Here is a 54,751-nt window from a genome sequence, read left to right as displayed (position 1 = left end):
ATCAGAACAGCAGAGTTCAACAAACAACAACAACAAAAACCCAGAAACACAGAGATGATAGCGATTCTTCGTTCCCCAAAATCGACATCTCCTTTTGTTGTTTGGTTACTCCTCACCTGAGGATATTCTTTCCATTACTTTTTCAGAGAGAGTGGAATGAAGGGAGGGCGGGGAGAAAGAGAGAGAGAAACATGGATGTGAGAGAGCCACATGGCCCGGTGCCTCCCGCACCAGCAAACCACAACCCAAGTACATGCGCTTAACTGGCAATTGAACCCCAGACCCTTCAGTGCTGGGCCCGGCGCTCCAACCACCGAGCCACACCGGCCAGGGCTACCTCTTTATTCTTCGAAGAAAGCCGCATTTCCCTCCCCTGGCCCAGCTTCTCTGTCCAGCTCGCAGAGTTCAACCCTCCCCCCTCCCCCAGCATGATCCTGGAGGAAAACTCTAGAATTCGTTGGGCAGGCACAGGCTCCTTCCTTTTTGCTGAAGATAAAACAGATCCAACCATAAAAAACACACACACACACATACCAAATGCTGGTGTTTATCTCCAAAGTGTGGAATGTTGTGTCACTTCCAGACATTGTATATGGTTCCGGGAGAGGGGCCTGAGCACACCAGGCCAAGGCTTAAGAACACTGCTCCTCCAATGCCCGCCCCGTGTTCCTCCAGCAGCCTGCAAAGTTCATGCTTATTCCACCCCGAGAAGCTCTCTGGAAGCTTCCACAGGGTTCTTTCACGCCCAAGAATTCAAACTCTGAGGGGCCCCCACTCAGACCCCCAGATGCCCCTTGCAATAAACACGCCGGGAGGGAGCAATCGCAACCCCAGTAAAGACAGCAAAATTCCTTAGTGTTAATAATTTTCTTTGTTCCCTCCCACAGAGCACAGAGGCTAAGGGAGCCTGGGTGGCCTGCGGTCCTGAACGGTCAGCCTCAGCCGCACCCGCACCCGCACCCGCAGCCGGAAGGGAACCTGGCCGCATTCCGAGCATTCCTTCCTTTGTCCCCACTTGTTTGTTTGCTTGTTTTAAATGAGATGGCCAGGAACTCCTTTTTCTTTTTGTTCTCTGCTGCCGCCGGCATTTAGGGACTTTGCATGTTCATCCAGGAACCACCCTGGGACATGCTAGCACCCTTCCATGCTGCACCCCCTCCCCCAGAGACACCACACTGGGGTTATTGCGTCTGAGTGTGTGCAGCTGGCCCTCATGCCCTGGGCCACCGCAGGCTGGTCATCCAGGGCTCACTCGCCTCAGGCCACTCCCATCAACACTGACCACTCTGCAGCCAGGATATTCCTGCTTCCCCACACTTAGCCGTTGGGAGGAGGGAGGTGGAAAGAGATTTCAGCCCCTTGCAGACCAGGCTGGGTGGTGGACACACAGGCCTGGACTCAGGGGAGTTTCGGATACTGATTATGAAACCCGACAACCAATGGGTCCCGGCTGCCTGTCAGTAATTGAACCAACTAAGCAGATATAGGGTTGAATCGTACATGAGTGTTTATTCCGATAATGCCAGCAGTATGGGAGAGCAGCAGGTCATCTACAAATATCTGTTCTGCACACCCCACCCCACCCCACCCCATAAGCCAACTGCTTATATTGGATAGAAGGGCAAAGATTACATGGGAAAGTAGGAATTACAGGCATGGGGAAGTGGACAAGGTGTAATGGTTACAGGTTACAGGCAATGCGGGCTGGGGGGCGCCCCCGCAGGTGCCTCCGGGACCACGTTGTTTCAGCAACAAGGTTGTTAATCTTTCCATGATGACAGGCAGTTCTTGGAAAAGGAGAACGGACCGCATTCCTGTCCCCGGGCATACAACTCTCTGCCCAGCTAGAATGTGCTTTCTCTAATCAGAACAGAATAATCCTGGTTAACAGAGCATGATTAATATTTCTTATAATTGTAGCTAGTTCCCACTATTCTATTTCTGCCCCTAACAGACAGTGGCCAGCCTTGGAGGCCAACCAGATTCCTGGTGGTGAAACTGAGGCAGGGGTTAACATCACTCCACTCCCAAAATAAACTGATGAACAAAATAGATCCAGAGACACAGAAACATGGAACAGACTGACAAATCTCAGAGGAAAGGGGTAGGGGGAGGGGAGATTAACCAAAGAATTTATATGCATTTATGCATAACCCACGGACACAGACAATAGTGTGGTGAAGGCCTGGGGTGGAGGAGATCAATGAGGTGAAAATGGGGGACATCTGTAAGACTTTAAACAATAAAGATAATTTTTTTAAAAAATATTTTTTATTGACTTCAGAGAGGAAGGAAGAGGGAGAGAGAGATAGAAACATCCACCATGAGACAGAATCATGGATCGGCTGCCTCCTGCAAGTCCCCCACTGGGGATCGAGCCCACAACCTGGGCATGTGCCCTTGACCGGAATTGAACCTGGGACCTTTCAGTTCGCAGGCCAACCCTCTATCCCAGCGGTTCTCAACCTGTGGGTCGCGACCCCTTTGGCGGTCGAACGACCCTTTCACAGGGGTCGCCTAAGACCATCCTGTATATCAGATATTTACATTACGATTCATAATAGTAGCAACATTACAGTTATGAAGTAGCAACGAAAATAATTTTATGGTTGGGTCACAACATTGAGGAACTGTATTTAAAGGGCCAGAAGGTTGAGAACCACTGCTCTATCCACTGAGCCAAACTGGCCAGGGCAATAAAGAGAAATTAAAACAAAACAAAATCATTCTCCCAGGTCCTCAGCTGGATCCACACCGATGGAGTGTGTATTTATGTCCCCCGTGCCTGGTGCCCAGTGGGCTCGCACTTGGAGGCAGACTGACCTGGGTGGGGTCCTGGGGTGGGGGTGGGGGGATTTCAGGAGCTGTTCACCACCCTGAGCCTCCATGTGTCTCTAAAGGAGGGACCAGGGTTGCCCCGTGTGGAGCTGAGGCACTGGTCTGTGGAGAGCCTTCGACCCTTAGAGAGGAAACTCCCTTGGTGTGACCCAGGAAGGAAGCAGGACAGACCAGCGAGCACAGGCCAGGCCTCTGCATGGTCCCAGCACTCAGGGGGCTGCAGCTGCTCCAGTGAGACTGTTCTCGGGACACTGGGGCATTGGGATCGGGGTCAGTCCTCACAGGGGCTGTCCTAGGGCCTTTACTGTTACAGGCCCATCACTGCGGCCAGCACAGAGCAGGCACACAGTGGCTATCACTGGGTGTGAACAATCTGGGAGCAAAGCTGCTTTGAGCACGAATCCTTTTTATAAAAAACATGCTTTCATTGATTTTTCAGAGAGAGGAAGGGAGAGAGATAGAAACATCGATCAGCTGCCTCCTGCACACCTCGAACCGGGGATCAAGTCCACCATCTGGGCATGTGCCCTGACCTCCTGTGCATGAAATGACGTTCAACCAACTGAGCTACACAGGCCAGGCTCCTTTTTTAAAAATTGAAGTGAGCCGTAACTGGTTTGGCTCAGTGGATGGAGCGTCGGCCTGCGGACTGAAAGGTCCCAGGTTCGATTCCGGTCAAGGGCATGTACCTTGGTTGTGGGCACATCCCCAGTAGGAGGTGTGCAGGAGGCAGCTGATCAATGTTTCTCTCTCATCGATGTTTCTAACTCTCTATCCCTCTCCCTTCCTCTCTGTAAAAAATCAATAAAATATATTTTTTTAAAAATTGAAGTGAAATTCACATAACAGAGAATTAATCATTTTAAGTGACATTTACTATATTTTCAATCACCTCTATCTAGTTCCAGAACATTCCACCACTCTAAAAAGAAGCCCTATCCCTATTAGTAGCCACGCCCCCATCTCCTCCCCAGCCCCGGACATTAACCCACTTCCTGTCTGTGGATTTGCCTGTGCTGACATTCCACATAAATGGAATCACACTGCATGGCCTTTTGTCTGGCTTCTCTCACTGAGCATCGTGTGTTCAAAGTCCATCCACGTTGTAGCGAGTGCCAGTGCTTCACTCCTTTTTAAACATTTTTTCATTGAATTCATTGGAGTGACGCCAGTTAATACAATTATATAGGTTTCAGGTGTACGATTCTATAATCCAGCATCTGTGTGCTGTATTGGCTTCGCTCCTTTTTATGGCTGAAGAACACCTCAGTGTGTGGCTGAACCACGCAGTGTTGGTCTGTTCACCTGCTGTTTTGCTTTTTGCCTGTTGTGAATTGTGCTGCTGTGAAGTCATACACATATTTGTGTTTGAATAGCTGATTTTGTTTATTTGGGGTAGAGCCCTAGCGGTGGAATTGCTGGGACAGAGGTAACTAAGTTTGGCTTTTTAAAAAATATATGTTTTCATTGATTTTTTTAGAGAGAGAGGACGGGAGAGGGATAGAGAGATGAAAACACTGATGACAGAGAAACAGCGATTGGCCGCCTCCTGCACGCATTGAGCCTGGGTCTGTGCCCTGACGGGGAATCAAACTGGGCAGCTCTTGGTTCATGGGTCGATGCTCAACCACTGAGCCATACCAGCTGTGCCGGTCTTTTTATTATTATTATTTTTTAATCCTGAGGATATGATTTTTTTAAAATGTATTTTATTGATTTTAGAGAGGAAGGGAGAGGGAGAGAGAGATAGAAACATGAATGATGAGAGAGAATCATTGATTGGTTGCCTCCTGCACACCCTCTACTGGAGATCGAGCCTGCAACCCAGGCATGTGCCCTTGGCTGGAATCGAACCTGGGACCCTTCAGTCCATAGGCCAATGTTCTATCCATTGAGCCAAACCAGCTAGGGCCTGAGGATATGATTTTATTGATTTTAGACAGAGAGGAAGAGAGAGGGAGGGGGGGAGAGGAACATTGATGTGAGAGAGATATATCGATAGGTTGCCTCCCGCATGCACGCCAACTGGGATCAAACCCACAACCCGGGTATGTGCCCTGACCAGGAATCAAACTCGTGACCCTTTGGCGTACAGGACGATGCTCCAACCGACTTAGCCACACCTGCCAGGGCTCCAGGTTGGGCTTTTTGAAGAACCACTGCCCTTCCTGCAGGGCTGGCTTGTCTTCCTCCATTCCCACCGGTGAGCAGGCTCCTTCGAGGTGTGGATGCACACAGCGCCCGGGTCCGAGCTTCTGCTTTCGGCCCCTGAGGTTGCCCTGGCCGAGTCAGGGCTCGCTTGGTGAGGCTGTGTTACACCAAGTTTGCGTTGTTGTCATTTGAGAGCTACGTGCACGAGGGGGCGGGCGGGGGGGGGGGGGGGGGGCGGGGGGGAGCCTGGAATGAAGCCCCCTGCATCCTTCTCCTGGTGCTCAGGTGTAGGGTGGATCCAGATGAAGCTGCTGCTGCCCAGCAGACCTGAGGCACCACAAGGCAAGTCATGGAAGCGAGTCTTCTGCCGTTTTACTAGGGACGGGGAAACCTGGACCAAAACACCCTGACCTAGTTTTTCGAATATTAGACCCCTCGTGTGCAGAGAGACAGCTCATCAGAGAGCACTGCCTGGCCCTCAGCACTAATAAGGTCCCCTTTCTGTGAAAACCCTCGCATTGCCCGCTCATCTTCTGCAGAGCGGCTCCCCAGCTCTCCTAGGGGAAGGTTCGTGGACGACAGAATCAAGGCTGAGTCCAGCCTGGAGCTGGTCTCCACCTCCCATCTCTTCTGCTGAACCTCTGTGCTTCTCCCCACCACCATGACGTCACCTACTTCACCATCGCATCTGGTTTTCAAAGCGTTCACACACGTCACCTTGTTTGCTCCCTCCACAGACCTAGCCAGCGATGCAACGAGTTTCTCTTCCCCCTTGGAAGCTCCATGGCCCACAGGAAGCCCTTGTCTGTGGTGAGTGTGTCCTCCGCCACCACCGCCGGGGCACAGGCCCGCTGAGAGGCTTGCTAGCAGCCGGAAGCCTCATCTCCACCAGCATCTTGGTGCCAATGAATACATACGATTGTTATAGGTCAATCATCCTCAGTAAAGCTGGGAAAAGGACTGTGGAGAGGGTTTGCTCCTAGAAAGATGAACTGGTGGGATAAGTGAAATGGTGAGTTAGAACAGACTTATTGTTTTGTTTTTCAATGTATCTTTATTGATTTCAGAGAGGAAGGGAGAGGGAGAGCGAGATAGAAACGTCAATGAGGAGAGAGATTCATAGTTCGGCTGCCTACTGCACGCCCCTCACTGGGGATCGAGCCCGCAACCCGGGCATATGCCCTGCCTGGGAATTGAACTGTGACCTCCTGGTTCCTAGGTCGACGCTCAATCGATGAGCCACGCCAGCTGGGCTGGAACAGACTTTTTTAGTATACCCACCTGCATTGTATAAATTGTACCTGGTAAATATATATTTTAAAACGACGCAGAGCCCTTGGCCAGGCCAGTTGGCTGGAGCATCGTCCCTACACCAAAAGGTTGTGGGTTCGGATCCTGGTCAGGGCACTTACCTAGGTTGCAGGTTCGATCTTTGATAGGGGCTGCGAGGCAACCAATCAATGTTTCTCTATCACATCGATGTTTCTGTCTCTCTTCCTCCCTCCCCCTCTTTCCAAAATCAATTAAAACGTATCCTCAGGTGAGGATTTTAAAAAAAACCCACAACTATGCAGAAGAAATAAATTATAAAATTCAATGGTTTCTAGTATATTCATAGAATTGTCCAACCAGCAATACTATTAATTCCAGAGCATCCTCATCACCTCCCCCCAACAATCCTTCCCATTACTAGTTACCCCCATCTCCCTCCCCAGCCTCTGATCACTTCCTGTCCCTGTGGATGTGCCTGTTCTGGGCATCTCACAGAAATGGGATCGCACACTGTGTGGCCTTTTGAGTCTGGCTTCTCTCACTGAGCGTCATGTGTTCAAGGTCCATCCACGTTGTAACGAGTGTCAGCGCTTCGCTCCCTTTCAGAGCTGAGTGCTATTCCAGTGTGTGGAGGGGCCACATTGTGTTTGTCCATTCACCCACCGGCGGACACTTGGGTTGTGAATTGTGCTGCTGTGAATGGCGAGTTTTGAACATGGGTGTACAGGTTGTTGTGTGTTCATATGTTTTCAGTCCTCATCTTCATTTCCACCGAGGACGGGAATGGCTAGGTCACACAGTGATTCCCTGTTTGAACTTCTGAGGAATGGGCTGGCCAGCAGTTTCGACATCCCGACATGTCTCACCCAGGGCATGGAAAGGGTGAGGCGGCCGCCTCTCTGCTGCTCCCTGGGGAGGAATCATTCATCCTGCCAATGACTTATTGATGAGAGCAGCTCAGTGGGACCAGGAGAACTTTCCATGGGTTCCTGTTATCAATAGGGCTGGTGTGAGGGCGCAAGGGGTGAGGGTCCTGGCCCCACTTCAGACCCTGCCTGTGCCACTTTCTAGCCACCTGGAATCAAGAGAGAGGTGTGGTCAGGGCTGACTTGCCCCTCAGACACCAGCCAATTTTCAAATCTTTTTTTAAAAAATATCTTATTGATTTTCTACAGAGAGGAAGGGAGAGGGATAGAGAACTAGAAACATCGATGAGAGAGAAGCATTGATCAGCTGCCTCCTGCACCCCCCACCCCCACTGGGGATGTGCCCAAAACCAAGGCACATGCCCCTGATCAGAATCGAACCCGGGACTCCTCAGTCCCCAGGACCACGCTCTATCCAGTGAGCCAAACCGGCCAGGGGCCAATTTTCAATTCTTTTGTGAAAAATTGCAAGACCCCAGCCCAGCTGGCATGGTTCAGTGGTTGAGCGTCTTACTATGAACCAGGAGGTCATGGTTGGATTCCCAAACAGGGCACATGCCCGGGCTGTGGCCTTGATCCCCAGTGTGGGGCGTGCGGGAGGCAGCCGATTAGTGATTCTCTCTCATCAATGATTCTCTCTTTCTCCCTCTCCCTTCCTCTCTGAAATCAATAAAAATACCAGAGGCCCAGTGCACATTGAAAGAAAATTAATTACAAAGTGGCCGGAGGGGTGGGACTGGGCGAGAGGGCCAGACACGCCCTGGAGCCAGCCTCCCGTGGCCCTCCCCAGCCAGCTCTCCGACGTCCCCTGAGGGGTCCCAGAGTGTGAGAGGGCACTCTGCAAAGTTGCTTTCTCTTGGCAGCTCCTGCTTTGAGCATTTGCCCCCTGGTGGTCAGTGTGTGTCATACCTACCGGCTGGTAGGATGATTGGTCAGATGGTCGGTTGGTCGGACGGTTGGTCGGTCAAACAGTCGCTTAGCCTTTTATATATAGAGTGTTTTTTTTTGTTTTTGTTTTTTTAAGAAAGAAAAGAATTGCAAGACCCCAGACATTTAATGCCCAGAAAGGCTGGGCACTGATGACCCAGGGTGAACACACAGCTTCCAGCTGCCCTCTCGGGCACCTCCCAGCACCCATGGCCCCTTGGGGGACCTAGAAGTGGACAGGGATGGGGCACATCCTCAGGGAGCCCCTGTGGGTGGCCATGTCCTCATTCCACACCACATAGTTACACAAATGATTGACCTACGAGGCAGCCAGCCAGAGCGGACAAGACATAAATAGTGGCCTTCCGTCTCCAGCCCCTTCCATTACATTTGGCAGGAAATGAGGTTTTTGTAACTTGAAACTGGGGGTTTCATGCCAAACCTGCAGATTTGCTAGAAATATACTAATGTGGGCGGCAGCGGCGGGGAGGGGGGTGCCTCTTCCAGAAACATCCCTCCCAGGCTTCTACTCAGATCAGGGGCTGCTGCTTCAGGGGACTCAGGTTAAGTCAGGGCGCTTCTAAGAACCTTGGGCTCTTTGTGAATGAAGCCAACCTCATTTTCTCTGCCCTTCACATGGAAAAGCTGATGCTACTGTTGGCAGACTATCTCCTCAATGACTCATCTGCTGAGCCTCCTTGCCTGTAGAGTGTATTTCTAATTAAAATATTTACTATTTTACTTTAAACAATTTGGTTTATCCAAATACACCATTAAGGGAGTCAAAAGGCAAAGCACGGGCTGGGAGAAGATATTTGCAGTGCATAATGCAACGAAGAACTCAGGTCTAACACATGTAAAGAACTCTCACAATTCAATGACCTGAAATCAGCCAACCCAAGTTAAGAAAATGGGCCAAGGACTTGAAAAGGCGGGTCCTGGGGAAGGACCCCCAAAGGCCATGAGCATGTACTTGACAGCGCCAGTCCACAGCGAAGTGCAGGTTAAAACGCCAGGGAGGGACCACGGCCATAGGAGAACGGCTAAAACCGAGATCAGTAGTGCCAAGTGCTGGCCAGCACCTGCCAATGGGAACCTCTGATATCACAGCAGATGCAAATACAAAGGAGGCAGCCACCTTCAGAAAGTTCTAGAGAGGTCTTCTTTCAATTGAGATGTAATTGCATCCCATACAAATCCACCATTTTAGAGTGGACCATCCAGTGGTTTTTTAGTACGTTCACAGACTTGTGCGACCCTCACTACTGTCTAATTCCAGAACATTCTCATCATCTCACAAAGGACACTCCGTGCCCACAAGTTGTCACTCCTCGCTCAGCAGGTCCCAGGCAGGAAACCAACACAGGAAACCTGATTTGCAGGAGCAGGACTGGGAGAAATGAATGCATCCTGTTTGGACTATAAATACAAAAATATACATTTAAACCTAAAATAGTGCCATGAGGTTTGTGTGTGTGTGTGTGTGTGTGTGTGTGTGTGTGTTTGCCATGAGTTTTAATACACCCTCACTCGAGGATGCTTTATTGATATTGAGAGAGAGAGAGAGAAACATTCATTGATGTGAGAGAAATATCAATTGGTTGCCTCTTGCATGCACCCCAACTGAGGATCGAACCTGTAACCTAGGTATGCGCCCTGACTGAGAATCGAATCTGCAGCCTTCTGTTGTATGGGACGCCGCTCCAACTAACGGAGCCACCCAGCGAACACATCCTTTTTTAATTTTTCAAAAATGTTCAACTACTTTAATGTGCTGGGGAAGAAATCCATTAAAATATGTTTAACTACATTAAAATGTATTAGAGGGCGTGCGTTTTTCTCGGTAGTATGGCGTGATGGACTCCATCCACCTCCACTCCTTCTCTGCTGTTCTCAGCAGCCCAGGGGCCTTTTGTGGGGCTGGGGCTGTGCTTCCTCCAGCCTGGGCGCTAGGCGGCGCTGGGGAGCCTCGGCCAGGGAGAGGACCTGGAACTTGCAAGATGCAGTGGGCAGGCGTCTCTGGGCGGGTGGGAGCAGAGATCACATTGCTGGTATTTTGCTGCCCTCTGGTGGCAGCCTTCAGTTGCTCCTCTAGGCCTCAAATCAGGAAGTTGCTTTAAGTCCCTAGTTGGTGAGGATTGGTTTATTTACTTATCTATAGTAACCAGAACCAATATCTATTCAGCACCGACCGACCGTGCGCCAGGTGCCTGGTAACCCTCATAATGCCCCTGGGGGTCAATGAGGCTGGGAGAGGAATGGGCAGTGATGATGGACACCTGAGCCAGCAAGCCAAGGACCCCAGCCAGGGGACACATGAGCCCCATGTCCAACGTTTGGCCTTTGGCAGCCACTGACAACCCATCGTGTCACAGATAAGCCACTATATCCACCTACTCGGTCTGTCCTCAGGCCTGCAAAGGCCCTGTCTCCAGTGACGTTACATTCGGAAGTTCCGAGTGGACATGAGTTTGGGGGAACCCTGTTTAACACAAGACAGCAAATGCCTTTGCAAAGCAGGGCACCGGGGCCCGGCAAATGACCTCATATTTCAGATCCAGTTTTCACCCCAAGGTAGGTCCTACTGGAAAGACACCTGGAATTTGCTTCAGGGACCAGGCTTAACCCGCTCCCCACCTTACCGTGTATTTTTATCGATTTTAGAGAGGAAGAGAGAAGGGGAGAGAGATAGAAATATCAATGATGAGAGAGAATGATTGATTGGCTGCCTTCTGCACACCCTACACTGGGCATCATACGCCCCACACTGGGGATTGAGCTGGCAACCTAGGCATGTGCCCTGACCAGGAATCGAACCGTGACCTTCTGGTTCATAGGTCAACGCTCAACCACTGAGCTATGCCGGCCGGGCTAGGAGGATATAGTTTTAAAGAAACTGTTCTCACAAGGCCATCGCTGGTTTTTATCCAATTATAGTTTCTTCAGCACTCTTGTAAAAAAGGAAACGTGGTGCTCGCTTCGGCAGCACATATACTAAAATTGGAACAATACAGAGAAGATTAGCATGGCCCCTGCGCAAGGATGACACGCAAATTCGTGAAGCGTTCCATGTTTTTTTGTGTTGTTTTTTTTTAAAAAGGAAATGTGGTAAAAGAGACAGGTGTTGCCAAAACCGGTTTGGCTCAGTGGATAGAGCGTCGGCCTGCGGACTGAAAGGTCCCAGGTTCGATTCCGGTCAAGGGCATGTACCTGGGGTTGCGGGCACATCCCCAGTGGGAGATGTGCAGGAGGCAGCTGATCGATGTTTCTCTCTCATCGATGTTTCTAACTCTCTATCTCTCTCTCTTCCTCTCTGTAAAAAATCAATAAAATATATTTAAAAAAAAAAAAAAAAAAGAGACAGGTGTTCTCCCTCATGGGTCCACTCAGAGCCCACCTGGAGCGAGGTCAGGCGCGACCTCGGGGGCCTGGGGCCTGTCTGAGGCTTGGACGCTGCTCTCCTCTGGCCCAATGCAGCTCCATAAAACCCGGCCAGCCTGGCCAGAGAGTGGGGACTTCTCAAGAGAAGCGAGACATCCAGATTTTAAAATATGTCCTGCTTTTTCACTGTTGGCAACTTCTTTTCTTTTTTGGTTAATCCTCACTTGAGGATTTCCCCCTATTTATTTATTTAAAAAATATTTTATTGATTTTTTACAGAGAGGAAGGGAGAGGAATAGAGAGTTAGAAACATCGATGAGAGAGAAACATCAATCACCTGCCTCCTGCACACCCCCTACTGGGGATGTGCCCGCAACCAAGGTACATGCCCTTGACTGGAATCGACCCCGGGACTCTTCAGTCCACAGGCCGACACTCTATCCACTGAGCCAAACCAGTTAGGGCCCCTCTATTTTATTTTTAAGGAGAGTGGAAAGGAGGGAGGGAGAGGGAGAGAGAAACATTTATGTGAGAGAGACATATCGATTGGTTGCCTCCCGCACGCACCCCAACTGAGGCCAGAATTAAACCTGCAGCCCAGGTACCTGTCCTTGACCAGCGATCGAACCCATGACCCTTTGGTACGTGGGCCAACGCTCTGACCACCGATCCACACCAGCCAGGGCTGTTGGCAAAATCTTTAAAACAAACAAAAGTAAAACACTGATGGCCGAGGAAGAGAAGTTTGTGTTCTGAATGTCAAGGGCAAGTAACTATCATTCACCTCATTTCATGGGCCCATCAGTTCTGTGGGCCAAGGGGTCATCTCCCCTTTGCTGATAGGGAAACTGAGGCTCTGAAGGGGAACATAGCTGGTTAACTTAAGCCAACCCAGTGATTAAGCACTAGGGATGAGGTTTGAACCCCATTCACCCTACCAGAGCCCATGCCCCAACCCCACTTCAGGTCCTCCCAAAATGGCCAGAATTCCGAGGTGGCCCCAAGAATCTTGCCCCCGTGTACACACCCCGTGTAACCCCCTTGAGTGTGTGTAGGACCTTATTTGGTAAAAAGTGGAGAGGGCTTTTTCAGATGAAATTAATGTTCCCAAATCAGTTGACTCTGAGTTGACCCAAAAGGCGATTATGGCGGGTGGGCCTGACCTAATCAGGCAAGCCTTTTGTAACGGCCCGGGGAGCAGCCAACAGCCCTGAGTGAACTGCTCATGGAGCGAGCCATGTGGCGAGGACCTGGGGGCAGCAAGAAAACCGGGAGCCACAGGGCCATTGGACCAGGAGGGGTCAACCTTGGGGCTCTTTATTCCCTGCCTTCTCTCCACAAACATTTCTCACCCACCTGCACTGGCAAAGCGTAGGGACTCCACCAGGGACCTCCAGGTCTGTCCCCCTATGTAGCTCTGCCCTGTCCTCCACGGTCTGTCCTCCCCAAAGTCACCAGAGGGCGCCTGTGAGCACCAACTCTATTCTGCCCACGGCCTTCAGGGCTCCCACAGCCCTGGGGGAAAAGCCCAAGTCCTGCCCTATCCATCATCTCCTCCCCGTCACCTCCTCCCTCTATCCCCCTCACTCATCCCACTCCAACCACACAGTTCTCCCTGCTGTTCCCCGGACGTGCCGTGCGGGCCTGGCCCAGCATCATGGCCTTTGCATGTGCTTTTGCATGGCCTTTGCATGTGCTGTGCCCGCTTCCTAGTTATGTTCCTCTGGCTCATTCTTCCACCCAAATCTGGCCTTTGCTTCAAGGTCACGTCTTCCGAGAGGCCTCCCCTGACCGCCCTGATCCAGGAAGCCACCTCATCCCTCCCTGCTTACGGTTCTGTTCCTGCTTACGGTTTTCATTACCTTGTTTTATGTCACCAGCCATTACATCACACATCCAAGTGTCATTGTTTAATCCCTGTGAGCTCTGCGGCATGGACACCAGGCCCCTTGGTCCCGGCTGGGTCGCAGTGATTTGAACAGCACAGGCCACTTAGTAACTGATGAGAGACTGCGATATTTATTGAGCACCGATGGTTTGCTAGGCGATGGTCTGGGCACTGGGTACATGGCAGGGACGAGACAGACACTCCCTTCCCCCACCCATCAGGGGGCCAGCCTGGTGGGACAATAGATATGAATCAAATGATCACACAACGGTTAATCAGAGCCAACACTGATGTGGCATTTGTTGTATGTTTACCAGGTAGTAGTACTCTGTTAATCAGTTAGTCCTCACCACTGCCCTGTGAAGGTGATACTGTACCATTGATATCCTGTAGTACAAATGGGGAAACTGAGGCACAGGGCGGGTAAGGGTCTCCCCGGGCCCCGCGGTCTGATAGATTATTCCAGGAATAGTCCTCGTAGCCGGGCCTCCCATGCTCCTATGTAACCCTCTTGTCCTGACTCAAGCCTGGTCATGTGCCGCATGCGGCTGGAGGGACCGCAGCACGTGTGACACATGCATTTGAAGTGCTCATGTGTCAGGACCTGCCTGCCTGCTACTCCTGGATGCCCACAGGTCTCTCAGGGGGAGGAGCCGGCCAGTCTGGCAGTCGTCCCGCCAAGGGCAGCCAGATTTAGTAACTACACATACAGGATGGCCAGTTACATTTGAACTTCAGAGGAACAATGAGTGATTTTTTCAAGCATCCATATGTCCCAAATATTGCATGGGACATGCTTATACTAAAAAAGTCATTTGTGCCCTAGCTGGTTTTGCTCAGTGGATAGAGCGTTGACTTGTGGACTGAAGGGTCCCAGGTTTGATTCCGGCCAAGGGCACATGCCCGGGTTGTGGGCTCGAACCGCAGTGAGGAGCGTGCAGGAGGCAGCCGATCAATGATTCTCTCGCATCATTGATGTTTCTATCTTTCTCTCCTTCTCCCTTCCTCTCTGAAATCAATTAAAAAATGATATATATATATATATATATACTAGGGGCCCGGTGCACAAAAATTTGTGCACTCGGAGGGGGGGGTCCCCCAGCCCGGCCTGTGCCCTCTCACAGTCTGGGACCCCTCAGGAGATAATGACCTGCTGGCTTAGGCCTGCTCCCGGGTGGCAGAGGGCAGGCCCAATCCCTAAGTGCAGCCCCTGGTCAGGCTCAGAGCAGGGCCGATTGGGGAGTTGGGGCGCCGCCCCGTCATGCACAGAGCAGGGTGGATCGGGAGGTTGCAATGCCACCCTCAGTCACTTTCAGGGTAGACTGATTGGGGGGTTGGGGCACCGCCCCCTGTTACACTCAATGCAGGGTCAATGGGGAGGTTGCGGTGCCACCCCCTGTCACTCACAGAGCAGGGTCCATCAGGGGGTTGGGGCGCTGCTCCCTGTCACTCACAGAGTAGGGCCGATAGGGGAGCTGGGGCACCGCCCCCTGTCACACACAGAGCAGGGTGGATCAGGGGTTGGGGCGCTGCACCCTGCCACACTCAGGGTAGAGCCAAAGGGGAGGTTATGGCTCTACCCTGTCACACACAGAGCAAGGCCCGTGGAGGGGGGTTGGGGTGCCACCCTCTATTACCCACAGAGCAGGGCCGATCAGGGGGTTGGGGCACTGCACCCTGTCACACACAGAGCAGGGCCGATCATGGGGTTGGGGAGCTCCCCCCTATCAGGCACAGAGCAGGGCTGATCAGGGGGTTTGGGCACTGCCCCCTGTCACGCTGACCCCAGTGCCGGGAGCCTCGCTGCTCCGCTGATCCCGGTGCCGGGAGGCATATTACCCTTTTACTATATAGAATAGAGGCCTGGTGCACTGGTAGGGGCCGGCTGGTTTGCCCTGAAGGGTGTCCTGGATCAGGGTGAGGGTCCCCACTGGGGTGCCTGGCCAGGCTGGCTGAGGGGCTGAGGGCTGTTTTCCCGCTGGCAGTTGACTAAAAGCTTCCAACTGCTCCTTGTTTTCTTTTTTTTTTATTCTGGGCCAGCTTTAGCTCTGAGGCCTCTGCTGAAAACATGGATACAATGTTGCGGTCCGGGGCTGACTGAAAGCTGGTTTTGTTTAGCTTCTTATTTGCAACATAGTAATAGTTGCTAAGAGTTGCAGTTGAGAGGCCGGCAAGTGAGGCGGGGAACGTTGGAGTCTGCAGTTCCTGGAGGAAGCAAGCCTCATGTTCGCTTCAATGCATGGCTGCCGGCCGCCATCTTGGCTGACAGTTAATTTGCATAAGGATACGCTGATTAGCCAATGGGAAGGGTAGCGGTCGTACGCCAATTACCATGTTTCTCTTTTATTAGTGTAGATATATATATATATATATATATATATATATATATATATATATATTTATGTCATGTGTTGCCCAGCCAGCATAGCTTAGTGTCTGAATGTCAACCCATGAACCAGGAGGTCATGATTCAATTCACCGTCAGGGCACATGCTCAGGTTGCCGGCTCAATCTCCAGTGTGGGGAGTGTGATCCCCAGTGTGGGGTGTGAAGAAGGCCGCCAATCAATGATTATCTCTCATCATTGATGTTTTTATCTCTCTCTCCCTCTCCTTTCCTCTCCGAAATCAATAAAAATATGTATTTTAAAAAATCTGCTATTATAGCCCTTGCTGGTTTGGCTCAGTGGATAGAGCGTTGGCCTGCGGACTGAAGGGTCCCGGGTTCGATTACGGCCAAGGGCACATGCCCAGGTTGTGGACTCGAACCCCAGTGGGGAGCGTGCAGGAGGCAGCGGATCAATGATTCTCTCGCATCATTGATGTTTCTATCTTTCTCTCTCCCTCTCCCTTCCTCTCTGAAATCAATAAAAAAAAAATCTGCTATTATAAAAAAAGTCATTTGTTAATTGGCCTAAAATTTACATTTAACTGGTGTCCTGGGTTTTATCTCACAACCCTGCCCCCTCATCAGATGGCAGCCCTGACTCCACATGCATGAGAGGGGTTCCCTCGAGGCATGGCCTCCTGAATACCCCACGACCCTGCAGGAGTCAATTAAACAGGAATGATGCTCAGAAGGAAGGGAGGGGGTGCTGCAAAAAGTGCTGAGAAGCAGGCCTGGGAGGGAGGGAGGCAGGGTTCTGGCATTTTAGTCAGAAGCTCGGTTTGTATTTCATCCTTTCTAATGGCCTGGAGAAAACGCTCCTCCCTTCTCGGATCATAATACAGCGAGCCGGGGAAGCCAGGGAAAAGCATCTACAGCTCCCAGGAACGAGCGAGGGGCAGCCCAGGCCCGCAGATACAAGATCTGAGAAGTGCCGCCCACTGGGCCGCCCGGTTTCGTTTCACCCCGAGAGTCCCTCCACTTTGCAGACCGACCCGCCCTCCTGTGGGAATTCCACTAAGAATTTATTTAGACCTTTCACCAAATACCTCCTGGGCAGCCAGTCGGGCAGGTGGATAGAATTCTCTACCTGCTTTCCAAGGGGGCTGCCTCATTAAAAGAATTAAAATGAAAAAAAACATTTGAAAAACAAGACAATTCCAGGGGTCGAACTTCTGGCCTCCTCAGGACATGCCAGTCGGGACAAGTCAAGAGGACATTGCATTTTTAGGGCACTTCAAGTTTGTGGGGGTTTTCTTTAATCCTCACCTGAGGGTATTCTTCCATGGTTTTTAGAGAGAGTGGGAGGGGTGTGTGTGTGTGTGTGTGTGTGTGTGTGTGTGTAGAGAGAGAGAGAGACAGAGAGAAAGAGAGAGAGAGAGAGAAACATCGATGCCAGAGAAACACATCTACTGGTTGCCTCCTGCATGAGCCCCTACCAGGCCAGGGATCAAACCTGCAACCAACGTACGTGCCCTTGACTGGGAATCGAACCCGTGATCCTTTGGTGTGCAGGCTGACACTCTAACCACGAAGCAAACCGGCCAGGGCCACTTCTAATTTTTTAAACCCTCCCTGACGGTTCCCAACAGCCTTCTTATGCCTTCAAGAGAGCCAATACTCCCCCACCGTTTATAGTGTTAAGATACACATAACAAAATTTACTGTCTTAACCATCTTTAAGTGTATGGCTCAGTGGCATTAAGCACATTCACACTGTCGTGCAGCCAACCCCACCATCCGTCTCCAGAACTTTCTCATCTTCCCAAACTGACGCTTTGACCCCATTAAACACTGACCCCTCCTCCCCAGCCCATCACCGCCATCGACTTTCCGGCGGGGGAGGGGAGCGGGTCTCCTCTAGGCGCCGCCTGTGAGTGAATCTGACTCCCCTAGGCGCCGCCTGTGCGAGGAATCACACAGCTCTTGCCTTGATCAGCACGGACCGATTGCAGAGCAAGGCCTGACTCAGTGGGATGGGGCGGTGTGGGAAGTCTGGGCTTGGCGTTACTGAAGATGGTCACCCCACAAGCACTGATGTAGCACCTACTGCGTGCCAGGTGCTGGGGACGCTGTGACCCCGACAGCCCCGTGCGGTGGGGTGAAGGCCAGAGGTTCCGGTGGGAGCAGTGAGTGTCACCAAGAGAAATGAACCAGAGGGAGGAGGGTTTATTTCACGGTGGATGTGGACAAGCAGTTTGTGGGGAACAGAAGAACCCCTTTTAGCCCACAAATCAAGCCCTTGTTCTGCAGGTCATGTGCTGTCCCCGGGGCCTGCAGGGCAGTGCGGAGGCCCTCAGACTGGGCGCTCAGGTTTCCTTCCTCAGACTGGACGGTTTCCCAGGGGTGGAGTGGGGGCACGTCCCCCTTCTCAGACTGGGACTTAGAGGGGGGCCGAGTGTGTCTCTCCGCAGACCGGCAGCTCCTCAAGGTGCCAGGACCCATGCCCCCCCCCCCCCCCCAGCCTCTCTGCCCTCAGACTAGTGGGAGCAATGACAACTGGAGTGGGGGAGGGGAGCGGGTCTCCTTTCTCCTCGGACCAAGAGTGTTTGGCAAAGTCCTAGGAGCAGGAAGAATTGACAGAGGTCCCGTTTCATCCCCAGCTTTAGACCCAGAAAAAGCAGAACAATTTCTCTAGGAAAATAAAATCAGAAAAGAAAGCCCTCGGGTCATGGCGCACACCCACCCTCGGGATTGTGGGCATGTCATTTGTGGTCCCCGGGTTGTGGGTTTAAATGGGGACCTGTTTCCTAAAGCAGGGGCACTAGGGGCTGGTCTTGGCAGTTCCCAGAGGGTCAAGGTGCCCCCGTCTGCAGGCTCAGTCCTCATCCTCACTGGCATAGACACCGGCTTCCCAGCGTTCGGCCATCGCGTTCTTGTGGCGGGTCACCCGCGTGGCTTCCAGGACCTGCAAGAGGAGGTACAGAGTCCCCATGAGAGTCCTAACCTCCCCCCCGCCCCACTACCAACTCATAGGCTAGGCTTAGAACAGGGGCAAAGCAGGGCCACCCCCTCCTCTGTTTCAGACCTCCTACTCCTACTAATAGCACCAAGGGATGTGCTAACTCGTCGGAGCTCCATGGCAGGGGAAATATCTGGGTCTGGCTTTGTAGGCTCAGCTCCAAGATGGCCCCAAATATGTTCCACAAACCCACTGAGGTAGCGGGCCTTCTCCACACTCTCAGATGTACCCCTCCCTCAAAGAAAACGCCCTTGCCTTGGGCCCAATCTGTTCCGAAACCTTCATCATTTGACAAAGAAGCTGCAAGTGCACCCGTTTTGCACAATCTGTGCCCATGCAGGCATCACAAGCAGATCCGAGCAAAATCCACCGCGGGAAGACACTGCCAATCAAGGAGCTACGCAGTGACGTTTTCACATCCCAAAGAAAAGCTTTTGATGGCCCTGGTGCCATGGGGCAGGGGGCTCAGACAGGGTAGGAGAAGACAGTCCTGGCACCAGGAGCACACTCACCTCCGAGTTGACGTGGTCCAAGGGGTTGATGCCGGCATACTACAGGAAAGGAACATGCGTCAGCCCTGGCCTTCTGGCCCTGCCCCACCCCAGAGCCCGCCTGGAACTCGATGCAAACTCCACTCAGTCACCCCTTGAGGCAGGAGGGAAGGTTTCCATGCCCTCATGGTCCTCCTGAGTGCCCCTCGGTTACCACAGATGCAGCCATCCACCAAGCTGTTCCCTCATGGTAATTTCACAAAGGAGGAGATTGAGGATCAGAGAGGGGCAGGGACTTGTCCAACATCACACAGCAGCCAAGGGGCAGAGCTGAGAGTTGAACCCAGCTCACTGTGCCCAAACCCATGGGGCCAGGCTGTGAGTTCCAGGTGGGTGAGGCTGGAGTTGGTGTTACTCTCCATGGCATCCCCGGCCCCCACTCAGGGAGGAGATGGCCTCAGAGTTACAAACGTGTGGCATGGATTCAGGCCTGGGTGCAAGTCCCAGCTCAGGAACCCATGGGCCATGTGACCTTGGACAAGCCTCGCTCCACCTTCCTGTAGGAGGTGTCAGAACTCAGCCAGGCCTCCAAGGGGGATGGCCAGGGTTCTAGACTCACCCACTGCTCCTTCTTCTTTCTCTGCCCAGGAGTCGCCTCAGCAGGGGGCTCTGCCGTCCACACCAGGCCCGAGTGCAGGCGGATGGGGGTGAAGAAGTGTGACTCGGACACTGAGTAGCTGCCGGTGGTGCCTGCGGGGTCAGGGGGAAGGACGGAGCATCAGGGAGCGTGCCATAGTCCCTTGAGGGCAGAACGTCTATCAGACCAAGGCCTGGGGGACACAGACTGTCTGGACCGCGTAAGGAGACAGGTGAGTGAACAGACGTGCAGAGCAGAGAGCTTGTCTGGAACACTGATAGAATGACCAAAACAGCCCTAGCCGGTTTGGCTCAGTGGATGGAGTGTTGGCCTGCAAACTGAAGGGTCCCAGGTTCGATTCCGGTCAAGGGCACATGCCCGGGTTGTGGGCTCGATCCCCAGTGGTGGCCTTGCAGAAGGCAGCCGACCCATGATTTGCTCTCATCATGGATGTTTCTATCTCTCTCTCCCTCTTCCTTCCTCTTTGAAATCAATAAAAAAAATATGTTAAAAAAAAGAGAATGACCAAAACAGCGAGTCAGAAAGAACTGGGTAGATGGATGGGTGAGATCTCATGCCAGGTGAAAACATTAAATCTTTGATAACAAAGAGGAGCAATTGACCAAGAGGATGCAGCATCTGTAAGCCTTTCACGCGCCTAATAACAAAACCTTCGAATCCATAAAGCAAACGCCACAGTGCAAGGTGGACATCTCTCTCCAAAATCTACCGTTTACGGAAACATACAGGCAGAGAGACCAGCCAACTGGGGGAGTGGACAGAGTCCCCCAGACGTCCCTCCCCTCTCAGTCCCTCTCGATCCCCCCAAACTCCACCTCTCCACCCTTCTCTGCTCCAGTCTCCGGGACCAGGCCCAAGCAGCCATTCCCCGCCAGGCCCTTCCTCACCCGAAGCCCGGGAGGAGCTCCTGGAGTCGGGGTCACAGTCCAGCTGCGGGGAGAAGACCTCCGGGAAGAGGGCATTGCGTCGTTCCTCCGCCACTTCTTGCTCCCGCCTCAGGACGCTCTCCACCTCCCGCTCCAGCAGCTCAGAGGACTGGGACCTTTGCAGCCTCAGAGGGGGGGCCCCAGCCACTTCCCAGCCCCAGGTTCGGGGCGTCTCGGCCTTCTGGGGCACATCTGGGACCCTGAACCGCAGGGGACGCAGGCGGAAGTACTTCCATCGCACGACACCCCTGTTGGCCGGTGGGGGTGCCCCCGAGGGCTTCCAGGACTCCTGCTTTGTGCCTGAGGGTTTTCTAGAGGATTCCGAGAGATGCCTCTGAGACCCTGTGGCCTTTGCCACCGCCTTGGCCTGGTCTGCAGCGAGGCCGCCAGGCTTGCCCCGTGCGTGGAAGGCTGGGAGCCTGGGCTGGGGGGCCCCAGGGCTCAGGTACGGCTGGTAGGCGTCAGGGGGGATGCGGTTCACCCTCCTCAGCTCTGGAGAGGGGTCGGCCGCCCTGGTGTCTGGGGCCAGGCCAAGGATGGAGTCTGAGCTCAGTGCTCTCCTGAGTCCCGGCTGGGGGCCCCCGGAGAGGCAGTCGGGCTTGGACACCCAGCCCCCCTGCAGGCCCTCCCGCCGGTGGTCCTCCTCACGTTGCGTCTCCTGGGCCATGTCACGCTGCACATAGAGCGAAGGGCGCCCCCTCTCCCGCCGAGGGGCCGCCGCCGTCAGGCTCAGCTTGGTCAGCAGGGGCCGGGTGGGTATCTCCACCAATTCCTGGGGGCCCGCTGCCCCCGGCAGCCCCCTCTGCTCGCGCAGAGCTGCCTCGCGCTCCTGGGCCACTCGGATCTCCCGCTCGATGGGTGTCTCCTTGGGGGCCTCCGGCGACTCCGCTGGGGACCGGGCACCAGGGTCTTCCAGAGCCTGGACGCCAGGCCAGGTGGGCAAACCGCGGACCCTCTTCTGTTCCATGACCACCTCCTTCACCTGGGGCTTGGCCGAGACGGCATAGCCGTTGGTGAGGGGCGGTGTGCTCGGGGCCTGGGGGGCCTGGCTGATCCTGGGTGGGGTATACTCCGGGGCCACCCAGGCTGGCGGGGTCGGAGGGACCCTGGCATTTGCCTGCTCCAGGCTCAGGAACTGCTGCCTCGCTGCCAGGAAGTTGATCTGCTCCCTGTCGACCACGTTTTCCTCCAGGGGGATGAGCTGAGGCCGTCCGGGGGTCCTGGGGCCCCCGTTGTCAGGGGTGCCATGAAGCGTGGCCACCGTGCCGCTCTTCCTCACCGCTTGGCCCTGGATGACTGCCCAGCGCTCTTGCTCCAGGTCCGGTGGCCGCCTGAGCAGGGTGTCCCTGGTGTCCAGGTGGTAGGCCTTCATCACCTCATCCTCATCGTCCTCCAGCTGCAGGGACGGCTGGCTGAGGAAGGTACGCAGGCTGCAAGACGCCCCTGTCCTCAGCACGTCCGGCGGGGCCTGGCGGTCACCCACCCACACCACAGTCTGGTCCTGGCCCCAGTTGCTGTCCGAGGGTTCCACATTCACCAGCTGGTATGTGTAACTGGTGTCCCCATTGAGGGCCAGGCCGGCCATGCCTGGGGAGTGGGGGATGCTGAAGATGGGGTATCTGGTCACTCGGTCCATGTTCTGGGGTTCAGCCACCACAAGTTCTGGGGTGGAGACGCTCCCAGCTCCCTGAGGATGAGAAGGAAGCACACCACCAGGTAAGAGCACTTGGGGAGGGGCACAATGTCCAGTTCCTCCAAGGGCAAAGTCCTGCCCAAGCGGCCTCTGTGATTGGTTCAGAGATAGAGAAGTGACCCTGCCTGGCCAATCAGAGCATCCCCTCCCCCTGGCCTCTGTGATTGGTTCCGGGATGGACATAGGACTCAACCTGGTCAATGACATGAAATCCTGGCACTTGACTGTGGAAATGGTACCCTCTTCCTGATAGGCTTGTTAGATTGGAGGAATGAAACTGATCAATTCTGGGGGCCACACATGCCCCCTTGTGGACACAGCCTGCTCAAGAGCCACCCCAACCCCAACACAACATCCTAAAAATGTTGTTTGAACTCCTGGATCCAGCCACACTTGAATCTCACCCCTGCACTGATCCAACGACTTGCCTCATGTCTATCTGCCATTTGCAGGCACCCCTGCTCCTCATCTGCCAGACACTGCACATCCTGTCTTGGGGAGCCCCTGTTGCCCTAACCCTACTCCTCCCTGCCGGAAGCCGGTCCATCCTTGCTGCTTGACACAGTCGCTGCAGAGAAGAAACGTCTGCACAGCATATGTTTCAAGGGACCTGGCGTATATGGCATACTGTTCTTAATATGTTTGCTCCCCTTCTTGGCGCTATGTGTTCTAACCAAGGTCACCTCTCCGAGAAAGGCTGTTTCCCCAGGTAGGAATTTTTCCCTGAAGTTAGGGAGGGAATAAAACCCCTTAACTAAGTGCCAGGTGGGTAGTTAATCACTTTAACTAAGAACAATCACGCTTAAGCTACATAATCTTTACTCCCTGGAATGGAGATAAGAAACGCCCTAACCTTTGGAATAGAAATTGACGGGATTAAAATCAACTGGTATAAATACAGATGTAACAAGACAACAGGAGACAGAACCTAGAAACAGAACCTAGCGAGAAAACCTGGCTGAAGAACCTAGAGACAGAACCTAGAGACAGAACCTGGATAGAACATGGCAAGAGAACCTGACTAGAACCTGGCTACAGAACCTGACTGGAGATCCGGGCTAGAACCTGGCTGGAGAACCTAGCAAGAGAACATGGCAAAAGATCCTGGACAGAACCTGGCTACAGAACTTGGCTTGTCTGGACCCAAAGCCATCCCTGGGCAGCCTCTCTGGGCCCCACCAGGCCCCCTGCCAGTACAGGTGTCTACCTCTCTCCAGGGCACACACATTCTGAAGTTCCCTCTGTGGTAGTTGTTGTTTTTAAAATATATATTTTATTGATTTCAGAGAGGAAGGGAGAAGGAGAGGGAGAGATAGAAACATTAATGATGAGAGAGAATCATTGGTCAGCTGCTTCCTACACACCCCACACAGGGGACTGAGCCCACAACCCGGGCATGTGCCCTGACCAGGAATCAAACCGCGACCTCCTGGTTCATAGGTCGATGCTCAACCACTGAGCCACGCCAGCCGGGCTGATTGTTGTTTTTCTGAAATATTTTATTGATTTCAGAGAGGAAGGGAGAGGGAGAGAGAGACAGAAACATCCATGGTGAGAGAGAATCACCGATCGGCTGCCTCCTGCAAGTCCCCACTGGGGATCGAGCCCACAACCCGGGCATATGCCCTTGACCAAAATCGAACCCGGGACCCATCAGTCCACAGGTCGATGCTCTATCCACTGAGCCAAACCGGCTAGGGCTCTGTGATTGTTTTCATCTGACATTTCCAGATGGTTCCAGCAGGCCTGCCTCTCGCGGAAGGATGTCCAGTGGGAAAACTGAGGCCCAGAGGGGGCAGCAACTGGCAGAGACTTCAGCTTCCCAGATGCCACATCCTGGTTCTCTCCTGCACCTTGTCCCGTCCCAGACAACCCCACCCCGCCGCACCTCAGCCGCATAAAGCCAGGATAGGTGAGGAATGCCTGGACCTTATCCTGCTAGGCCAGGCCACACCCTAACCCAGTGCCCCAGGGAGGCCCAGAGCTGCCTCCCCCTCCCCCAGTGTCCAGGAACTTTCTACAAGGTCACACACCTGACCTCACATCTCTGTGGTTCCTGGTATCTCCATGGTTCAGTTCTCACTGCTTTCCCCAGTGCTCAAGGCCTCCATCTGGCCTCAGCACAAATTCCCAAACTCTGTAGGTGCCGCCACCTCAAATCTGAACCGCCTCATCCCCCTGAAGCTCCCTTTGCCTGAAGGTCCATCATTTCTGCACCTCCACAGCCTCCTTCTCTGCAGCCCACAGGACACCTCCTCCAGGGAGCCCCCCAGATTGCCCCATCGTTGGCGCTATCATCTAAGCCTGGCCCAGCACCTAATGTTAGGCATCACCTTTTTACAGCTGAGAAAAGGAAGACAGGCTGTTCCCAACTTCTCAAGCAGCTCTTGTTCTCTGCCCTGGACCCTGGTTAAACCAGAGCTGCTATGCACGTCCGCTACCTTTTTATACCAACTTGCTGGTAACACTAAGTGTGGTTCTAAAAGGAAAAACACAGCATGTCCTTGAACTGGGGAAGTGTTACCAAGCAACATAAAATCGATTATGGGAACAGTGTTACAACTAACAAGGTTATCGATCATGCAATTTTTGTATCTATCAATTGTTGAAACTATAATTAGAAAAACAATGTTTAAAACAGCGGCTTGGACAGTAAGTCCCAAGACACTGGGCTGAGCCACTGGACCAATGACGGAGCAGTCCCCCTCAGAGATTTTCTCTTTGAAAGTTATTGGGGGTAAACATGTCTTTGAAAGGGGAATGAGTTTACTTAAGGCCTGTCTTCTCCCACCTCTTAGCCCAGGACCCTCCCTCTCAGGGGCCCCCGGTGGGCGAGCACCTCTCCTGCAGCCCAGCCAGAGTCCGGTATTCAGCAGGAATTTAATAATGGCTGGCTGACAGGGTGTGGTCTCTGCAAACATTACTCACTCCAGGTTCTCAGCATGTGGGGGTTGGGTTATTTTAGCTGCAGACCTGGCTGCCCCTCTGGGGCTCCCCTGTAGACCACAGCTTGTCCTCTGGGTCAGCTCTGTCCCCATGCCCTGGGGCTCCCTGGGAAGGACAGGTGTGGCAGGGGTGACTCAGAGTGTTTGCTGAGTGAATAGCTGGATGTTCATTCACCAGGATTTATAACCCACAGGGCACATTCATTCTTAGAAAAGAGAGCTGGGTCTCTCCTCCAGGTGAGGGGAGGGTGGGGCACCCGTCCTCCTCGGCCCACTTCTCCCAGGTGATTCACTGAGGACAACACGGGGTGGGACTCATCTGGGTTTGGGATTCAAGGCCCCAGGACCCCTCTCGCCTATGACCTTGGGCAAGTCTCAGCTCACCCCTCATCGTATTTGCTCCTCACAAGATCCTGTGATGAGGGGACCATTCCTGTCCCCAGTTTGCAGCAGAGGGGACCGAGGCCCAGAGAGGAGAAGTTGCTCACCTCAGGTCACACAGGAGTGACAGGGAAACAGGTCCTGAAGTTCAAACCCTCACTCCCAGTTAGTCGCTCTCCTTCAGGAAGCCCTCCTGGATTGCTCCTTCCCAGCCCCACCTCCACACCCATGTCAATACAAAACCGAAACAGGGGTTTATGGCCCCGGGGCCACACATTTGCTTGCTCATCACCGAAACTGGCCTCCTGCCATAAGGACAAAGGTCTGCTGAAGAGGCTGGGGCTCAGACAGGGAAGGTCACACAGCAGGAAGGGGCTCCAGGCATTCCTCTTCCATCACTCAAGGCTACAGCCTCCCAGGCCCTGGCTGGGCAGAGCCTCTGTCCCTTTGATACACAACTGAGTCTGTGTCTCCTGCTGGACAGAGCTTCTATGCTGACAGGAACACACTGCCCCCCGCCCCCTCCTCGCCAGTGCCCCCCCCTCCCCCCAAGCCCCGGACCCCGTGGAGTTGTTATATGCTGCGCCCCAAGCAGGGCTCTGGCTGGTGCTCAGTGCCTCCCCAACAGCCTCCAGGATTCTCAGAACCCACAGGCGGAGGGGGACGGGGGCCTCTCTGGCCTCTGGCCATGGTGCCAGGCAGGCCCCTCTCTTGGAGGGTCAGGGCTCAAGGTTCTTAGATTTGAGGCCAGAAGCCCAGAGTGGAGACTGAGACCTTAGCAAGGTTCAGGGATGGGCTCTCTGCTCCCTGGGGCAGGGGCAGGGGCAGGGGAGGCGGAGGGAGGGCAGGAAGGACACAGACCTCAATATTTCAGAGCAACGGGATTGAAGAACAATGGGAGAACCCCACCAGCCCCTGGGACCCCCGCTGGGTCCAGCAGGGTATGGGGTGAGAATGGAGTGCCTCTCCCCCTGCTTCCCCAGGGCCCCACCGGTGAGCGGATGATGCCAACTGACACAGGAATCCCCGTTCCAAAAACTGACCCACCCCATGCGGGACTTTGAGCGCATCCTGCCCCCACGCCCCCCGTCTCACCTGCCAGCTCCAGGCCCCGGCAGCCTCCCAGCCTCGGCTCCACTCTGGCGGCGCCGCCCTTCCCTCAGGTTGCCAGGGGAAGGCCCCACCCAAGGGAGGCAGGTGCACTCCCTCCTCCTCGGCCCCACCCGGGATCAGGAAACAAAGTCCGGAGGAGGAGGGAGAAAGCGGACACCCAGGCACCATGCCCACTGCACTCTGCCCCCAGCCCCGGCCCCGGCCCCCAGGGCCTCCAGCCCCTGGAGCTGGAATTCACCCGAAACCGCCCTCTAGCTGCCACCTGGCTTTCCCACAACCCCAGGGCCACGCAGAGAGAGGACATCGTGCCGAGGGCCACACAGCAGGTACAGGAAACAGCTGCCCATTTCTGGGGTGTGGGGTCAGAGTCCCATACCGCCATGGTGCCACCTGGCTCCACCCACCTTTGGGGCTACTCCCCCAGAGTCCTTTTCTGGGACAAGCTCGGATTCAGCGGGTCCGGGTTCAAATCCCCGCAGCCTCTCTGAGCCTGTTTCCTTCCATGAAACGGGCCATCACACAGCGGGGAGGATGCCCGGCCACTGGGGTCGGACATAAAGAGCCGACTGAAGACCCAAAGTGGCAGAAATGGTGGTGGTGGGCACGGCCTGGGTCCCACTGCCACACGGAGCCCAGAGGCCCTAACTGGGCGGCGGGTCTTCCCAGGTGCTCAGCTGTCCCCCCAATTCTTGGTTGCGGTGCAGAGCCTGGCCAGGGCGGCAGGAGCCCCGTGTTTACAGGGAAGTCAGGGCACCGGACCAGTGGCCAGTCTACGGGGCCAGGGACACAGTAGGTTGGGCAGGGGCTGTGTCCTGCCCTTGGCTGGCTGCAGGGTCCCTCTCAACCTCAGTCTCTTCTTCCATCGAGTGGGCCTGAGCCCCTAACCGGGCCGGCTGCCTGGGATGAGGGTTTGAGGCAGGTCCAGACACAGGACCCAGCCCAGAAGGACAGCTTGAGCGTTCAACATGGGCCAGTTCTGGCGAAACCTGGGGCTGGGATTGGAACCTGCCCACCATCCTTACCGCCCTATTGGGGGAACTGAGGCTCCAGTCGGCAGACTGTCACCCGGTGTGCTGGGAGCACTGTGGAGACAAGCACCCAATGTCCTGCTCCCAGACGGGGGGGCCCACTCAGGGTCCAAAGCATTGAACAGATGGGCAAACTGAGGCCCAGGGGGACAGTGACTTTCCCAGTCACAGTGGGGTCAAATGGGGTTGCAGCCCCCATAACTGCGTCCTCCCCCATGGCCCCATCTATTTTTTCAGGGGCCGGTTCCCTCTAGAAGTCGGGGGTGTCTGTGGGATCCTTTCGGTTTCTTGGGGTGCTGCGAGCCAGCAAGGGGCAGCCTCCCCACCCAGGGATGAGAGGGGCAGGGCGGGTCTGGAATGGGGGCCTCCACAGGAAACAGAAAGCAAGTCCTGCCACTGGCTGCTGCCCCTTTACCTCCCGATCTTACCTGCCCAGGTGCTGCTCGGATGTGTTCAAGAGTAGGTGTGGCCTCCACCAATGTCCCCACCTCAGTCCCAGGTGAGCTGGAGGAGTGCAGGGCCCCACGCAGCCTCCCTTTAAGGCCACCCAGGCGGGCCCCACCCATGCCCTGGCTGCCACATCCTCCCGGCCCCAGAGAAATCAAGAACTCCAGGACCCAGGGCGTTCACGGGGTTTATTTGCTTCTCTGGGAAAGTCAGGAACACGGGCCTGTCACACATCGAAAGCAGAGGGGGCAGCAAGGGCACTTCAGCGTAGGCTCTCGGCTCGAGGACTTGGCGGCTTGAGGAGGGAGGGGGTCCATGCCACTGCTGGGGGCCGCCTCAGAGAGGGCCTCTCCTCCCACCCCCAAGGGGCATTGCTGAGACAGGCCGGGCTGGTTTTAGGCAGCCCTTGCGTGGCTCCTCAGAGGCAGTGGTGAGGGGGCTGCCTCTGCCTGGGCACCAGGAGTGGGGGCCCAGGGGAGGGGCCCAAGGTGGGGCCTGCTCATCCTATAGCCTACCCAGGAGAGGGTGCGTAAGCGTGGGCATGAATGTGCCTCTGAGGATGAGTGTGGCTGCAACCTGGGAGAGGTGTGTGCACACCTGGGTGTCAGCTACCCAGCGGAGAGTCCGTCACCCCTCACCCCTTCCAACGAGGTGGGGGGAGGCTCACACTGGGCTGGGTAGCCAATGGGGGTCTCCTGCTGCAACCAGGGGAAGCTCCCTGCCCCAGGCTGTGGGCCCCTCCATTGCCCAGAATGTGCCAAGCCTAGCAGAGCTGGCAGTCGGCCTGATCTCTGGGGTATGGTTGGGGAGACCCAGGACTCTAGCCCAAATAGGCTGGAGAATAGGCTGGGGCAGCCCCCCAGGGTCCTCAAATTAGCACCAGGAGGAAGGAGGGCCCAGTGAGGGTGGGAGCTCAGGACAAGAAGTGGCTCACTTGGCCCTGCCTTGTGCAGGGTGCAGCTCGAAGACCCTCACCGGCCCCATCCAGAAGACAGCACAGGGGTCAGAGACTCCCCCAGGTGGGGTGTGCGTCCTCTGGGCTCCCCCTTCCTAGGCCCCATTGTGCACTGGTCACGCCCATGGAGAGCATCAAGGGGAGGGCACACTGGGCTGGGGTGCCAGAGGGGCCCCTGCTTTATTCTAAGAACCGGAGCCTGGCCTCTGACTGAGGCTCCCCCATGAGGCACAGCCTCACCCCAACTGCCCAAGATCCCGACACCAGTGCCTTTGCCGGGGAACCCCACTTCCAGGGGCTGAGTGGGGACAGAAAAGGCGCCCAGGACCCCTGGCTCTCCAGTTCCTCTCTGCAATGTCCCCTCGGAGACCTCACCGGAGGCGGCAGAAAGGCACAGGCAGGAGGCCCGGAGGATAGCGGGCTTGCCTGGGGCGGCACAGAGGCCTGGGTCCCCCCAGCCAGGAACTCTGTGGGCAAAAGCCCGTCTGTGGAGCTGCCGTGACTCGTGGGGGATCCTCGTTTTGGGGGAAGTGGGTCTGTCCGTGTCTCTGTCCTACCAGGCACACAGCTCAGTGGTTTAGGGCGTGTCAGGGTGGGAATGGGCACGGGACCCCTGACCCTCTCTTTCCTGTTCTCAGAAGGAAGATGTGACAACATAGCACGTCCTGGGGTCCATGACTGTGGGTGGAGGGTGGGCAAGCCCCGGGGCCGGGCTGTGGGTCTCTGTGGTGTGGAGGGTGGGGCCGGGGTCTGGGGCCTGCGGCTCACATGATGGAGCAGCATTTACAACGCTGCTTCTTCATGTCAAGGTCCTGGGTGTCGCTGGCAGGGGCCTCGGGCCCCACCTGGTTCTCCTCCCTGGAGCCTGAAGTGGTCGGGGGCTCGGCCGCACTGCCGTTGGGTGGGGCGGCCTCCTTGGGCTCGGCCTCGTCCCCGATGACCACCAGCTCCGCCGTGATGGTGTCCTGCAGCCCCAGCACTTTCTGGCTTTCTGCCTCATCCTCCACATTCTGGTACCCCATGAAGATCATGGTGACTGGGGGCTCCTGGCCAGGCTGGATGCCCGGTGGGCCGGACGTGGCCTCGCCGGGCTGCGCCTGGACTCCGGTGATCTCCCGCCTGGAGGGTGTGGTGGTCCGGACGGCCTCCTCGGACGTCCCCCCGGTCTCCGCTGCCCCAGCCACGGGCCCTGCCTCGCTCAGCGTGACTTCATCTGCCTTGTGGATGAGATCGTCCACCTCGGAGGAGCTCAGTGGCTGGATCCCGTTCACCGCGGTGCCGTCCACGGCATGGACCACTGGCGGGGTGAAGAGAGAGAGTGAGACCTGAGACCGGAGGAAAGGCCTGGCAGGCCTGCGAGCCACACTCCAGGCTAAAGAGAAAATCATAGCCCGGCCGGTGTGGCTCAGTGGTTGGGCATTGACCTCTGAACCAGGAGGTCACGGTTCGATTCCTGTCAGGGCACATGCCCAGGTTGCAGGCTCGATCTCCAGTAGGGGGCGTGCAGGAGGCAACTGATCAATGATTCTCTCTCATCACTGATGTTTCTATCTCTCCCTCTCCCGTCCTCTCTGAAATCATAAAAATATATATTTTTAAAGAGAGAAAACCATAAACCAAATTAGATGGACATCTAAGCTCCCTGTTGGGATCTGTGGGCACAGCCAAACTGGAGTACACAGGAAAATTCCTGGGCACAAAAGCACTTGTTACAAATAAAGACTGGAATTCAATGAATTGGGATGTTATTGTCTTGCATTTTACTTGTACTTCTGGGGGTTTTTCCTATTGAAAAGATGGTAGAAACAGAAGTTCAGAGAAGGGAAGTAATTAGCAGGAGGCTACATAGCTGTTTAGGTGGACCCTGACCCTGGTCCAGGTCTGTTTCCTGGCCCTCAGGAGTTGCAGGGATCCTTTCTTCCTTCCTCTGGTTTATGTGGTTGATCCTGAATTAATTTTAGTTCATTTAGTTCACCCAGTCTTTCTTGTTTTCCTGTAAATGCCCAAAGGCTATACCTTCTCCTCTGAGTTCAGCTTTGGCTGCAGCCCATGTATTAAATTACTTTCTCCTCTTTCAAGTTTAAATATCTTATAATTTCCATTTTGACTGATTGTCTCTCTAAGCCAAGATTTATTACAAAAGATGTTTTTAAATATTGGGGAGTAAGGGACTGTAATCTGGGGATACAGAGCATAAGATATTATAGACACCTTTGCAGTTCAGAACATGGCCACTTTCTGAAAATGCTTTACCTGTGTTTGACAAGAACATTCATTCTCCATGGGGCAGAGTTTTATTCCTGCAATCAATCTTTTCCCCCAACGCCCTGCAATCAATCTGTTAAATGCATTTTCCAAATCTCTCCAACCGTCCTCTCTGTGTCTCTCTGATCTGTCACTTTCTGAACTGTGTTGCAGTCTCTCAGGATGGGGTTTCAGCACCAAGAGGAGTCTCAGCCACAGTTTGACGCCAGCCCCAGATCACAGCCCTAGAAGCACAGCTGCCTGGCTGCCTGGGGAGGAGGGAGGGACTTACAGAGCCTGAGGACTCACTCCTCCCTGGCCAAGGGTCAGGGCTCCAATTTCTGGCTTCTGGCCAGAAGGAAAGTGCTCTCAACTTTCAGTTTCCAGAGAGGGTGGGGGGGTCCACGTTTCAAGGCCTCAAAGTGACTTTGAGCTGGAGGCCCAGAGGATGGGTATGCCCAGGTAATACAGAATCCAGCTGAGTATTTCCCAATGGCCATTGCCCTAAGATAGGAATCTGAGCCCTCAGCTGCCATGGAAGTGGATCACCTTTCCATTGCTAAGCAACCAGAGTCCAGTCTGGAGGGTCCTGACTCCCCAGGGGTGGGGCTGGGCTGGACCGAGGGGCCATGGTGAGGACCTTCTGCCAGCACAGGAATCTCTGCCACTCAGCCTCATGCGGTCATTTCTGCCAAGACCACACAGCTGATAACTGGACCAGAATCCTACCTGGGTCTATGCTCTAAAGCAGCGGCCGCCAACCTTTTGGACCTCGCGGACTACCGGGTGGCGACCGCTGCTAAAGCACAGCAGAGCTGGGCTATAGCAGGACCCTCAGAATAGCATTCTGGGCACCCCAGAGACTCAAATAACAACTAAGAACACAGGCTCTGGAAATCAAAACCACAGTGGAATTCCTCCATTCCATCACTTCACATCCAACAGGATGGCTATACTAACAAAGAAAAAAACCCACATTAACATGTCAAGGATGCGGAGAAATTGGACCCCTCATGCACTGCTGGTGGGAAAATAACATGGTACAGCCACTGTGGAAAACACCCCAGCAATTCCTCAGGCGGTTAAAGAGTCCCCATATGACCCAGCAATCCCACTCCTAGGTATTTGCCCAAGAGAAATGGGACATTCACTCACACAAACTTATAAAACCATAAGGTGGAAACAACCTAACTGTCCATCAACAGATGGCGGGATAAACAATGTGGTCCATGCAAACAACGGAACACAATTCAGTCCTAAGATGTGAACACGGATGGACCCTAAAAACATGACGCTCCGTAAGAGAGGCCACGCAGCGTGCGATTCCATTCGTGTGAAATGTCCAGGACAGGAAGCGGGTCAGTGTTGTCAAGGGCTGGGGGGCGGGGGGGGGGGGGGGGCGATGATGGGGTTTTATTTGGGGAACAAAAATGTTCTGGAAGTAGCTAGTGAGGGTGAACAACGTGTGAACACACCCAAACCCACTGAACTGTGCACTGAGCGCCTTCTATCATGTCCTTACAGGGAAATGTTGTGGACGTGCTAATGGGCTCTAGAGCTGAATTGTATTCACCTTATACCTGACTCAGGGGACTGGTCCTGTGAACTCCATTCCATCAAGAAAGCTAACGTTTGCCTTGATTTTCTTTTTTTTTTTAATACGGAACGCTTCACGAATTTGCATGCCATCCTTGCAAAGGGGCCATAATCTTCTCTGTATCGTTCCAATATAAAAAAAATTTTTTTAGTATGTGTACTGCCGAAGTGACCACTGCTTGATTTTTTAATGTACCTTTTAACATGTCTTCTTAAAACATATTTTGTTTACTAAAGTGGATTTGTTTTATTTTACTAGTATCACAAAAATGTTGCCAGAACTCCCCCTCCCCAGGGTCCTTTATGTATATCTACTGCTCATGCCAAAAGTGAACGAAGATGTTTATGGCCTGACCAGTGTGGCTTAATGGTTGAGCATCAATCTATGAACCAGGAGGTTGCGGTTCAATTCCCAGTCAGGGCACATGCCTGGGTTGCAGGGATCAATCTCCAGAAGGGGGTGTGCAAGAGGTAGCTGATCAATGATTCACTCTCATCATTGATATTTCTCTCTCTCTCTCCCCTTCTCTCTTCCTCTCTCTGAAGTCAATAAAATATACTTTTAAAAAATATATATATATTTTATTGCTTTTTACAGAGAGGAAGGGAGACAGATAGAGAGTTAGAAACATCGATCAGCTGCCTCCTGCACATCTCCTACTGGGGATGTGCCCGTAACCTAGGTACATGCCCTTGACGGGAATCGAACCTGGGACCTTTCAGTTCGCAAGCCGACGCTCTATCCACTGAGCCAAACCGGTTTCGGCATAAAATATACTTTTTTAAAAAAAGAAACTGCTCTGTAAATACTGATAGAGTGTACAGTTTAAATAAACATGTTTCTTATTTAAATAAGGGTGAATTTGATGGTATATGAATTATATTCACACACACACACACACACACACACACACAGACTTAGGCCTTTTGCCCCAGCTCCCCTGCTCCTCTGTATTCCAGTCTTCCTAGTTGGGTGTCTCCCACAGCCTGTTCCCCTCCCAGTCACCAGGGAGACCCTAAAAAACAAATCAGATCTCATTGCCTGCTCACCCCTCCCAAAGTTCTCTAGTTTCCTCCCTCCACTCTGCATCAGTCCACAGGCTCTTCTCAGTTCCTCCAGTCCAGCCAACTCCATCCCACCTCAGGGCCTTTGCACATGCTGTGGCCTCTGACAGGTGCACTGTTCCCCTACACGGTGCTGTCATCCAATAAGCTCCTGTTTACCTCCCCTGAGGATCCTTCCCTGGCCCCCTCCTGCCTGACCAGCTCGTGGCCCCCTCTATCTTTGGGACTTTTTGTAGCTTCTATCACAACAGTAATTATTTCAACAAGTTATTTGTGAGCTCAGGGCTGAAGGGCTTGGCTCACTGACCAGGGAGTCCCACTGGGGTTTGCTTCCCGGCCCAGTCTGGCACCTGGTGCTTAGCCAGCCTTCAAGGCAAGTGCCTGGAATGTAAGAAGGACTGGGCCATGGGTTCAAGCTCTAAGCAACAGAGGGGGCTGAGGCCCTGTCCCTGAAAGGCATCCCTCCCTGTCAAGTCATCTGGGGGTCAGGCTCTGGCTCAAGCAGTGAGAGGGGGTTTGGGGCAGGGAGTGGGGGTCTCGTACCTTTGGTCTCGTCCTCGTAGACCTTGACGCCCTGAAGGAGCGGCTCCCGAGGGAGCAAGGTGGTGCTGGACAGCACCCGGGTCTCCCCTGTCACCTTGTCCTTCTCCACCGTGATCTCAACCGAGTACATGGCTGGCACGAGAGGCACGGGTTACGCCATGGTCACCCGCCCAAGTGCCCCCCGCTGGGCTGCAGCCAAGCCAGGGAGGGGAGCTGGCAGCACAGAGCCAAGCAGCGGGGACACCTTAAGCGCAGACCTCCCCAGCTCAACATCCTTCTGTGGCTCCCCAGTGCCCTGGACGCAGGTCTGTATTCCTCTGCTCCACACGAGGCCCATCCTTGCCACCCCACCCTATGTGGGAAGCCTAAAACTATCCCACTTGCTCCGAGAGAGAGTGTGTAGAAGGAGGGCTGCCTTGCCCATGGTCACAGCTACCATCAGAACGTGGGTTAACAGGCCAGACCCCCGCATTATCTGTCCACACCTCTCTTTAGTCGACTATGGCGTCTGTCCTCATCCTACCTCTATGAAGAATGGATAATTTCCTCTCAAAACAAGGACTGTCATTACCCCTTAGGGCCACTATTCCCTGCCCAGCTTCTCACCCACGTTCTGCAGAAATCATTACAACACTACACGGGGAGACTGAGTCCTGACACTGACCCCCAAGGACCCCACCCCAAATTCCAGTATCACACTGCCTCCCTCCACCCAACCACGGGAACCCCCACATCACCACGTCAAGTTCCCTCTCAATCTGCCCCTCCTGTGTCTTGCTGCCCCAGTAAGAGCAGCTCCCACCTCTTCCTCGCTCACGCTCTACTCCAGCGGTTCTCAACCTGTGGGTCGCGACCGCTTTGGGGGTCAAACGACCCTTTCACAGGGGTCGCCTAAGACCATCGGAAAACACATATATAATTACATATTGTTTTTGTGATTAATCACTATGCTTTAATTATGTTCAATTTGTAACAATGACATTGGGGGTCACCACAACATGAGGAACTGTATTAAAGGGTCGCAGCATTAGGAAGGTTGAGAACCACTGCTCTACTCTGTCCATCAGAACACCCGGAACCCAGTACACTTCTCACCCCCTCCGCACCCCACGGTCTGTTCTCCCTAAAGCCACCAGAGGGCACCTGTGAGAACTCGCGTCAGGATTGGCCCTGGCCTCAGCTTGTTTTCCCTCAGCCACCAGAGGACGCCAGTGAGCACCAAGTGGGCACATCCCTGCTCGGCCCAGGCCCTCCCTGGTTCCCACGCCTAGGGGACCCTGCAAGACCTGCACTGTCACCTCCATGCCCTCAGTTCGTCCCTCTCCCTCACTTATTCCACTGCCACAACACAGCATACCCGTCTCAGGGCCTTTGCATGCGCAGTGCCCTCCACCTGGACCTCATTTACCCCCGGAGTCTGCATGCCTTGTTCCCTCACTTCTTTTGGGTCCTTGCTCGAATGTCACCTCCTAACTTTGGCCTCTCCTGAACCCTCTTATTAAAATTGTCCCCCCTTCAACTCCTCAGGGTCTGCCTTGTTTTCTCCGTAAGTTAATTTTATGGGCTGTGGGCCCATCAGAATACCAGCTCCTCCAGGCTGTGTCACTCAGCAGGGGCTCAATAAGCACTTGTTGAAAGAATGACTCAATGTTATTTAATCTCATGTCCCTACACAGCCTAACACCCCCATCTGCAGACACAGAGTTGGACGGGACGTACGCTGCACGAGGTTGCCAACTGAGGGGACAAGTGCTGGCCTCGGGGGTGGTCTAACTGGCACAGGAGCCCTGAAGATGCCCCCCTTCTTCTCTGGAAATAGTACCCCTGCCTCCTGCCCGCTGGGACAGAACTCCACCTGGACCCTGCAGGAGACCCTGGGCCTCTCTGCTGCCTTTGCCTCCCGAGTGCTGTCACATCCCAGCCACCCTGCCCCCAAGAGGGTCTTCACCCCCTCCTCGCCCCAATAACAGCAGGAGTAGCAGGAAGGTTCTGTGACTTTTATGGTGCCCTGCCAGGCCTTAGGTGTGAGGTCACTGCAATTCCACCCCTGCCGCAGCTGGAGACTCAGGTGCCAGGTGTTGGTGGGCAGAGCAGGGATTTGAACCTGACCTCGTAGAATGCTTAGCACTAACCCTGTCTCTTCCTGCTTCCTAGAAGGAATGCCTGAGGCCCAGCTTGGTCACCGCCGGGGACAGGGCACTCACGCCCCCTCCTGAGGCGGCCTGAGTGTAGAGGAGGAGGATTTACAGTGTGTGCGTGTGTTTGAACATGTGCGCCACCCCCTCGGGACTCCGGGAGCGAGTGGCGAGGTTAAGGGGACGGAAGCTGTGAGAAAGTGATGGGTTAGAGCAGCCATGCAAGGGGGCCCATCTTCTTGGGGAAGCTGGACCGGCATGTGACCAAGGAGCCAAAGCAGAGGCATCGGCCAGGCCCTACCCCAGGCTTGGAGCTACAGCCTTGGTCCAGCCACCACCCCCATTACCACAGGCTCCCCAGGGCCGACACTCGGCCCTGGACAGCAGCTGGACATGGGGGCCGAGGCGGGGGGCTGACCTACCTGCCCTCATCATGGGGGAGCCTTCCACCGTCCTCACGGGGGTGTTGGAGGCTGGCTTCGCTGCTTCGGGAGCAAAGAGTGAAGAGAGAGATGAGGGTCAGAGGAGAGATGATGAGACAGAATCCCAGACACCAGGACAACCACCCAGACATCTAGACGTCCCCCATCACATGGACACCTCCTAGGCACACTTGCCCAGACACATGGCCCCTCCCCTAGCATGCACACGCCCGGACCACTCCACATGCCCCCAACTCCCAGACACACATGGAACCCCTCCCCTCACAGAACACACATCGGCCCACAGTCCATTTCCTGTCTCTCGGCCCAAGTGATTTTCACAAAATCCCTGAGAAGCCTGCGTAGATTTTTTTTAATTATAAATTTTTAATTCCCCAGTAAGACAAGGAGACTCTCCTTATGAATAATTAACACAAAAGAAATCAGGCCAAGACACTTCTGGCCACCACTTTCATTTCTAGCTGGTGACTCTCCTTCCATACCCCCCATAAGAGACTAGACAAGTTTAAGGTATATTTTTAAAATATAATTTATATTAAATAATTTTAATATAATGAATATATTTAATTAACAATTATATTTATAACCTAAGCATATACATTTAAATGTCCTATATACATGTGAAATATTTGCAAATGTGTATATTATATCTGTAATAATTTGGGGGGGAATAAAATGGGTCCCAGAGTTCAAATTTTGGGCTTTTTTTTTTTTAAATCTGTTTCCTGGACTCTTGTTCTTTTAAATGGTGCCTGATCTCCAGGACAGTGGGGACCTTGTTCTCCCCACCAGCCCCTCTGAACTCTCATCCCCACAGACCCCGTTTTATAGATGTGAAAACCAAGGCACACACCCCCCCACCCACACACACACCACCTGCCCAGGAGCTCAGAGCAAGTGGACAGAGAGGGTCAGCCAAGGCCAGGCACCCTCAAGTGGACAGGACGGACCCAGAGCCTCAACTCCAAGGCTAAGGCCTCACCCAGTCACACCCCTGCAAGGCCTAGGTTTCCTCGTCTATAACGGGGTGCGTGTGGGGAGTACTGCAGCAACCCCACCCCAGGGATGTTGTGAAAACTAAATGCAATGATGATGAGGGCTTGGGGCCGGGCTCCAAGTCGGGCTCCTTGGGAATAGTAACAACAACAGTCTTGTTGCCATTATTGTTACTTATTAGCAACAAGGCACTCTCCCCACAACACCATCCCCACTCTGGGCACCGAGTGCGCTGAGGCCCAGCCAGTCCCTTCCGGAAGCATACCTTTGGGTGTGCCCACTGGGGTCTGTAAGAAAGAACAGAGGGGTTAGTGGTGCCCATGTCCCCTCCCATTAACCAGGGCCCCACCCATGGGGGTAGGAGCCTGGGAAGGTCTAACTCAGCCGTGACCCCACCCCCAGCCGTGACAGCCGGGTGTCCCTGCCCGGCTCAGCAGTATCAGTGGCTCCCTGGTGCCCCAGAATCCTTTTGGACAATGCCCTGGGCTCTGTGTAAACAGACCCCTGCCCCCCAGCCTCTCCTTCCTCCATCTCCGCTGGCTTCCCTGGCCTCTTCAGACCCCTGCCCACCAGCCTCTCCTTCCTCCATCTCCGCTGGCTTCCCTGGCCTCCTCATTGTTCCTTGAACACATTCCTGTTCTAGGGAGGGCCTTTGTGTCCCCTCTACCTAGGAAGGCCGTTCCCTGGATTTCTCTTGTCTGGCTCCCCCTGACCACCCAATCCAAAGGCAGCCCCCCAAACACACTGCAACCTCTCAAGTTAGTTACTACTGTATATTATCTGTTTAGCCAGTGTTTCTGTCTCTGCCCCCCCCCCCCCCCCCCGAATATGGACATCATGAGGGCAGGGACCATGCCAACAATCTACACTCAATCAGTCTCACTGAAAGCCCTCTCTCATCTTGAGTCTGCACCTGGAGAACTCCTACTCAACCTTCAAAACCCACGTCCTTCCCAGAAGCTTGCCCGGCCCTCCCATGAATCAGATGCTTCCTCGGGCATCTGGGGTGGGGGTGGCAAGGATTGGTAGGGGGAAAGGAAGCGGGTCCCATAGGCCCCTGGAGTCCTAAGCACAAATGTGGTTGGGAGACTCCTGGATTTGCGTGAATGTACTGTGGTGACCACAAGCTTGGGGCCCATTGTTCCAGGGTCTGGGATCAATAGAACCTGCTATAGACATCAGGCCCTAAAATCAATAGCTAAGTCCAACAAAGACCACTCTTCACTATATGGCCTTGAACCCCTCTCTCAATCTCTCTGGGCCTCAGTCTTTGCCTTCCGTCAAATGGACCAAGCACGCACAGTGCTCAGTAAAAGTAATGACAAAGATGAGAAGGGGGTGGCAGTCGTGGAAAGTTCCTTAAGTGTCAGGTCTTGTATGAAGTGCCGGTCGTCCATGGATTCATTTAACCCTTGTGACATCCCCAGCACGTGGGTGCTCTTATGGGTGGGGAAACTGAGGCCCAGAGAGGCAAAGCCAGGTGCCCCAGGTCCCATGGCTGGGGAGTGGCAGGCCGAGATTTGTTTGTTGTTGTTGTTGTTTTTAATCCTCCCCCAGGATCTTTTTCCGTTGATTTTTAAAGAGTGGAAGAGAGAGGGAAAGACAGAGAGACATACCCATGTGAGAGAAACACGTCGATTGGTTGCCTCCTGCACATGGCCCGATGAGGGCCAGGCCGGGGAGGAGTAACCGAGGTACTTGCCCTTGACCCGTATCGAACCCAGGACCCTTCGGTCCACAGGCCGACACAATACCCACTGAGCCAAACTGGCCGGGGCATGAGGTGTGAATGCAAGCGCTGAATCTGGCCCCAGCAGGGGTGGGGTTTCACTCTGGGGCCGGCAGGGGTGGGGCCCTGGGGACCTCCTTACCTGCTGAGAATTCAGTACCACTTCTGCCTTCTGGGTCTGTTTGGCCGGGCTGGGGGCTGCCACGGTCTCCTTGGCGACGGCTGGCCGTGCGTCTGCGTTCTCCAGCACCTCGATCTCCTGCTCCAGCCTGGGGAGAGGGCGCAGTGACAGCCTCACCAGGCCCCTCCGCACGCCCAGCACCATTCCGGGCACTTTCCGTAGGGGACCCCTTGACTTTGATGTTTCCTCACACTTTGTGAGGTATTCCTGTCACTTCCCCTCGTGATTGGGGAAACTGAGGCAGAGTGAAGCCTGCACGTAGCCAGCAAGTAGCAGAGCTGGAACCTGAACCCAGGCTGCTTGGTCCCTTCACCACCCATGCCATTGCTGACTTCATTTGCTTCCAACGGACTCTCCTTTTTTCCCACTCAAATACATTTATTTTTACAGGAAGCTTTATCTCTACAGGAAAACTGGAAAAAACATGTCACTTTCCAAGTATCAGAAGATAACTAAACATAAACCTGTGAAAACAAAGCTGGTATATTAAATCCTGCCCAGCTGCCCCTACCCAGAGGGACAGACAAGGATGAGTCTGCAGCCCTCTAACAAAATGAGCCCATGTCGACAGGATGGACACGGCTTGGGTCAGCCTGGAGGGCTTCCTGGAGGAGGTGTCCAGTCAGGGGACACCTAATGGGCAAAATTCGGCTGGTAGAGCCACTGTGGAGCTACTCTGAGAAGGAGAAAGCTCAGGCCCCTCCACAGCACTCAGCATGTGCTAAACTCACAGCAGGGTTCAAGCGAGCCCCTCCTTACCCCAGGGCAACACCCAACAAGGTGTGATGTAAAGAAGTTCACCTTGTCCAGCCAGTAATTTCCACTGACTTTCCACCCCACCCAGCAAGTGCTGCTCTGTCTGGTCAGTCCTGACTGTCTCTACGTAGACCCGTCTCAGCCCTCAGCTTAATGTCTGTTAGACTTAAGATGCACAGCCTGGCTGGCATAGCTCAGTGGTTGAGCACTGACCTATGAAACAGAAGATCAGGGTTCAATTCCTGGTCAGGGCACATGCCCAGGTTGCGGGCTCAATCCCCAGTGGGGGGCGTGCAGGAGGCAGCCAATCAATGATTCTCTCTCATCATTGATGTTTCTCTCTCCCCCTCTCCTTTCCTCTCTAAAATCAATAAAATATATTTTTTTAAAAATAAAAAAGATGGCCGAAACCAGTTTGGCTCAGTGGATAGAGCGTCGGCCTGCGGACTGAAGGTCCCGGGTTCGATTCCGGTCAGGGGCATGTACCTTGGTTGCGGGCACATCCCCAGTGGGAGGTGTGCAGGAGGCAGCTGGTCGATGTTTCTCTCTCATCGATGTTTCTAACTCTCTATCTCTCTCCCTTCCTCTCTGTAAAAAATCAATAAAATATATTAAAAAAAAAAAAAAAGATGCACACAAGGACTTCTGCCTTCTCTGTTCACAGGCAGGAAACTGAGGCCAGGGAGGGAAATTCCAGCCCACTTTCTTCCAAACCAAACACATCAGGACAGGATTCTAAGTCCCCGCCATAGGGCCAGCTTCTGTGGGGCGATGGCCCAGTGTGCGATGGGGCCTGGGCAGGTCTCATGCCTCTCAGGCCTTTCCTTGGCCAAGTGGACATTTGGAATGTTGGCTGTCATTTCCCTCCACCCTGACCCTGCTACCCTGGAGCTGCGCCTGGGCCTCTCGCCTGCCCGGAAATTCTGGGCCTTTTGTCCCGGCCCAGGGGGATGGTCACTTTCCCCAGCCTGCCCCTCCCAGCCTTCCTGCAGGCCCAGCTGCCAGTGCCTCTGTGGCCTCCATTAGAACGTAGCTGGGAAGAGCTCGTCGTTGGGCTGGCGCCAGGAAGCCCCTGGGGAGGCCACTGCTGGCAACTCCCATCCTCAGGGACTCAGGGATCCGCCCTGACTCCTCGTACCTCCTGCACCTGCTTTGCTGGAGTGTCAACAGAAGGGAGGGGTCGGGCAGGGCAGCCGATGCCCCCGACAGCCCACATTGCCTCCCTCAGCCACCTTAAGCCCGGTTACACGTCCCCATTAAAGCACTGAGCTGTGGCATCAAAGCCTGTGCACCCCCATTTCCAGCATGTGGAGGTCTCCCTGCTCCCATCACACACACACAGACACACACACACACACACACACACATACACACACAGAGCAAGGCGGCCAAACCCCATCCTACCCCTCAGGGCCCACTGCTCGGGGTTCCCCCACCCAGACTTCGTGCAGGTCTGTGTGGCTCCCCACCCACCTGGAGATGGATTCCTCCAGGTGCCGGGCCTTCTGCTCATCCTCCTGCATCTGCCTCCTCATGTCTTTGTCCCCCTCTGAGGCTGAGGACGGAGTCCCCTCCAGGAGCCATCGTTCCCGCAACGCCTTGGACTGGGGGCAGCAGGAGGCGGGGTCAGAATCGGGGTTGGAGTCTGGATCAGGGTCACCTCGGGTTTCCTGCTCTCCCAGCCCCATGTCCGACTGAGACTTGGGGCCGCTGGGCACTGCCGCCCCCTCCCGCCCCTCTGCCAAGGCCGGGCTCTGGAGGGGGAGCCCGACGCCTGGTACCTTCAGATGCTGCAGCTGCCGCCGGTCGTCCTCCAGCTGCCGCCGCTTGTTCTCAATCTCTGCCTGCTTCTTCCGTTTCTCCTGATGGACAGACGGACGGGATGGGGTCAGGACCAGACAGGGGCACCACGAAGACCTCACCCACCCACCCAAGGCTCTGGCCACAGAGAGCCTGCTTTTTTCTGTAAATGGCACCCACTTGGCCCACTGCCCACCGACCAGCCCATTCCCCCAGCCTGGGCATAAATAAGGGCAGGATTCTACCGTGCCTCAGTTTCCCCACCTTTAAGGGGCTCTAAGAGGGCTAGTGGTCTAAGGTTCCACATTCCAAGGATTAAGGAGGATTTTATCTGTGGGGAAGCACCAGCAGGCACCACTGAGTCACAGGGTCCCTGTGCTGAGTGGAGGAGCCCATGAGACCCAGGTCCCCCCACTGGCCACACCGCCCAAGGGGTAGGAAGAACTCACTGCGATGGCCTGCAGCCGCTCCTGCTGGAATGTGGTCTCCCCTGCCAGGACCCTGTGGGGGGGGGGAAGGGGTAGACAGACAAGGTCAAGCCAGAGGTCCACCCCACCCCGACTTTCAGCAGATCTGGTTCAAACCCCCGGGCTGTCTTCCAGCTGGGTGATGGTGGCCAAGGGTGATGGTGGCCAGAGGCTTGGCCGGCCTTCCCAGGTCTCCCTTCTGTAAAGCGGGACCTGCCCCCCTCGGAGGCAGCACCATTCTCCCGATCCAGCCTTATTACCTCATTAATTCTCCCCACAGATCCTCCTGCCTTCCCTTCAGGGCAGTACCAAGAGAGGGGAAGGGGGTGGCGAGGCTCTGTCTAAAGCCCCAGGAAGGGTTTGAGGAGGCTGGGCTGTACAGGACAGATCGGGGTCCACCAGGAATCAAAGGCTGAAGGGTGTGTCAAGACAAGCTGTCTCACCTCCTTGCCCAGATGGGGAGACAGGTCAGGACAGCCCCTGCTCACCCTCCCGCCTGGGGAGCATTCTCCAGCCCTGGGGTGGGTCCTGACCTCTGCCCCAAATCCCAAATAATTTCAGGGCCCCTCTGGGAGGCGTGGACAGGAGGCCCAGTCTTGTTGGGCCAGGGCCAGGGCCAGGGCCAGCTGGGCACAGTGGTGGCGGTGGGATCTGTCCCCCTTCCCTGCCTAAAGCCCCTTATCTTCACAGGGACTGAAATTACAGACCGTTCTTTGGTTCTACCGCCACCCCAACACCCCTTGGCCTTGTATCAGAGCCCAGAACCACCCTGTGGTCTCCAAAGACCATCTGCCCCTCTGGGCCTCAGTTTACCCACATGGATAGTTGGAGCAGACACCCAGCTCTACACCCTCCCTGTTAAGCCGCCCCTTCCCCTTGTGGCTCAGCAGGAAAACAGGCTCAAATCACACAGTGTACAGGGCTCACCCTGGGCCAACGCCCCGCCCTGGCCCCGCCCAGGTGCCCTTGGGGTGATCTACCCTGGACCACAGTGCCCCAGCCGCCTGTCCTACTCAGCTTCAGTTTCCTGGCCTCACTGAGACCTCTGAAGTCATCTGGCTCCCACGCCCCAGCCAGGTGACCCCACTCAACTCTTCCCTTCCTGGCGGGTGGCACCTGCCCCCCCCCCCTGCGCCTCCGAGGGCCCCAGCAGCACCAGCTGCACCCTCAGCGACTTCCCTCTCTCCTTTCTCAGGAAAGCTGCTTCGGCTGAATGGAGTTCAGGAAAAGCTGGACCCACCTACTCAGCTCACAGGCCCTTCCTGAAGGCCAGGTCGGCTAGGCTTCCGGGTCTGCCCATCGCCCTGTGTGAGGAGGCCGGGTGCCACCCCTGTGTTCCCATCCCCTCACTTCTCACAAACCCCCATCTCCCACCACAGCCCAGGACTCGACCACTACCTGCCAGCTCCCTGGCCCCTGACAGCCTCTCTCCACCCCCCAACCAGAGGCAGCATCTCAAAAGGAGAGTCGGACCCTGTCACACTCCTGCTCTAAGTCTCCCTGGCTCCCGGTCACCCCTGGAGAGAAATGAGGAAACCAGCATCACCCAACCCCCACCCACTGGCCTGCCCTCACCCCCTCCTCTCCTTCCTCGCTCCGTTCCAGCCAGCAGGACCTCTTGGCTGCGCCTCGTCTACACCAAGGTCATTCCTACCTCAGGGCCTCTGCACGTGCTGTTCCCTCTGCCTGGTATGCTCTTCCCATGTCTGCGAACTAAGCCCAGAGAGGGTAAGTTCTTTGCCCAGAGTCACACAGGTAGGAAGGGGAACAGCTCGGATTCAAACCACAGCTGCCCAGCTCTGGACCACACACAGGCCAGCCATCCCTTTCCCAGCTCCAATCAGGCCCTCAGGGATCCCTCCAGGAAGGAGGCGGAGCTGGGGAGGGTCATATAGCAGCTGAGACCCCAGTGCACGCAGGGCCTGCTGGGCAGAGGGACCAGCCACCTAATGCCATGTTTCTACCATGGTGGGCAGGTGGTCATTCAGACCGGACATGGGGACACAGGGACGGCTGTGAGGCCAGCTCCACGGGCTGCAGACAAGGCGGGCAGTGTCCTGCCTTAGGCGGCCTGTCCCTGCTGGCCGAGCCAGGGCAGGGGGTCCGGTGGGCCCAAGAGAATTCTCATCCCTCCCCATTCCCGTCCCTGTCACGACCCAAGGGGCGCAGGCTCTGCACCCTTCTCACGGCCCCTCCCCAGGCCTGGGGGCGCCTCTGCCTCCTGGTGATGGATGGCAGGCCCGCGGAAGGCGGTTGCCCTGGCAACCGCGCCATCCCCAAGGCAACTCGGAGGCCTGCACGAGGGTGTGGGCCCGCCACCATCTCCCGCCCCCAGCCCCGTGCTGGGAGCAGGGGCTTCAGGGGCCTGAAAAGGATGGGAGGCGGAGGTAACTGGTCTACCCCGCCCCCACTGCTTGGGGGTGGAGTCCCCTCTGGGGTCCAGGGGCACCCGCCCAGGGAGGGGCTCCTACCCTGAAAGGCTCTGGATCCGCCCCTGGCGCGAGGTAGCCAAGTTTAAGCCAAGATAACGTTCAGCATCATAAATAAGAAAAATAAAACACAGTAGGGCCGTTGAACCCTCGTGAAACAGCTATAAATCAGAACCCCCTCCCGGGCGCTCCCCACCTTCCAGGCCGGTCCCAGCCTCGTTTAACAGGAGGGGAAACTGAGGCTGGGGAGGAGGGAAGTCTGTAAATGACACATGCTAAGTGTCCATCCTCCTGATGGCCCTAGACTCATGTCATCAGTGGATGAAAGGAGGCTGCTCAGTAGGGGCGGTGAGACCTGCGCTCGGACAGGCGCAAGGAGAGTGGGTGTCCCCGAGGTCTGGCAGGGCAGGGGTGGCCAGTGGGATGGTTGAAATGCGCTCTAGGGCTCGTGAGGAAAGCAGAGGCCAGATCACAAAAGATCTGACAGGCTGGGTGGAGAAGCTCAGTTTGGCTAAAACACAAGGGGAGGATTTAGAACTGCGTGGCAGCCGCCCCCCTGGCTTCACACCGGGGGGTGGGGGGGCGCGGGAGGAGTCGCTGGCGGCTCTGCGCCTCCACTGACTTGCGCTTTGCCATGGGCCCAGCTAGCAACTGCTGGTGGAGGGGCACGCCCGCTCCGGGACGCCCACCCTCCGCGCGGCGAAGGCTCCAGCCCTTGCGCGATTATTTTTATGGCGCTTGGAGCAAATTCTGGGCTCCAGAGGCAATGTGGGCGGCTCAGGACGAGGAGAGGGTGTCGGCCCTGAGCGCGTTGAGATAATCCTGGCCCCAGAGGATGAGCTAATGAGGCCCAAACCCAACGCGCCCGGCGGAGGCCCCAGCTTTGCCGGGCGTTTATTTTTTAAAGACCAGAGAGGTTATGCAACGGGCCCAAGGTCACCCAGCGGGCAGAACAGGCGGGGCGAGGCGGGTGTGGGGATCGCGCTCGTTCTTCCAAGAGCCTACGCCTGGGCAGCTCCAGCCAGAATGAGGGGGTCCTGGCCCAGGCAGGCTCGGAGCCCAGCGCTGGAACATTCCTGTGTTAATTGAAAGGAAACAGCTGACAACGACCTTGGCCATGAGGGGAGGGTGGGGCCGAGTCACGCGGGCTGGGAGGTGGGGGTGAGAGAGGGAGTCCCGTGGCCCAGTGGGCCCTTTCCCTCCTTGGAGGAGGGGGATGTAGAGGGGGGAAGTCCCCATTCCACTCGCTGGTTCCCAGCTTCCCGGGGGTCCTTTGTCTGCCCAGCGCCTTCCTGTCTCCCAACCCTCCACAGCTCTGTCATCCTGAGAACACCTCCGCCTCCCAGCCCTCCAGTTTCCCCGTCACCCTTCAGCAGCTCCCTCGGCCTCCCTTTCCCTCCTCCACCTCCAAGCTCTGCTCAAGTGCAGTCCCCTCCTCCAGCCAGCCTTCCCGGCTCGGCTCTCCTCCCCTCCCCCGGTGACTCCCAGAACCTCGACTGTCACTAACTAGGTGGACAGCCCATGAGGCATTAGCTGCCTAGGAGGTTCAAGGCAGAGAGACATCACCCCATGGTGGAGACTGAGGTCAGAGCAGGACACAGACCTAGAGGAGCAAACCTGTTGCCTATTAACCTGGGGCAGAGAGCAGGAAGAGCTGGACCCTGCCCTGGCCCTTCAACAGGAGGGCAGTGGAGCATGAATGGAGGCGATGCAGACAGAGGCCTTCCCCAGGGGCCAAGGCAAATCCAGCTGCAGAGACCCACCCCAAAGACCCTGGTTCCTGCCCACCCCTCACTCTACCCCAGCCACACTCAGACGGCCAAAGCACGTCACGACCCAGGGCTTTGCATTGGCTGTGTCCGCTGCCTGGTGCATCCTCAGGCCTCACTAGTTCCCATAGGGCAGTGGTTCTCAACCTTCCTAATGCCGCGACCCTTTAATACAGTTCCTCACATTGTGGTGACCCCCGATTTCATTGTTACAAATTGAACATAATTAAAGCATAGCGATTAATCACAAAAACAATATGTAATTACATATGTGTTTTCCGATGGTCTTAGGCGACCCCTTTGAAAGGGTCATTCGACCCCCAAAGGGATCACGACCCACAGGTTGAGAACCGCTGCCATAGGGCTTTCCTCAGTCACCACCTCCTTATTTAGGCTTCCTCTGATCTCCCTACTTAAGTTTCAGCCCCTGGGCCCCCCAAAGCCCCCGCCAGCTCTCACCCTCATGCAACACCCCGGACCTTTACTTATTGTGTTTCTTATTTCCTCACGAGGACAGTAACTGTCTCTTTTTGTCCCTGCCATGTACCCAGCACCCAGGATACAGCAGGTTCTCAATAAATATTCACTGTGCCAGCAAGTCAATTAGGGTATTTCCATTTTTAGAGGAGGCTCCACCTAAAGGTTCCCCTCCCCTCTTCACATTCCTGCTTCCCCCTGGACTGACCACCTGTCTTAGGACCACCTCCATTTTTTCCTTTTAAAGAAACACTGTTGCCCTAGCTTGTTTGGCTCAGTGGATAGAGCATCAGCCTGCGAACTGAAAGGTCCCAGGTTCGATTCCGGACAAGAGCACATGCCCGCGTTGGGGGCTTGATCCCCAGTGGGGGACTTGCAGGAGGCAGCCGATCCATGATTCTCTCTCCTCACGGATGTTTCTGTCTCTCTCTCCCTTTTCCTTCCTCTCTGAGGTCAATGAAAATATATTTTAAAAGAAAAGAAAGAAAGAAACACTGTCACATTGATCTAAAACAGGATCTGGGTTGCCCACATCCAACAAGGGACAGGCCCCGACTACCTAGGAAGTGACTGTACAAATTAATATATAAAACAACCCAAACGTCCATCAATGATGAATGGATAAACACAATATGGTCCATCCATTCAATGGAATATGACTCAGCCATGAAAAGCAGTGAGGCACTGACACTCACTACAATGTGGATGAATCTTGAACACATGATGCTCAGTGAGAGAAGCCAGACACAAAATGCCGCACAGTGTGTGATTCCATTTATGTGAAATGTCCAGGACAGGCACATTCCAGAGACAGAGAGTGGGTTAGTGGTTGCCAGGGGCTGGGGGAGGGGGGTGCCTGCAAAAGAGGATGGGGCCTGTTTTAGGGCTGATGGAATGTTCTGGAATTAGAGGTGATGGTTGTACAGCTCTGTGGGTGGATTGTGAGGTGTATGAATGATATCTCAATAAAGCTGGTAAAAATAAATATATACCTTTATAGAGCAGAAATGCTGACCCCCTCACCAAGGGCCGGGCCAGGCCAGGGTCAGAGCACGGGTCCTGCCCTGCTGGCCCTGCCCTGAGACTCTCCATGATCAAAAGGATTTGAACACAAACTGACTAGCACATCACCTTTTCATTCCCTGCAAGCCCTCTGCCAAGCCCCTTCCCTTCACTCAGCCTTCAAGGCCCCCCCATCACTGACCCCCACCCCCTCTGCTCACCCAAGCCGGCTCCGAGGCGTGGCCCCGTCCCACCACTACCTTGTCCATGCAGCGACCCCCACGCAGCCTGGCCTCGCTTTGGTCCTTACCTAATCTGCCCATCACAAGGCCTGGCTTGGTTTCTACCTCACAGTTTTCAGCCCAATCCATACTGACCCAGAGAAGGCTTTGACTGTCCCTGAATTCTTGCTTGAAACCCGTGGGCAGGAGACAGGCATCCCAGCTCGATTTCACACTCCTTAGACTCAAGACCTCTACTTAGTCATCTGATGCTGCACAGAGACCCTTTGGCGGTGTGGCCAGGACACCTTCCAGCCTCTCTGTGCGTCCAGGGACTGGGCCATCTCTCTCTGACCAGGACAGCCTGGCCCTGTACATGGCTCTGGCACCACAAAACTCTGAAATCAGGTCTATGCCCACCCAGACATCTGAGCTGCCCCCACCCGCCCCGTCTAGGCTAGACCCTGACTAGCTCCTCACCAATCTGGCTCCTCACCTGCAAGAGTCTCTTCTAGCCCTAGCTGGTTTGGGTCAGTGGATAGAGTGTCGACCTGTGGACTGAAGGGTCCCGGGTTCGATTCCAGTCAAGGGCACATGCCCAGGTTGTGGGCTCAATCCCCAGTGGGGGGTGTGCAGGAGGCATCCGATCAGTGATTCTCTCTCATTGATGTTTCTATCTCTCTTTCCCTCTCCCTTTCTCTCTGAAATCAATAAAATAAATATATATTTTTTTAAAAGAGTCTCTTCTGGGGCCTGGCATCAGCTCTCACTGCTCCCCTGCTCAGACACCACCCATGGCTCCCCACGGTCCCCAGCTGGGCACTCGAGGCCTGTAAGGACCTGGCCCCAAGAGCGCAAACCAAAGAGTGCACCCTTCTCCCAGTGCTCTCCCGCCTCTAGCAGAAACGCGCAGGCCACTCTTTCTACCAGGTGCTCCCTTCTGTCTACCGGGTCAACCCTTAAATATCTTCCACAGAAAAGGTCCGTGATGGACAAACCTTACTCTCCACCTCGTCCTTTGAGGCCTTCTGATCCAGCATGGGGCTAGGATGGTCAGGAGGGAGTGTTTCTCAAATGCATGGATAAGACACTTCCTTGGTGGAGGAAGGATGGACGGGAGCAGGGTCCCAGACTTGGAAAGAGGTAATGTGATTTTTTTTTTCAGAGCATCAACCCATTCCCAGCATCAAAATCTGAGACCCTTGAGGGTGGATCTCGCTTGGGGTTGGTATTACAAGATCCAAGTCCATAGGGCACCCACTCCTCTTCTAACTGTGCTCCACCCGGGAGGGGGCTAGCTAGGTTCATGTCTCCACTCACCAAATGTGAAAAGTGCGGCCCAGGGAGGGTGAGTGACATACCCACTCTCATAAGGAGTCAGGACACTCCCTTTCCATGCCCTACTCTCCAATCAGCAGTCACAGAAGAGGTCTGGGGGGGGGGGGGTGCAGGGGCAGATGCCCCCAGGGGCCAAGGCTACCAACCAGGTTGGAAAGCTGATGCCAGAATACCTAGGAACCCTGTAGACCAAAGTCCCTGGGACATAGGAAGGTACAAAGATTCCCTTCCCACCCTGGCCGCTATGAGGAAAGCCCAGCAAACTCAAGCCCTCCCCCTTATCAGCTGTGGCCTCCAGCATGTCAGATCATCTCTCCATGCCTCAGTTTCCCCACCTTACAGGGCTGCTGTAAAGATCAAGAGAATTAATTCACAGGGACAAAGCGCTCAGAACAGGTGTACAGCAAGTGCTCACTACGTGATTTTAAAGCAAATAAACGATGCCAGCACTTCTTGAACCACATTCCCATGTTCCTGCCTCTACCTCTAGTATTATCTGCTTGTTCCTTCCCTTCACATCACTCACTGTTTGAATCGAACCCCCTGGTTTTAGAAGGAAACATTTCATTGTTACCGAGACTGGGAAAACGAGAAGCCTCGGCCACCGAGTAAAAACACTGAAAAATAGACACAATGAAAAACGAGAGCTTGTTATTCAATTATCACTGGATATTGCTGCCTTTTAACCGGCTGTGTCTCTCATTAAAAAGGGAGATTAGCAAGTGTGAAAGAAACATTAAGGATCCAGTTAGCACCCAACAGAGACTTCTTAAAGATGTCCAGGCCTGAGGGTGGGAAGAAACCTGGGAAGGTCCTGCCCCAGCTCTGCTCTCTAGCTCCTATCCCAGGGCTGGAGCCCTGCCTTCAGCCAGGACAGAGCTTGGGCATTTGAGAATGGCTGCTCTCAGCTAAAATATCGTTACTTTACCAGCCAGAACCTGAGGCTCCGAGAGGAGCAGTACCTCACAGGGGCCCACACAGCAAGTCCTCCCAGGGCAGGACTGGCAGCCAGCTCTCCCCACCAGGAGAGTGTCCCTGCTCTGCCACCCCCACCCTCGTCCCATCTTTGCAGCATCAGCCATCTATCCCAACAGCGCGGTGATCAGTTGCTGCTTTTCAATAAATCCTTAAAGTCTTAAACTAATGAAAATATGTTTAATCCTTAAATTCTTTAATGAAGGAAAACGTGTGTAATCCTTTAACAACATTTTGTGAAATTCTTAAATTTATTTTTTCAGGTTCTCTTTTTAAAATTTTATTTTTAAAAGAAAGTTCCCGGCACCACCATAAGCCTTACAACCATCTCCTGTGACTCTGATGGCAAATCCACGGAAACGGAACGAGGTGAGTGACTTGTTCTAGGGGCTGTTGCCTCTGTGCCTGGAGCCTGCTCTGCCCTCGTGGGAAAGGACCATGAGCAAGGAATGAGCGAGGGGCAGGTGTTCCAGTCAGGGCAGCACCAGCGCAGCCTCTCCTCACCATCGTCAACCCAAGCTTTCTCTCATGCCTATTCGAGCCAGGTAATGCCAAGTCCCACCTCACATCTGTACCCAGAAAAGCCAGTGATCCACCTAATGGGAGGGGGGGGGGGGGGGGAGACACCATATCTGACCTGTGACCAAGAAGGTACAGGACAGGGCACCCTACTTGTGCTGTGTGACCCCGGGGCAGTACTGCCCCTCCCCAGGGCCTCAGTATCCACACTGAGAAAGAAAGGAGTGGTGGGAAAGGAAACAATGAGATCCGATCAAAACATCCCTCATTGCTCTGCTCTGGGTGAGCATTTTCCTAGATTCTCACCTCTCATTTTCCAAGGCAGCCCCCTCCCCAAGGCCACACCCCGCCCAGGGTCTGCTGTAAGGAGGCCGAGGCTCCCCTTGATCCCAGGGAGCAGAGCAGGTAAACAAGTGGGGGATCGTGGTGCAGACAAGTCTGGGCCCTGGCTCCCCTGAGCCCCTGGCTGGGCTCCCAGGGCGGGTTGGGGAGCAGCTAGGCCTTTGTCTGGGTTTTCAAAAGCAGAGGACACTGGGTGTCACATTCCGAGGAGGGCAGGAGGCGGGGGCTCCCACCCAGCTGAGGGTGTGGTGGGTCACGGGTGAATCCCTGGAGGAAAGTTGTATGTTCAGAAAACACACCCAGTGGGAAGGGCAGGGGGAGCTGGACTGGCCAGACCTACAAGTCCAGGCCCCCTGCCCCATGGGGACCTGACCCAGAGCAGGATAACAGCTGTCCGCCCCCCCCCCACACACACACACACACAGTGAGCAGGCTGCCGGGACCCCAGACACCTGCTTCCCACTCCCTGCCCTGGCAAACACACAGTACAGCCTCCCAGCGCCCACCTGTGGGAGTGGGGGTGTGGGGCCACCCCGACGCCAGAAAGCAGGACTCCGTCTGAAATGACCATGCACACTCATTCCGCACCTGCCTGTGCAAGAATCCTGGCCCAGGAACTCTTCACCTCACCCTCCACAGACCCAGGCCACCCATTCCATTGCAGGCAGGGGTCAGTGCCCTCTTGGCTGCACCATCTGGGGCCCTATGTAGGGGGCACTTTCCCGGAGGGGATCAACTCCATGCTCCCCTGTTGGAAGGCACCTGGACCTCCAGTCGCACACACCCCAGACCGGAAGCCTGGAGAGAAGGCCCCTCCCTCCAGTGGTAACTCGGGACAACATCTGGCTGCCGACCCCCCCCCCCCTGCGCCCCCCAGGCCCCCGGCCTCAACAGGGGCTCTAGACAGCACTCGAGGCCGGTGGGGAGGGCAGCCAGACGGAGGGAGGATTGACCCGTGGGCGCGTCCAGGGTGCAGCGAGCAGCGAGCTCAGGCTGGGAGTGAGGGGGTGAGGGTGGGGAGGGTGAGCTCAAGGCCTGACCTGTGCAATGGGGAAGGGTCGCTCCATCACCCCAGGGGGCCCACTCAGGAGCCCACAGGTGGCCGAGGCTAGCCCAGGGGGTGCGGGCCGGGCGGGGACAGAAACACGCGCCTCCCCCTCCCAGTGTCCTGGGCCGCCCCCCAGCCGCTCACGCCGGAGTCTCTGTGCGCCCGTGCGCTGCCTGGGTGGGGTAGGGGGAGGTCTCCGGGCCGGCGCTGCCCAGCCCGAGTCTTTCCGGAGCTGAGCTGGGGGTCCCGGAAGCCCCTCGCCACCTCCCTCTCCACGCGGGGGCCGCGACGCTCCCGATGGGGGGGCGGCAGAAGAGGCCTCGCCCCTGGCTGGGCCCCCGCCCACAGCCCCCGGCCCCGGCCCGGGCGCGCCTACTCACTCCATTTCCCCGCGGAGGTCCGATTGGGTCGGCGATGCTGAGCCGGGGCGAACTCGGTGGGCGCGCAGGGCGGGAGGAGGGCGGTGGGCTAAGGCCAAGCGACCCGGGCTGCGTGGCGCGGGGGCGTAGGCACCGGCTCCGGCATCGCCCCGCGCGCGGCTGTTTATTGTCCGGGCGGCGGCGGGCGCGGGGGGTGGGCTGAGCGCGCGCGCCGTCGCCGCCGCCACCGCGTTTCTCTGTCGCTCCCCTCCCCGCTCGGTCCCCTCCCACCTCCGGGCGCCGCGGTCGGCGCTGCGCCTCCTGCCGGCCGCCGGCGTTGCCGCAGCGCCCCCGTCCCCGCGCGCGGGCTATGCCCGCAGCCTCCCCGCCGGCCGTGGGCCTGGCCCGGCACCTCCCTGGAGCTGCGCACCACCCCCCGCCCGGAGTCATCCATCCCTTGTCCTAGGGTTCGGTTCTGGCGGCCAGGCTGGGTCTGTGCGCTAGCCCTAGATTGACCTGGACAAAATCCTGTCCCTCCCAGCGCCCGTTCCAGAAGGAAAGCAGGGGAGGGGAGGCAGGGGGCAAAGGACCAGTGGGACCCCCCGGGGGGGGGTGCGGCGGGGAGAAGTCCGGGAGGCCGCTCCGAGGAGCTGACGCCTCTGCTGCAGCCTGGCGGTCTGGAAGAGGAGCGTTCAGGTGGAGGGCACTGCAAGTGCAAAGGCGGGGCCGTGGGACTAAGCCAGGCCCGGCCGGGGAGGAATGATAATAACACAGCAATTCCTTAAGCTTCTGAGCACTTGCTGGGCGCTGGTCCTGGAGTTGGAGTTGGAGGAGGGTAAATGATTTAAATCTGCCTCAGCTCTCACAGCACATACTGCAGGCCTCTGTAGCCAGAATGAGTGAGGTGGCTAGAGGAGGGAGCAAGGAGAGCTCAGGCTTTGTCCTGCGGG

General features: G+C 55.3%; 2 protein-coding genes, 1 non-coding gene and 2 pseudogenes across 6 annotated transcripts; 1 reads left to right on the top strand and 4 right to left on the bottom strand.

Annotated features, from left to right (window-relative positions):
* Positions 1-5,173: 5,173 nt before the first annotated feature.
* Positions 5,174-5,884, bottom strand: LOC139011416 (exosome complex component RRP4 pseudogene; annotated as a pseudogene).
* A 5,200-nt stretch (positions 5,885-11,084) lies between these two features.
* On the top strand, positions 11,085-11,191 carry LOC139011979 (U6 spliceosomal RNA). Its single transcript, XR_011471768.1, has one exon. It is a non-coding gene; the product is annotated as a U6 spliceosomal RNA (small nuclear RNA).
* Positions 11,192-17,917: 6,726 nt separating this feature from the next.
* On the bottom strand, positions 17,918-28,458 carry MISP (mitotic spindle positioning). 2 transcript variants are annotated; one of them, XM_070415614.1, is made up of 5 exons: positions 28,394-28,458; positions 20,767-22,492; positions 19,841-19,971; positions 19,243-19,281; positions 17,918-18,676 (listed from the first exon to the last, which is right to left on the bottom strand). In XM_070415614.1, the coding sequence occupies exons 2-5, from the start codon at positions 22,439-22,441 to the stop codon at positions 18,587-18,589; spliced, it is 1,935 nt and encodes a 644-aa protein (XP_070271715.1). In that variant the 5' UTR covers positions 22,442-22,492; positions 28,394-28,458; the 3' UTR covers positions 17,918-18,586. The 2 variants fall into 2 exon arrangements, with proteins under 2 accessions (XP_070271715.1, XP_070271714.1); XM_070415613.1 differs by lacking the exon at positions 28,394-28,458 and adding an exon at positions 26,920-27,003.
* A 125-nt stretch (positions 28,459-28,583) lies between these two features.
* PALM (paralemmin) lies at positions 28,584-54,064 on the bottom strand. Of its 3 annotated transcripts, none has more exons than XM_070415581.1 (9): positions 53,823-54,064; positions 43,305-43,356; positions 42,837-42,917; positions 42,529-42,659; positions 40,261-40,387; positions 38,655-38,676; positions 37,373-37,435; positions 34,816-34,947; positions 28,584-30,664 (listed from the first exon to the last, which is right to left on the bottom strand). In XM_070415581.1, exons 1-9 carry the CDS (start codon positions 53,825-53,827, stop codon positions 30,132-30,134), a joined length of 1,146 nt encoding a protein of 381 aa, XP_070271682.1. In that variant the 5' UTR covers positions 53,828-54,064; the 3' UTR covers positions 28,584-30,131. The 3 variants fall into 3 exon arrangements, with proteins under 3 accessions (XP_070271682.1, XP_070271683.1, XP_070271684.1); XM_070415582.1 differs by lacking the exon at positions 53,823-54,064 and adding an exon at positions 44,140-44,158; XM_070415583.1 differs by lacking the exon at positions 34,816-34,947 and having other exon boundaries at positions 53,823-54,063.
* Positions 33,266-33,357, bottom strand: LOC139011857 (U6 spliceosomal RNA; annotated as a pseudogene).
* Positions 54,065-54,751: the final 687 nt, after the last annotated feature.

This window comes from Myotis yumanensis, unplaced genomic scaffold, assembly GCF_028538775.1.
Source record: "Myotis yumanensis isolate MYYU_CA2020_CCGP unplaced genomic scaffold, mMyoYum1.0.hap1 SCAF_5, whole genome shotgun sequence".
Classification (NCBI taxonomy): Eukaryota; Metazoa; Chordata; class Mammalia; order Chiroptera; family Vespertilionidae; genus Myotis; species Myotis yumanensis.
Note: the sequence above shows the minus strand (reverse complement) of the source record. Positions and strands in the feature narration are given on the sequence as shown.

What these genes read in the sequence shown, in the direction of transcription:
- MISP (XM_070415614.1), bottom strand. Translation starts at nt 22,441, where the DNA reads ATGGACCGAGTGACCAGATACCCCATCTTCAGCATCCCCCACTCCCCA. An exon ending in GAGCTCCTCCCGGGCTTCGG is followed by an intron (nt 19,972 to 20,766) that starts GTGAGGAAGGGC and finishes CTGACCCCGCAG; the next exon opens with GCACCACCGGCAGCTACTCA. An exon ending in TGGACCACGTCAACTCGGAG is followed by an intron (nt 18,677 to 19,242) that starts GTGAGTGTGCTC and finishes CTCCTCTTGCAG; the next exon opens with GTCCTGGAAGCCACGCGGGT.
- PALM (XM_070415581.1), bottom strand. An exon ending in CCCAGTGGGCACACCCAAAG is followed by an intron (nt 37,436 to 38,654) that starts GTATGCTTCCGG and finishes TTGCTCCCGAAG; the next exon opens with CAGCGAAGCCAGCCTCCAAC. An exon ending in CTCCCCCATGATGAGGGCAG is followed by an intron (nt 34,948 to 37,372) that starts GTAGGTCAGCCC and finishes CTCTCGTGCCAG; the next exon opens with CCATGTACTCGGTTGAGATC.